This window comes from Eublepharis macularius, chromosome 17 (assembly GCF_028583425.1).
Source record: "Eublepharis macularius isolate TG4126 chromosome 17, MPM_Emac_v1.0, whole genome shotgun sequence".
NCBI lineage: Eukaryota > Metazoa > Chordata > Lepidosauria > Squamata > Eublepharidae > Eublepharis > Eublepharis macularius.
Window position 1 is genome coordinate 11,640,008 of NC_072806.1, and position 71,117 is coordinate 11,711,124.

General features: G+C 47.5%; 3 protein-coding genes across 3 annotated transcripts; all 3 read left to right on the plus strand.

Moving 5' to 3' along the window:
• Positions 1–11,493: 11,493 nt before the first annotated feature.
• Positions 11,494–17,519, plus strand: C1QA (complement C1q A chain). Its single transcript, XM_055001567.1, has 3 exons — positions 11,494–11,585; positions 14,625–14,858; positions 16,735–17,519. Exons 2-3 carry the CDS (start codon positions 14,696–14,698, stop codon positions 17,301–17,303), a joined length of 732 nt encoding a protein of 243 aa, XP_054857542.1. The 5' UTR covers positions 11,494–11,585; positions 14,625–14,695; the 3' UTR covers positions 17,304–17,519.
• Positions 17,520–24,703: 7,184 nt separating this feature from the next.
• Positions 24,704–27,463, plus strand: C1QC (complement C1q C chain). Its single transcript, XM_055001449.1, has 3 exons — positions 24,704–24,827; positions 26,253–26,440; positions 26,774–27,463. The coding sequence occupies exons 2-3, from the start codon at positions 26,260–26,262 to the stop codon at positions 27,328–27,330; spliced, it is 738 nt and encodes a 245-aa protein (XP_054857424.1). The 5' UTR covers positions 24,704–24,827; positions 26,253–26,259; the 3' UTR covers positions 27,331–27,463.
• Positions 27,464–30,946: 3,483 nt separating this feature from the next.
• On the plus strand, positions 30,947–37,053 carry C1QB (complement C1q B chain). The gene is made up of 3 exons (XM_055001481.1): positions 30,947–31,095; positions 34,763–34,935; positions 36,296–37,053. Exons 2-3 carry the CDS (start codon positions 34,764–34,766, stop codon positions 36,868–36,870), a joined length of 747 nt encoding a protein of 248 aa, XP_054857456.1. The 5' UTR covers positions 30,947–31,095; position 34,763; the 3' UTR covers positions 36,871–37,053.
• Positions 37,054–71,117: the final 34,064 nt, after the last annotated feature.

A 71,117-nucleotide genomic window follows, 5' to 3' on the forward strand; every position in this document is an offset into this window, starting at 1 on the left:
TTCCTCCTCCTGGCTGGTTACCAGATGACTTAAAAAAATAATGATTATGGAGTAGAAGAAAAGCTGATGTGTGGCCTCAGTTGGTAGGACGTGGATTTATGTATCCCCCTTGCCCCAGCCAGGTGTCTTGGGGTGACTTCTCTGGTTGCAACTTTCTACATTACATCCCTTCTCACATATCTTGCCAGTGGTCCCTAATGCCCTAGTCCCTTTTCTTTCTTCCCTGATGGGGTCAACTGATAGCTCAGTCGTACTCTGGTCTTCCCTGGCTCTCTTCTCGCCACTCCTGTTTTCAGACAGCCCCATTGTGGGTTGTATGCGGGAGCTGCAGCTGATGAGTTTGTCCCATCTTGTTGTTTGTATAGATTTTGCTTTTTGTAGTCCATCTTAAGTTCCAGTAAGAAAGGTGTACTATAAATAATGTGAATTTATCTAGCTATCTTAGGGTTGCCATTCCCCCACCTGGGGTGGGGAATCCCCTGCTCCCACCTCCTCCCACCCCCACTTACTTGGCCAGCGGGGGCGCCCCCACCAGGCGGCGTGCTCCTGCACCCACAGTGGCCCGATTCAGGCTGAATCAAACCCCACAGTGGGCCTGATTTGGATCGAATCATGCCCTGCAGCGGGCCGATTCGGCTCCCTAGTGACCGTGGAAGTGGTTCCAGGCCGCCTTTTGGTCCACGTGATGATATCACTTTCCAGAAGTGGAAAGTGGCACAAGCCCAGAGCGCACATGAACAGAAAGGTACGTGCCAGGCTCCTAATCTCCCACGGGGGAGTCGGGGGACCTGGCAATCCTAATCCACCTACCTACCTACCTACCTACCTACCAACCAACCAACCAACCAACCTTCTCTCTCTCTCTCTCTCTCATAATTGTTGAACGTGCTGCCAGAGGCAGTCCTAAGTGATTCTGGGGCCCTGGGCAAAAGTTCAGGATGGGGCCCCGGAATCAATGCCACCCCACTGCCAGGCCCTCCACTGGGTCAAGGCAAGGGGTTACCCTGGCCCTGTGCAAAGCAGACTGGCACTGCCACTGTTGCCACAAGCTGGCTGCCTGAGTCCCAGGCAGGGCACTAGCAGCTGCCAGTGCAAGCCTATTGCCCAAGTCCCAGATGGGGCAGGTGCAAGGGGCATCAGGAACCTACTCTTTTTCTTCCTCCAGACTGTAGGGCCATGGGTTGCCCCAGACCCTCCCTGACTAGTGCCCAGGGCAGCAACCCCTGTTGCCCATTGCTTAAACCCAACCTCGGTCCACTGCCTCCTTTCCAGGGCAGTCCGGGGGACAGGTTCATGACCTTTGAGGGGGCATAGAGTGAACATCATTGGGTCATGCCATGTGATTCAGCAGAAAACTCCGCCCTGCATGACTGGAAATGTAATTTGTGCAACAGGAAAAGGACTCCCAACCCACGACATTTATATGTGCAATGCATATTATTTATACTTATATATGGATAATCGATAGTGCTGATTTATTGATGCACGCTACTGAGAAATGCATACATTGTGTTGGGAAATTACATGGCACAATTCAGTTTGCAGAAGATAAATGCTAAGTGGCAGACAGATTACAGGAAACATAGGGAGTCACCTTCTCGCCATTTGCACTGAAAATATTTGGCACTGAATAGTTTGACTCGTCTCTTATTTAAACGTTGTTATTGTTGTGGTTGTTACATGAGGGACCTATCGACGGGATGTGTGTTTGCTAAGGGCATGCTAATGAATTTCATGAAAATGCTGTTTTGTTTCTGAAGTTCTAATTTTGCTCAGTGTTTTTTTTTCTGCTGTAGGTGAAATTCCAATTGTATCTTTTGCTGACTAGCCTACAGAAAGTCGATTAGATACAGTACCATGAAAATCTAGGCTTGATTTTGCGTCAGCGGCATACCAACGGTGTGAAGATGGCATCAAAATGGCAGAGCACATTTTGAACAAGGCATAAAATTGCCTAACAGTTTCCAAAAAAGTCATGAACGAATCGGGAACCCGAGCATTAAAAACGGAACAAAAACGAAAAGTTTACAAAAACGTGAAAACAAGAAAGAAAACGGTGCTCTTGTGCACCTCTTGGGAGATGTGAATGGGTGCGGGGGTGGAAGAATCTCCTTCCTTGTTTCTTATGGAAAGAGATGCTGTTGCCAGGTACCGGCCAGGAGACCCAAAGAGTTGTTTTCACCACCTTCTGCTGGCCATGTGAAGGGTTGTCCTTTATTGTCACATTCTCACTAAACACAGCAGATCCCGGAGTGGAGGGGATGGTAGAAGGTAATTTATTTTCTATATTTTCGAATATGAGGGTTCTCAAGGAAGATAAGGGGATGGATCTCATTTGGTCTGCTGGGTGCCTGCCAGCCCCTCTGGGGTGCAGCAGCTAAATGAGTTCCTCCTTTAAACCTGTCTAACTTCTGTCTTTGTGTGAATGCGGCTAATTATGAAAGGCGAACGTGTTTTCGCAAGGAGGTCAGAGGCCAGTTTTTTCCGCCTCGTAGCCCTCTTTGAGGATATTTTAATTTGCAATCTAACAATTCCCCCTTATGGAATCCCGTAGGGAATGTGCAAGGAGAAAGTCTGCCTTGAAAATTAAAAAAAGGAAAGAGAAATTGTAACTCTCGCTGGCTAGGCTGAGGACAGGGTTCCCCCTGCAGGTCACAAGAGGAATAATAATGACTGAGAACAAGGTGGGAAAGGGGCTGCCCAATAAAACCAAGTCCTTACTGGTCATCTTTAGGGAGGATTTTGTTGCTCTTTTGCCCTGAAAAATCTCAATTCCACTTTTTCCGTTTGCAAATTAAGCCTGTGACGCTCCGTTTTCTGTGATAATTCTGAGGGACTGGCCACGTTGCAGAGTCATGCAGCCCCTTAAAGGTTAGCTGTCTATTATTTCAGTGTATGCTTTCACGAGGGAGACCTCACTTCCTCAGAAATGGGAGAAAAGGCGAGGCAGCAGGTGAAGACCTGACGGGAATGTATTCCATAGGTGAACCAGTGTGGCCATGAACAAGATCAGGGGTCATTTCGTAGAAAAAGAGCTGGAAGAACTTATTAGCATAACTCATTAGCATAGCTCATTAGCATATGCCACACCTCTTGCCATCACCGGAAGTCTGTCATTAGTATAACTGATTTGCATATGCCACACCCACTGACATCACCTATTCTGGCTGTTTTGGACCCAATCCTGGCCATTCAGGGCCGAAACTGGGCCCAAAATGGCAAAAAGGGGCTTAAAATGGCTGACAAGGGGCCCAAAATGGTCAGGATCAGGCCACTGATGAGTGGGAGAGTGATCTACCAACTGTCAGAGGTTCTATCCAGGCCACTTCGGCCCCAATCGAGGCCGAAATGGGCCCCAAATGGCCAACAGTCAGGTGGGCGGGGCCACCTGTCATGTGACCTCTTTGGGGAACTGCCGGAACTGCATTCCTGTGTGTTTCCCCTCGAAATGAGCCCTGAACAAGATTATGATTTAGGGTTTCCAACTCCAGTTGAGGAAATTCCTGAATATTTGGGGTGGAGCCTGGGGAAGGCAGGGTTTAGGAAGGGGAGAGACCTTAGCTGGGCATAATGCTATGGAGTCCACTTTCTAAAGCAGCTGTTTTCTACAGGGAAAATGTCTAGAGAACAGTTATAATTCTGGGAGGTCATGAATTTGATAACTGCAGAGAAATATCAACAGTGCATATTTGAAAACATCAGATTACTCCAGAAAGAGAAGGTTGGTTGCAGCGAGCTTCACATGTGATATTGACAGGTAAACACACGACTTCTGAGTATGTGTGGGAGAGAAAAGGCTGGTCCCAAGACAAAAGTGGTCTCATTTGATTAAATTCTGGAATCTGTAGAACTCACACTAGAGATGGCACAAAAAGCAGGATTTTAGAAGTAAGTATATTGCAGTGGTTAGAACAAAGGCTGGGAGGGGTGGTGACATGGAGGGACACTGTTGGTGCAATGATGTTATGTCACTTCTGGAGAAACCTCAGAACCAGAAGTGATGTCACACTGCTCTAGGAATCATCAGATACTCTATGGTTTTATCTTGGAGCTTTCAGTGGTTCCTAGAGTTCCCAGTGATTCCTCCACAACCTAGATTCCTGTGGTTTCATCACAGAGATCCTGGCAATTTTTAGAGAAATGTGATTCCTAGAGCATGAGTTTTCCCTGGAGGTGTCATAATGCCATCTCATCAATGGTAATTTTTTACTTGATTTTTCTTCTGCCAGGTGCCGGAGCAGCAGCAGCCAATGGGATCTCCATCCCCCACCCCCACCCCAGTGTGTAACTGGCAACATTAGGTTAGTGTGTCTGACTACGATCTGGGAAATTCAGGTTTAAATCCCCATTCTGCTATGGAAGCTTTCAAGGTGACCCTGGGCCAGTCTCTTTCTCTCAGCCTATCTTAACCTCCCAGGGTTGTTGTGAGTATAGAAGGAGGAGAAAAAAGCAGGGTATAAATAAATTTATGTGGCTATCTGAACTGGCGAACTTCTCAGCAACTTTGCCATGCAAAAATAACACTATTTGTACGTGTCGGCACCAGAGACGCAACAAAAGGAGAGGGGAACGTGAGGAAAGAACCTTGGAAACAAAGGCGAGAAGCCGTCATCGTTTGTAAAGCAAGCACATGTTACTGTGCGGCAATGCAGCTACCTGGCAAACGGAGATGAAGAGGCAAGGAATCAAAGGGAGACAAACATATCGAGAACTGAGAGATGGGCCCAGAGTTGGCGCCGAACACAGGAGCTAACGCTGAGGAAGGAGAAGAGGCCTTGAAGGAGAAACGAGAGGCAAAGGAGACATTCCGGCTCTTCGAGACACCTTTTAATCTGCTCAGAAGCAAGACCCGAGAAGAAGGGAATTTCAAACAGGCCCGCATTTGCAAAGCAGAGCTGATAAATTTTTAATCGCCTCCATCTTAATGATTTGATCCACATTGTTTGCAAGTTTAGAATCGCTAAGCAGCATGCATGTGCGGCATGGTTAATGGGAAAAGAAAAGGCAAGGACGCAAGCAGAATGATGCCATTGGTCTTCCGCCCCATAAGTCAGGACTCTCCGCTGGGTTGTTAGCCCCTACAAAGCCACCATTTTTGATAGAAGCCTTGCTCTTTGCACTTAAATGAAAGGCACAGCAGACGAAGTTGCGAAGCTGCAGAGAGGTTTCCTTTTGATGACAGGCAGGATATCTCCTCTTCCTGTCACATGACTGTGACATAATGTTACTTCCTGTCACTTGTTGCAGCTCAGTAGGTTTCATGCCTCTCTCTGGGGGATAACAGGGGGTTCTGGATAGGACTGGCAAACACTGACACTGGTTGGAGTCTGATAGATTGGAGACATGGAGGTGGAGCACCATCAAATGACACCATTATGTCACTTCTGGAAAACCCCAGAGGTGGCATCACGCCACTCTAGGAATCACTAGAAACACTATGGTGACCATAGAGTTTCCAGTGATTCGTAGAGCGATGTGCAATCACTTTCAGGGTAGCCCTGAAGCAACCTAGAAAGTTTGGACCTCCCTGTCTGTGCCTTCCACTTTGCTTTTAACTAACTTCTCATTTTTGAAACTTTTTCTCTTTTGCAGTTGTCCATATGGAATCTGTAGTAAAACAAATAGCTCTCCACTCACCGCTTTCTCTGCTAGTGAAAGTGCACAGGGTGGAAGGGAGAGAGCCATTTTGCACCTCTCCATATTAAAGACATGTCACATCACGTGTTAAATACTAGCTGGGTTGGGGTGACATCAGCCCTCTCTAAGGATCTCTGGGAACTCTGTCTGGCAACATAACCCCTTATCCTTTTGTGTGTGTATCTCCCCCACATTTATCTTGTGTCTTTTTATTCCTCTCCATTAAAATATGTTGGTTTTGCCTATGTGTCATTCTTAGACTTCCTTTAGGTTATTGAAGCAAACAGCCTGCAACAGAAAGCAAGCTGTTTGTTCTTACTGTGTTGCAAACTGCTGCAAAGCTGCCAGAAAGCAACTGATGAAAAAGGAGTAAGGTACAGAAATATCAGGCATTCAGTAGTTGTAGGAAGAAGAAGGGGCTTAAACAGTAATATTGTAAATTGACTTTATGGTTGCTGGAAACTGAAGAGAAGAAACCGAGGCTAGCAGGAGGTTGTTAATTAAAATACAATTATTTCCTGCTTTTAGAAAAAGTATTTTTATATCAAAGCTCCGTAAAATAAAATACGAGGGAGGGAGACAGCGATCAGTTCCTGGGAGAAGTGCCTCTATTCAATCTTGTGCAAAACAGCTGGGATGATAGAACCAGATGTGACTGGAAAGATGATCAAATACTGGGTTAGAATCACCCATGGTGCATTTTTCTCGAGGCAGCCGAGAGGAAGAATTCAATAGCATAAAAGGGGTGATGGCTCTGATCTCTGAGGGTGAGCAAATGCCATTAGCAGCAGTGCTGCCAAGCTTTTGTGGATCTCAAAGGCCGCCCTGCCTCGCACATTCATTTGAAAGGGAATCGCTTGACACTATTTGGGAAGGAAGTGTTGCATTCATCATCTGTGTGCTTGCGCCATCTAGTGTTCAGGCTTCTCTGGCATGACACAAGCACACCTGCTGCACATAGCGAGCGAGCAACCAGGTTGTACAAGTTATGCTCCAGATGTGCACAGTCAGTACGCCATTGACACTACACCAAACTGCCTTGTAGTCACTCAGACCCTCAGTCCAGTTAGGGGTGAGACCACAATTCAAAATCTCAGTGGTTAAGAGCAGCAGGACTCTAATCTGGAGAACCGGGTTTGATTCCCTTGAAGCCAGCTGGGTGACCCTGGGCCAGTTTCAGCTCTCTCAGAGCTCTCTCAGTCCCACCCACCTCACAGGGTGATTGTTGCAAGGATAATCATTATGCAAAAAAGAACCTGTGAGTGCTTACTAAGTATCCCCTTAGATGATAACAATAAAGATAAGCCTTTTAACAATTACTGGGTATTTTATAATAACAGGGTACAACTTTAACACTTCTATTATAGCTCATACAAATGTAATTATACTTCTCTGTCCTAATAAAGGGGTCAGTGCTTCATATTGAAGTGACCATCTCATACAGGATACATATCAATGAACCGACAAAAAATAATACTCTTTGTAAACCGCTCTGAGTGGGTGTTAAGTTGTCCTGAAGGCCGGTATATAAATCAAATGTTGTATTGTCGAAGGCTTTCACAGCCAGAGAATGGTGGTTGTTGTGGGTTTTCCGGGCTGTATTGCCGTGGTCTTGGCATTGTAGTTCCTGACGTTTCGCCAGCAGCTGTGGCTGGCATCTTCAGAGGTGTAGCACCAAAAGACAGAGATCTCTCAGTGTGGAAAAGACCTGCCAACATCTTTTCCACACTGTGACACTGAGAGATCTCTGTCTTTTGGTGCTACACCTCTGAAGATGCCAGCCACAGCTGCTGGCGAAACGTCAGGAACTACAATGCCAAGACCACGGCTATACAGCCCGGAAAACCCACAACAACCAAAATCAAATGTTGTTGTTAAATATCCCCATTAAGGGGAGGGGCTGTTGTTCAGTGGAAGACCCCCGCTTTGCATGCAGAAGGTCCCTAGTCAAATCCCCAGCATCTCCAGTTAAAAGGAATTGGCAGTAGGGGATGTGCAAGACCCCTGCCTGAGACTCTAGAGAGCTGCTGCCCGTCGGAATAGACAATATGGACCTTGATGGGCTGATTCCGTATAAGGCAGCTTCATGTGTGTGTGTGTGTTCATTTGGATGTTGTGTCTCCCCTATGAGAAATAAACAATAAACAATTCAGGTGGAAGAGGAGCAGGGTACTGCTGACCCACCCCCAGAAAGTGACAGCAGCCACTTAGATGGCAGACAGGGAGCAAGCCCCCCCCCCCCCGGTTTCTATTTTTACCTTGTATATTTTTTATTCTTAAAGACCAACAAGAACTCCAGGGTAGAAGCTTTCAATAGTCAAACCTACCTTCATCAGATACAAGTAGTAATGGGGAGCGGAACACTTATATCTCAGTCAGAATGTGGGTGGAGTGTTGCAGAGAAGGAAGTTAGGGTGCAAAAGCACAATGCAAAATGCAATCAGCTTGACTGGAGCAAGGGAGATGCAGAAATATTAGGGACAGGAGATGCAGAAACATTTCTGCAAAAAGACGCTTCTGGGGTTCTTCTGAAATATCATCCTGCTCCATATTGACGCGGAGAAAAGCTCCTTGCTTTGGAGAAAAGAATCTTTAAGGTGATATGATTGATTGGTGGGTGCTGGGAATCCCATCAGCAAACACCATGTTGCCCACAGTTTCCACCACGGTCTCTGACCACATCAACATACTGTCTCACTTTCTCTTGCCATTGGCAGTGGGAAAAGGAAGGAGGAGATCAGCCCAGCAGGTGGGGCAAATCCTTGCCATGTGGCAGCAGCCACTCCTAACCTTTCTTCTTTCCTGAAATTTGTTTTAAGCTGCCCCAAAGCCATTCTAAAGATAGATCTTGGATCCTTCGGCATGCAAAACCTGCACTCCTCTCCCTGAGGAGTAAGGGCAGCACTGGATTATCTCCAACTTGCATTGTTCCTCTTTCCACATAAGGGGGGGGGGACCTGCTTTGTTTTCATGGTACAATAGGCTTGCAACACGTTGACTGCTAGGAAATACTGCCCTTTCCTAGAGCTTGGAGCATTCTGGGATTTGTATCATTTACTTGCAGCACGATGCAGCCGGTCCATCTCTGGGTCTCTCTGGCATGATTGATCCCTACATGAAGGCAAAGAATGTATAAGAAGAGAAAGAGGAAGCTGATTTCTGCCAGGAAAAAAAAAGAGAAGGCTTTGCCTCTTTGATCTGCGGATGTCAGTTTTTCAGACCCTCCAACTGTTGTCAGAGGAAATTAGGGTCATGGGTCTTCGGACATGAAATGCAAGAGCCGTTCTGAATGGGTCGGAAAGCGAAGTGCAAGAACAAGAATCTTCCATGGGGTTTCAGAGTCAGGGACGGCCCAAGGGTTTTTATTGCCCCGGGCAAATTAAAATCCCCCCATGCATCTTACATGATGCTGAGCAGCACAATAGCATCTTTAATGATCGAGAGTTGTCAGAGATACTCTTTTCTCATTTCCCCTTTTTAACCACAGCTTGCCGCTTCTTTCCTTCCTCCTCCTTCCCAACCAGGCCTGAGTCTCTTTAGCTTAATGAGCCTTTGCCAGCTGATCAGCTGCTAAGCTTGCCATGTGACCAAGTGCCAAGAGCAAATCTGTCTCCAAAATTGTTTTTATTTATACCCCACTTTTCTCCCAATGGGAGAAAATGATGTTTCCCCTTCTTCTATTTTATCCATACAACAATAACCAAGTGAGGTAGGTTAGGTTGAGAGTGTGCAGGGCTCATTTCGAGGGGGAATGCGCAGGAACGCAGTTCCGGCAGTTCTCCAAAGAGGTCACATGTCAGGTGGCCCCGCCCACCTGACTTTCAGCCATTTTGGGCCCATTTTGGCCTGGATTGGGGCCGAAACAGCCCGGATTGGATCGGTGCTGGGCGGGGGAACCCTCCCCTGCCCAGCACTGACCCAATCTGGGCCACTTTCGGTCATGTAGGGCCCCTTTGTGCCATTTTGAGCCCAATTTCGGCCCTGATTGGGTCCAAAACAGCCAGGATAGGTGATGTCAGGGGGTGTGGCATATGCAAATCAGTTATGCTAATGACACACTTCTGGTGATGTCAAGGGGCATGGTATATGCTAATGAGTTATGCCAATGAGTTCATCCAGCTCTTTTTCTACGAAATGACCCCTGAGAGTGTGTGACTGGACCAAGGTCAGCCAGTGAGCTTCCATGGCATTCGAACTCAGGTCTCCCAGATCCAAGTCTGATACTCTAACCATTACCAAGCGTTCCCAACCTTCAGTTGGTGGCTGGAGATCTTCCAGAATTGCAGCCGATCTCCAGGCCACAGAGATCAGTTCTCCTCAAGAAAATGGCTACTTTGGAAGGTGGACTCCAGCTGGGATCCCTCTCCAAGCCCTGCCCTCCCCAGGCTCCACCCCCAAATCCCCAGGCATTTCCCAACCTGGAGTTGGCAACCCTACCACTACCCCATGCTGGGTCTCCTGTCTATACAGGTGAGGCAGGTAGCTATGGAATATTTGTCCCACTTTAGAATTCCAGATTAGAGATTCTTTTTTTAAAATCGATTGCAATCTAAATTTTTTGTCCAAAATCTTAGGACATTGTTTATGTCCCCTCCTCCAAAAAGTTCAGGCAGAGGCTTTTCCTCTAAGACATCTGTTCTACAGGAATAATTGGGGTGACACAGGCGGTCTGTGGTTGGGCTAAATCGCCCCTCGAAAGCATCCTGGAAACCCTCCAATGGGTATTGCCTTCTTCCCTTGAAAACCTAAGGCTGGAAGAAGATGCCTTCTGGGTCAGACCGAAGATTCATCTAGGCCAGCTTTCTGCTTCTTCCAGTGGCCATCTGGATGCTTCCACCTGCAAGAAGCTCGCCATCAGGGCACAGAAAACCCTTTCCCATTATTCACCACTTAGAAGTATACTGCCTCAGAGAATCACAGAGTTGGAAGGGGCCATACAGACCATCTAGTCCAACCCTCTGCCCAGTGCAGGATGAGCCTAAAGCATCCCTGACAAATATTCATCCAGCCTCTTCTTGAAAACTGCCACTGAAGTGGAGCTCACCACCTCCCTAGCAGCTGATTCCACCTTTGAACTACTCTGACCGTGAAAAAGTTTTTCCTAATATCCAGCCAGTACCTTTGTGCATGTAATTTAAGCCTGTTGCTTCGGGTCCTACCCTCTGCTGCCAACTGGAACAACTCCTTGCCCTCCTCCAAATGACAGCCTTTCCGATATTTAAAGAGAGCAATCATGTCCCCCCTCAATCTCCTGTTCACCAAACTAAACATTCCCAAGGCCCTCCTTTCCTCATAGGGCTCAGTCTCCAGACCCCTGATCATTCTTATCTCTCTCTTCTGCACCCTCTCGATTTTGTCCACATCCTTTTTGTATTGAGGCCTCCAGAACTGCCTCTGTACATGGAGGTTCCATTTAACCAAGAATGCTAAACTAATAGCCATGGGCAGACTTTTCTCCTCCATGAATCTGTCTAACCCCCTTTGAAAGCCCATCTGGCTATCCAGTAGAGGGCCGTGGCTCAGTGAAAGAACCCCTGCTTGGCATGCACAAAGTCCCGGGTTCAATCTCCGGCACCTCCAGTTAAAGAATGTGGCAGTCGGTGATGCAAAAGACTTCTGCCTGAGACCCTACAGAGCTGCTGCCAGTCTGAGCAGACAATATTGACCTAGATGAACCAAAGGTTTGATTCAGTGCACGGCAGCTTTACGTGTTCAGTAGCAAATTAGCCGGGCAGAAAGAAAAGCGCTGTAACCACTGCGATTCTTCTGAGCTCATGCGGTGGAGGCTGGGGTGAGAAAGGGAAACAATCGGAAGCAGAAATAAAGGAAGGGAAACTTCAGTTTTGGTGACTCATCCAAGCCCATCCACCCATCCTTCTTCCTTACAGCGAAGGGCTGAAGTGGGGCACTTCTCCAGAGGAATCCAGCGGAGAACTCTTGACCAGGAGGTAAGTGGTTATTTCTGGTCAGCTTTTGGACTGTTCTGTTCTTTCATTCCAATCCTGTTAAGCTCAGTAATTGAGAGTCTCTCTGCATGAGACATCTCAGCACACGTTCGTCAAGTGTAGGGAGATGCAATGTTAGCCGGGAAGTGTAGTTTTAAAAGACAGTGCCGGCAGCGATTGCTCCTCAGAGGGTTTGTAAATTTCATCTTCGCCTCCCAGAAGTCTCTGTCAATTTCTCCTCTCTCATCTAAAACCGTGTGGGATCGCAACCAGAGGGCAGCGAGGAATGGAAATAGGCTGGAGCTGCCTTCCAGAGCCAAGCTTGGACCTGGAGAGGTTCTAATGGGCTGAAGTTTCCCTTCTGGCATTTCACACCCCCTTCACACAGCTCCAGTGTCTAGCAAAGCCTTTGCCCTGCCACCAGCTCTGTCTCTTTAAACTACCTTTCCTGACTAACATTGCATCTCCCAACACGTGTTCTTCGCATGGCAGATGTCTCGTGTAGAGGGACCCACCCTTCACTTCACTGATACAGCTGGCTTAGAGTAACCATTCCATATATTGCCAGGCCAATTTGGAGTGTGTGTGAGCTTTCGACACATATATGGATCAAACAGCATGTATGTTTATGCTGGAGTGCTTTGTCACAGTCCTGTTGCATTTCTCCTGTGCCTAACACCCCACCAGTCTCCCCTTCTACTCCGTTGTTCTCTTGTGCATAGTGCATAGAGCACTCCTCCATCAAGTTCAGGGAGATCTAGACTGGCAGCTGCTCTTTGGGGCCCCAGGCAAAGAAATATCTTTCCCATCATCTGCTGCCTGAGAGACTTTAACTGGGGGAATTCGAGATTGATTCCTGGGATACTGTGCTGTGCCAGAGCCCTTCCAAAGAATGAACTTGAAGTTTCTTTAGGCAATGTCAGATTATTCCATACTCTTACTGTCGACAGCATTCCAGGGTCTTGCTTCCAAGACGGTCCAACTAGATTAAGCCTGCAAGGTATAGTGGTTAGAGCATCAAAGTAGAATCTGGGAGTCCCAGGCTCAAATCCCCGCTCTGCCACGGAAGCTTGCTGGGTGACCTTGGGACAGACACACTCTCAGCCAAACCTACCTCGGAGGGTTGTTGTGAGGATAAAATGGAGGGGAGGAGAACATTGTTGTAAGCTGCTTTGGGTCCCCATCAAGGAGAAAAGTGGAATATAACTCTGCAAAGGGTCTGGGCCCTTTCTGATGGAAATATACAAACATTCTAGACCATTCATCTGCCTAACCCAATATCATTGACTCAGTAGTTCCTTTCCAGGCGTCAGAGAAAGATCTCCCCCCAACATCCTCTGCAGGAGATTTTTTTTTTCCCATGGGAAAAGTGGGTATTGAACCTATCATCTTCTGCATGCTATCCAGAAATAGAAAAGAGTCCAGTAGCACTTTTAAGACTAACCAACTTTACTGTAGCATAAGCTTTCGAGAATCACAGTTCTCTTCTTCAGATGCATGGAGGGTAAGAAGAAACTGGTCCAGAACTCCTCTGGATCTGTATGCATGCTATCCAGGTGCTCTTCCACTAAGCTGCCTCATTTGCAAGCACTGCTTGGAGAGCCTGGATTTGTTTTGTGGAAAACATGGTTCCTGCTCTTTGAAACTAGCACAGTGTACTGTCTTTGCCTGTGTTGGTCAGGTGGTCCACCCTTTCCAGCAATCCCAATCTGCACATGTCCTCAGTGCTGGAGCTTCGACCTCCAGCATCTCCAGTTAAAAGGCCCAGGTGTAGACGATGCGAAAGGTCTCCACCTGAGACCCTGGAGAGCAGCTGTCAGTCTGAGTAGACAAGACTGGCCTTGATAAATCGATGGCCTGATTCAATATAAGGCAGCTCCATGTGTCCATATTATTTATTGATTTCATTTATGTGCTTGTCTCCACAAGGCAGCTCCCAAAGCAACCTTCATCATTCTTCTCCGTTTCTCTTCACAACCATGCTGGAAGGAAGGTCGTGCAGAGACTGTGTTCTAACCCAAGGTCACTCACCAAGCTTCTTTGGCAGAGTGGGGATTTGAACTCGGGTCTCCCAGATCCTAGTTGGATACTCCAATCACTACACTTAGCTGGCTCTCATAGTCATTGTCATTGTCTATAGTCCACTTTTCTCAGTGAGACTCAAGGCAGATTACATATTGTGAGGTTATTACAATCAATAGGAGTTATTATTTTTTATTATTATTTATTATTTTTATATCCCGCCCTCCCCGGGATTTGAACTCGGGTCTTCCAGATCCTAGTTGGACACTCCAATCACTACACTTAGCTGGCTCTCATAGTCGTTGTCTATAGTCCACTTGTCTCAGTGAGACTCAAGGCAGATTACATAGTGTGAGATTATTACAATCAATAGGAGTTATTATTTTTTATTTTTACTGCGGCTTGGAGTGAGACTTCCACATTGTTATTATTATTTATGTTATTTATATCCCGCCCTCCCTGCAAGCGGCCTCAGGGTGGGTCACAACAGAAGATAAAATATACAAGATAAAATCACAATCAATTAACACAACTTTCTAATAAAACAACTGCTCACCATATAAAAACCATATAACATCTGATGGAGGTGGAGGTGCGGCTTAACCATGTGTGGTTGCTCATATATAGGGGGTCGATGGTCAATACCTCCTACAGACATAGAGGGGACCGGAAGAGAGGCTCATTTGGTGGAAACCCTGATGGCCTCAACCATACACCTGGCGGAACATCTCCATCTGTGTTAGTCTGTAGTTAGCTGTGTTAGTAAAGAGTCCTGTAGCACCTTTAAGACTAACCAACTTTATTGCAGCATAAGCTTTTGAGAGCCACAGCTCTCTTCATCAATATCAAAGAGTCCTTTCCTCAGCCACACTGCCAGTTGCCTTACAATTTATCCTTCCGAATTAGAAAAAGGGTTGAACTCACAAAGTTGCCCAAGGGCCAAAAATCTTAATCTCCCCCCTCTGTATGGATCCCAGCACCATTTTTAACACCTGAAATATTCCTACCCACCCTGTGCAGGTCTTCAGTGATTTACTGCGGCTTGGAGTGAGACTTCCACATTGCTGTGTGCAAACATCTACAGAGGCAGAATGGCAAGCCATTTCTGGCTGGCAGCATGCACATTGGTTCTGATTCTAGCCATGGCCGCACCTCAGGAAAACTCTTGCAGTGCTCCCAATGGCATAGATGGACACCCAGGGACTCCAGGCTTAAACGGGCGACCAGGACAGAAAGGTGACATTGGAGAACCAGGTAAGGCTACATTTGATGGTTCCTGATTGACTGACGTCTCCACATTTTAGGACCTCTGCCTTTCAGTGGAAGGAAAGTCTGTGCCTTTAACTGCTCTGGCAAAGCAATTCCCCTGACATCAGCATCTCTATGCTTGTGGGGGGGACTTCTCTTTTTCTTCTCTCAGTCTGTGCAAGACTCACCAGGGACAGCTTAGCTCCGTTATTTTGCCTTTCTTTCAGCCACACCAACACTAACCAGGCTCGCTTTTTAAAAACCTATTTATATTTATTTAAAGAATTTGTATGCCCCCCACTAGAACCAGCTAGAGAAAGTTCATGACTAGAACAATAAAATACCATTGAGCAAACAAAACAAAAATGAAATCCTGCCCTCAAGTCCTAGCTGACTAATGGTGACCCCTGGCAGGGCTTTTATGGCAAGAGACTAATAGACGTGGTTTGCCATTGCCTGCCTGGTCTTTGTTGGAGGTCTCCCATCCAATTACTAACCAAGGCTGACCCTGCTTAGCTTCTGAGATCTGACAAGATCTGGCTCACGTGGGCTATCTAGGTCAGGAAAACAAAACATGCCTATAATAAAACTCAGACTGGCGTGCAGAAGGTCTCAGGTTCAATTAAAAGGACCAGGCAGCAGGTGATGTGAAAGACCTCCACCTGAGATCCTGGAGAGCCGCTGCCAGTCCAAGAAAACAATACGGATTTTGATGGACCGAAGGTCTGATTGAGTACACGGCAGCCTCATATGTACATCAGTTTCTATCTCACCAGTATATACAAGGTGTTAAAAGGAGCAGGGATGAATCGTATGTGTGCAAGAAAGAGTAGATGGTGTGCACGGGGGGCCACTGCAAATCATCTTTGCTGGCATTTGGTAAGGGACAATGAAGAGAAAAATCAATGCAAAAGACTCCGAGTCTAAATGCAGCCTGCCGGTACGTCTTAAGTCATTTGTTTTTCCTGTTGAGAAAATGAAGTCTCATTTGGCCAAATTTAAAAATAGGAGCCTAGCGCTTCTCAGTTACCTCTGTGCCTTCTCATCCATAACCCTAGAAGGTTTCCAGGGGAGCAAAGGGAGACAGAAGCTGCCTACATGGGTTTCTTTTCCATCTAACTCCAAAAGCAGGTGAACTAGAGACTTACTGGCCTATTGAAAATAAAGTCACCAATCAAGGAAGGAATGGCCCAGGCCTCCGCTGATTCTCCCTGCCCACACCCCACACCCCACGCCTAAAATGTCGCTCAAGATTCATCCCAGAGGGGAGAGAAAAGCAAAGCCTAGCAATGCTCAACAGGAACCAGCCGACGTAGGGGGCATATCGGGAACACCTTATTGAGGCTCTGGTATCGAAGTCTGGCACGGCCTCGGCTGCAATTCCATTACTAGTATGGGGCTTATGACATTCACGGACAGTTTTCTTCTGTGATTTGGGGGATTGGATGGATGGCTCAGGATCATGTGTTTGCATGGGACCCAGAGAAGCAATGGAATAATAGAATCATAGGGTTGGAAGGGACCTCTAGGGTCATCTAGTCCAGCCCCTAGCACAATGCAGGAAATTCAAAGTTATTTCCCACCCACCCCCCAAACACACCCGGTGACCATTACTTCATGCCCAGAAGATAGCAAAATACCATTAGGATCCCCAGGTACACCGGCCTGGAAGAAATCGCTACCTGACGCCAAGGTTGTGATTAGCCTTACCCTGAACATGTAAGAAGGGGTCGCAAGAACTAAGCACTGATGTAACCCTTCCTGCCCTCTCCCTCATGATCTTCCCAGGTTCACAGAATCAATACTTGGCCCCGATGCCAACGCCCGAACTGTGTGAGTGGCAGAACGCTAACATGCACGCTTTTCTTTGTTTTCCTTTGAGGGCCATCTGGAAGAAGCATAGGGGCACGGGGGCCCAAAGGGGATCCAGGAGAGCCTGGTGTGCCAGGCATTCCAGGGAACCAAGGTTACAGAGGCCCCGACGGGCCTGAAGGACCCCCCGGGGAAGAAGGGGACCGAGGGCAGAAAGGCCAAGTTGGCAACGTTATGCACGAGGCCAGAGCGGCGTTCTCAGCCTCTCGGAAGACTCCAGAACCTAATGGCAATGTCGTGGTCTTTGACAATATCATCACCAACCAGGACAACTGCTACAGCGGGCAGCGGGGCGTGTTCACCTGCAAGGACCCCGGCTACTATTACTTCACCTTCCAGGTGGTTTCCAGTGGCAACCTGTGCCTCAGCCTGGTGCACCGAGACACCAAAGTGGCCACGTTCTGTGACGACAACCGCGACGGCCTCATGCAGGTCAACTCAGGAGGCAGCGTCCTGAAACTGGCCAGGGGAGACGCTGTCTTTCTGCAGGGTGACCCGGTAGCTGGGAACAAGGTTTACGACGGCACTGATGCAGACAGCGTGTTCAGTGGCTTCCTGCTTTTCCCGTTGTTGGGCTGAGGAGGAGCCAAGTGGACAAGTCCCCGCCTGACAGCCTCTGACATCCTCTGAGCAGCTCCCTCTTCTAGCCAGGCTACAGCTCAAAGGGTCCGTTTCTCACACGAAAGCGCATAAGCGCGCATGTATTCTTTCTAGGCCACCCTGTCTATGCCGTTTCTGCCCTTTTTGTAGCTTTCAGTGAGCACTAAATAAAATTCCCCCAGAATGAGAAACTTGGCCGGCATTGACTCATTGTGTCTTGAGGAAACAGGTATAAGGATTTATTTATTTTACTTATTTAATTAAATTTGTATTCCAATCTCCCCACAAGTGGGCTCAGAGCAGTGTAAAATATACAATAATAAAACTTGGCAGCATAAATATAAAATCAGTAATTAGCAATGCAATGTGTAAGACAGCTGCTCATATATTGCACTACCCATTCAGCCTAAACAAACCCGTGGGCAGGGTGGCCGGTTATAGATGGAATAACTGTTCTGTTAGCTGTCTGTTTCTCCAAGTAGAGGCATGAACATCAAGATGCCATACTGGGCACACTGTAGGGTTGCCAGCCTCCAGGTAGTGGCTGGAGATCTCCCGGAATTACAACTGGGCCGTTTCCACACACATTGAATAATGCACTTTCAATGCACTTTAGTTATCCTTTAGAAGTGGATTTTTTGTTCCACACATGGAAAATCTGTTACAAATGTGCACTAAAGCATATTGAAAGTGGATTATTTAATGTGTGTGGAAACGGCCCTGGTCTGCAGGCCACAGAGATCAGTTCACCTGGAGAAAATGGCTACTTGGGGGGTGGACTTTATGGAATTATATCATGCCAAGGTCTTTTCCCTCCCTAAACCCCACTTTCTCCAGGTTTCACCCCCCAGATCTCCAGGAATTTCCCAACATGGAGCTGGCAACCCTAGCACACTGCCTGCTGTTTCACAAGCATGGAAGGTGCATTTTGAATAGTGAATGACACATAGGGAAAGGAGGAGTAATCAGTTTTCAGTGTCATGATTGTAACCCCAAGAACAGCTCCATCAGTTGCAGAATATCCTTCTTGTCTTTTAACACAACTCAAGAGTTGCAGAATACAAAGTGCAACAGGCAGAGAAGAACCAATGTGAAAAGGAGAGGGGCTGACTTTGGTTTGGGGATGAAAACACAGGTGATCCAAATGTGTCCCTCTTTCCACTTGAACACATGATCCTGTTTTATACTGACTTTTGGTCCTTTGAGGTCAATATTGTCCACTCACCCTGACAGCAGCTCTCCGGGGTCTTGGGTCGAGGTCTTTTGCGTCACCTCCTGACAGGTCCTCTCAATGGAAGATGCTAGGGATTGAACCTGGGAACTTCTGCTTGCCAGGCAGATGTTCTTACCTCTGAACCATGCTCCATCTCCAAAGAAGGCTGCCCCTTCTCAGTTATTTACAGGGACTCTCCCCAATGACTGTGCATCTTACTGTAAAAGATAAGGACAATTCAGCACATGAAAAGAGGCATGACTTTCTATCTCAACACGAAGCCTCGTGTTGGAATGAGGTTCAGGGATAAATCTAATGTCCCCAGGGTCAAACTAGGTCCCAGCTGGGCCGGGCAGGGAAAGCAAAATGGATATGTTTCCCCTTTGAGAGGAGCTAGGAACAAAAGGACCCATTTGTTTGTGTGTTGTGTGTGTGTGTGTGTTATGGGAGTTTAGCAATGAACACACTTTGCAGGAATACACTTTGCACACCAAGAACTGGACACAAATCCAAACTTCAACCATCCTATTATTATATTAATACTGCTAATAAGTATTAATAGTAACTAATAATGCACCATGCATAGCAACAAAAAAAAATACTATTACTAAAAATAACAATGCGCCCTTAGTGAAAGTAGCCCTTTACAGAGTTACATGTACAAAAACAATAAGATGCCTGCCTACGAAAAGCTTACCAGTAAGAGAAGGACTAGAAAGGAGAATAAGACTTTGGGTTGCTTACTTTTAAGCTGCTCTCTCTGTCCTTTAAACATCCATTTCAGCTGCAAGTAATTATTGTGGTTTTAGCTCTGTGCCTTGAAAAGCCATTACCACCCATTTCCACTTATTAAGCTAGTATTAAAGGGGTAGGATATTTTTTTCTGTCCAGTTGACAGCTTTAGAGAGACTGGGGCGGATGACTGTGTGTAGCTGTACTGAAATACTACTGAGATTTAGTTAAAGTTGCTATTAAAAAATAGCTGGGCCCCCATAAACTAGCAGAGTAGCATCAATTGCAGAGAAAAAACGTGATGGATATTTTGGAACGTGCTGGCTGGTGTGAGTGTGAGAGAGAAGACAACAAACTTACACTTAGCTTAGGTTTAGAAAAGAAATAAGAATTCTTTATTATAGGAACTCCATACTCTGATAGGAAAGCGGAGAGATAGATCTCTACCTATCGGACAAGTCCTGCATCCATGGTGGAAGATGGAGAGAGAGAAGAGGTCGAAGTATGACAAGGAGAGAAAGAGAAGGATGTCATGAGGATGAAGTCCTGAGATTAACAATCTACACATCAAAGGATAGTTCAGGGCAGTCGAGGAGTAAACAGTTGCTCTGATCTCTCTACCTTTCTAACTTTCTGGTTTGTCCCCCTCTGAAACTTGAGGAAAGGTACAGCCTTAAGTTTTCCTCTTCTAACAGTTGGGAAGGGAGGATTAACGCGAAAAGCCAAAAGTCTCCTGGGGAAAGAGGGATTTGAAAGAAAGAGGAAAGGGGCATCACACAAGCCTTTCGAGGAGTTCCATACAACAAAGGGCATGTGCTGTTAGCTGCAGCTTAAAAATCTTTGCATTAGCTCTATCAGAAATACGTGCTGCATATTCACAAGATTCATAAAGAAAGATCACAGATTAAAAGACTGGGTGGTTGGGAAGGTTTGGAAAAGAGTGAGCGGGGTGAACCAGGAATCCCCCTGGACCCAACCTGGATATCTATCACATTTTTATCCTCCCCTTTCTCCCAGGAGCCCAGGAAAGCAAGCACAGTCTTTTCTCTCCTTTAGTTTATCTTCCCAACAACCCAGTGAGGGAGCTTAGGTGAAGAGATTGAGTAACTGACTGGAGGTTGCATAGTGAATGTCAAGGCTGAGCATAGATTTGAACTTGGATTTCTGAAGTTCTAGTCTGAGACTCTACGCACTGCATTGATTTGGTTCTAGGAAGTGAGTCCTTACAAACAAATGCAGGAAATTCAGAGCCAAGCTACAAGTGACGCCTGACGCAGGTTAGACACTTGTCAGCTTACCTCAAGTTTTGATGGGAAATGTAGGCGTCCTGGTCTTACAGCTTGGCTCTCCATTTAATTGAAGTTTACAGAACCACCACCACCCCACAACACACACAGCAGAGGGGAAGGGGGGCGCCTGGCGAGAGCCCGACACCTGCACTCCCCTCCTGACCACGTTCTCCCTCCTATAGACTGCTGCTCTGTAAACTTCAATTAAATGGAGAGCCAAGCTGCAAGACCAGGACACCTACATTTCCCATCAGAACTTGAGGGAAGCTGACAAGTGTCCAACCTGTGTCAGGCATCACTTGTAGCTTGGCTCTAACTACTACTTACTGCTTACTACTACTGGCAGCGGCTGAGTAGGGGCACAGCAAGGTCCCTCCCCAAACCTTCTACCTGGAGGTGTGATGGAAGGAACCTGGGACCTTCCACGCCCAATGCGTGGGTGTTGCTAGCACAGAGCAAGGCAATTCCAGAAAAACAAAGGAACGGAATGAGGGAAACAGTCCTCACTTCTTTTCCGTGCCTTGTGCTTTCGCCACACCACTCGAGCTTGACCGCAGTGGTCTATTTCTTGGCTCAAAGTTTCCTTTACCTCATTGCCAAATGAGTTCTTCATTTGGTGCTGGGGTGGGGTGGGGGCAGAAGCCGACTTCTGCCTGAAGGAAATGCTGAAATGTAGCACTCAGCATAAATTGCACTTGTCAATAAAAAATTATGCAGAACTGGAGGGGGGGGGTGAGAACGAGAGATGCTGAATTGGACAAATATTTATTTGCAAAATCGCCAAGATTTGGACCACAGGGAATGTTTCAGAATGACAGAGAAAGTTACATCAGGCACAACGGGGTACCAGCAAGTAATGTACTAGCCCCCATACCAATATTCACTTTCCCCCCTTTTCTTTTAATTTTCTTTCACGGCTGGGAAGGCCATTTTCAACCTGCCTCGTTTTCTTTGGCCAGTTCCCCATTTTGGTTTGTTTCTCTGACACCTTTTTTACACTGTTGCTTTTTACAGTGATATTTCTATCAAATTCTATGAATCCGGTCAGGAAAAAAGGGATGGCTGCAGATTTATCCCCGGTGTGGAGAAACCACAAAAGAAAGCAGAAACTTTGAATCGAACCAAAGCTGTCATGAGATTGGGAAACGTCCCTTACATATCTCCTGAGCAGCGTGAGCAATGATTCACCCTTGTAGCCAGCGCATTTGCCATCCAACCTGTAGCTCTGTTTCGTGTAAAGTCATTGGCTGAGAGAAGGCCATTTAAAGCTGGAAGCGGAGTATATTCTTATCCTCTGCTCTTTATTTATTTATCACATTTTTTAAAGTCCTGCCCTTCCTCCAAGGACCTTGAAGTCAGCAGCATACTAGTTTGCTGTTCCTTCATTTTATCTTTACAACAACCCTGCAAGGTAGATTAGGCTGAGAGACTATGACTGGCGCAAAGTGGTCAACAGGGAGTTGAACCTGTGGGCTTTCACAGATGAAAACTGGGATAATCTCAAGCAGACCTTTTTTCTCATCCCACAAAGCCTTCATCCTGCTTCCTCCACCAGATTGGATTGCTGTCTATCAAGAGATAACCCAATTTACCTCTCGCATGTTTATTCTGCCTTCCCTCCGAGCAGCGCACAGCCGTAGGTGCTTATTTATTTCAAATATCTGTCCCTCACCTCTGTGTATTATATATCCAAGGTGGCTTATAATCACCACTTAAGAGAGAGAAAACAGCCACCAGAAATAAAACTAAGAAAACACCTCCAAACATCGTCGAAATAACAGCTAAGAATTACCATACAGCAAGTAAGGGAGGCAAATCCCAATTTGTCAGAGGAAATGCTCAGAACAGAAACTTCCAGAATAAAATTCCTAGACTTCTTAGATGGAAAAAAATGAACCTAAATCTTGCCACTAAAATGGTTCTCCCGTTCCTACATTTATCTTCACAACAACCTTGTCAGGGATTCCTGGCCAGGGCTACCACTTCAGCACCATGAGATCTGTTTATGTCATTTCAGAAATAAGAGTTTTTCTTTGCATGCCATCATATGAATTGGATGGGACTAGAAGAGTCTGTATTAGGTCTAGAGAAATTATGTTCTGGTCTGGTCTGTGGGTTGCCTACAGGTAAACATATCTACCCAATGTATCTTTTAATTCACCCTTCCTTAATTCAAGTAGCTCAGGGTAGATAATAAGTTTTCCCTTCCCCTATTTTATCAACACAACAACCCTGTGAGGTAGGTTAGGTTGAGAGAGAGAGAGAGAGAGAGAGAGAGAGAGAGAGAGAGAGAGAGAGAGAGAGAGAGTCTGGCCTGAGTTTACCAGTGAGCTTGATGACCAATGTGGCACTCTACAGTGCTGGTGTTCCCTGTTTACCAGGGACACTCCTTAACAACATAACAAGAGCCCTGCTGGATCAAACCAATGGTCTATCTATTTTTGTATTAATTTTTTAATGAACAACTGATTAAAAATAATAAAGAGAATAAAGGAAAAATACATTACTAGAAGGGAGAAAGGAAACGAACAAAAGAACAAAAATAAATTGGGAATAAGTATCAATCTTCTCTGTGAAAAAGTACGTAAGTATACACTAACTCTAAATTTACCCTTACAGTTAATATGATATCTTCTTTCCTTCTCCATTCCCTTTAAACATCTTCTCCTTTCTGTACTTCTTTCCCTTTAAATATCTTCTTTTCCACCTCCCAACCTTCAAAGGCACAAACCATCAATTCATTTTTCTCTGTTTCCTGCAAAAAGTCCTTAAGGGGTTTCCAGGTAGAGCAGCGGTCAACCAGTTGCCCTAAAGGACCACAAACAGGGCATAGCCTCCCTGATGTTGCTCTGATGTTGTCCTGATATTTCTCCCTGATGTTGCTTCCTAGCTTTGGGCTTCAGCGGTTTACTGTTTCTGAATATAGAAGATCCCTTTGGTCACCATGGCTAGCAGTCATTGATGGACTTCTACTCCAATGAATCTAACCTGCTTTTAAAGCCATCTGTGCTCATGGCCACCTGTACCTCCACTGGCAGAAAATTCCACAATTTAATTACTTGTTGATAGGAGCTCCGTGGCGCAGAGTGGTAAGCTGCAGTACTGCAGCCCAAGCTCTGCTCACGACCTGAGTTCGATCCTGGCAGAAGCCGGGTTCAGGCAGCCGGCTCAAGGTTGACTCAGCCTTCCATCCTTCTGAGGTCGGTAAAATGAGTACCCAGTTTCCTGGGGGTAAAGTGTAGATGACTGGGAAAGGCAATGGCAAACCACCCCGTAAAAAGTCTGCCTAGAAAATGTCGCGATGCGACATCCCCCCATGGGTCCTTAATGACTCGGTGCTTGCACAGGGGACTACCTTGACCTACCTAATTACTTGTTGAGTAAAGAAATATTTCCGTTTGTCAGACCTCAGCCTATTGCCCATCAACTTCATTGGGTGCCACTGTGTTCTAGTGTTATGCTAGAGAGAGAAAATGCTCTCTTTATCCACCCACGTATCCACCCATCTTTGTTTTCTGACATATGTTCCTGGGAAAACTCTGTACCCGCCTGGTCCCAGTGTTTGTGCTTTAGGAAAACTTTAGAAAAACTTTCTTATCAATACTTGCTTGAGTTGTCATTCTTTGGAGTTCAGGTCCTCCTCCAGAATCCATAAAAGTTAAACCTCATAGCAGGGAGCAAATGTGCTTCCTCTCACATCTGCGCATGAATGCTAAGGCACCCCGCAGCGCACAACCGGCCATTCTACAGCACTGCAGATGCAAAGGTATGTTCTCAACCACCATCGCTAACAGATTGTAGGGCAATTATGCCTTCTCTAATATCTATCCCTCCGATGGAACGAAACCCCTCCTGGTTTTGAAATCGGTGCGAGATTGGTGATTGCAGAGCCACAAAGAGCGCATGCTGAAGCTAGAGTACAGCCTTCAAAGGTGTGCTCGATAGGGAAGAGATGCACACTGAGGCAGTGATCCTTAGAATGAGAATTGAGATGTTTTTATTTGTGAAATGAGAGAACATACGGATAGATATCTCTGACCCAGATGATAAAAAATGCATAGACAGAACTTTTGCCCATCAGCGCTTTGGAGGCAGCAGGCATGGCGATGGGGTGGGGCTAGCTTCCAACACTCTGAGGCTACCAACTTCCTCATTTAGCATCAGAATATTGCAAGCAGGAGCTTTATCTCCTTCACCAACGTGGCCTGAAGATTCCTTGCTAGTGTGAGCTGTTTTCAAGCTACCAGAGTCGGGCTGCCATCCCAAGAGGTAAGAAACACCAGCCTGCGGCAAGACCCCCGTCCATCAAAGCTTGAGATCTTGGAAAAGGCCCAGGTGCTGGAAAGACTGGGGAAATTGTGACACCCAGGACTCCGTTCCAGAAGGGCTGCTCTTGGGGCAATAGGGGAGCCAGGTGGTATAGTGGGTACAGCGATGGCCTAGAATAGGGGATAACAAGGTTCAGTACTTGCTCACCCTTAAATCTTACCAGATGGTCTTTACCAGTCGCTCTCTCTCTCATATCCACTTACCTTACAAAGCTGCTGTGAACGTGAGGGAAATAAATGGTGAGATAACTATGCAAAAGCTGAAAGAGGGGTGATGCCTCTCTGCATGGATTTTTAGAAAGCATCTTTTCTGGAGTTTGAGATGTGTAGTGGTTGGGCTCGGATCTAGGGGGCACAGGTTCAAATTGCTACCTGCTCAGAAATTCACTCGGTGACTTCAGCCTAACCTACCTCTCAAGGCCGTTGTGAGAATAAAATGGGGTGGGGGAGAGAATGATGTTGAAACTGATTTGGAGAGAATAACTGGCTATGAATATTGAAACAAATACGGTATCTTAAACGGACTTAAGTGCTAAACGAATAAAAATTCCTTGTAATAATTTTGCTCACTTACTCATTTATACCCAGCAGCGGCCTGCTGGATGGCTGGAATAAGATTGTAAATCAGCCCTCCCGACATGCCCCTCGGTTGAATCAGAAAGTCAGTGCAAGCTCATGTACAACTGTGCGTTCTTTCCCCAGTCAGGAACCAGCTTTACGCGTGCACATTCTCAACTGGGGGGAAGGTCTGTCTGCTTGCCTGCCTGCCTGTCTCTCTCTCCGATGAGTAAGCCCCATTGACCTAAGTACAATTCTGAGTTGACTCATTTAAGACCACTCTCTAAAACTCCTAGGAAGAGGTGGTACAGGGATCGTGTTCCTTCAATGGTTTCTTAGAAGAGGGAATTTTGACAAGGGCTGTTTTTTCTTACCATGGGTGTACAGGGCTGGTTTTTTTTTCTTATCTGGGTGTACAGATGGAAAGACAGATGGATGGATGGATGGATGGATGGATGGATGGATGGATGGATGGATGGATGGATGGATGGATGGATGGATGGATGGGTAGGTGGAGAGTGAGTGAGAGAGAGAGAGAGAGAGAGAGAGAGAGAGAGAGAGATCGGTGGGTGGAGAGTGAGGGAGAGAGAGAGAGATGGATGGATGGACAAATAAGAGAAAGAGAGAGAATTAAGCATCTCATATCTTGCTTTCTAACCATGGTGAGGGAGCTGCTTTAGAAAAAAGATGCATTCTCCATGCCTCTGTAGCACTGGGAAAGCTATTACTGTGTGGCCTGGCCCTGAAATATCTTGGTGATGCCCCCTCTTGTGTACATGCACTGTGCTTCTCTTCTCCTACTTTGCAGGACAAAAATGGGCTTCAACCTAAAGATGTTCCTCGGCTTGGGATTTGTCCTTTTCCTGCTTCTGGCAAGCTCATCCTCAGGAGCTGAGAGCTCACACTACTGCTATGGAATACCAGGCCTGCCTGGTGTACCAGGTGTTTCAGGGAAGGATGGCCGAGATGGCCAGAAAGGAGCCAAGGGAGAACCAGGTAACCAATCTCCTGGAAGCCTCTATGCCCCACCCCTACCATGTATGATATAGCCATATGTACCATCACAACAGGATTTGTTTTGTGTCTGCTTGGTTTTATCTATCATATGAGGGAATGCACAAGTGAACTGAAAGCGAACTCAGGTGCAGTGTCCTGTCTACAATACAGAATTTTGTTTTTAGAAAAGGAAGATTCCAAATGCATTAATTTCGATGTAAATAGTTCAGAACCCCAAAATCTGGGGAGAACTTCAGGTGGGGAGATTTTTGGAAGACTACAGATGTGTTACCTCTTTTCTGACCTGGACCAATGTTTTCTTGAACCCCACAGGCAAACCAGCTGTTCATGGAAGCCGAGGGCCCCCGGGGGAGCCGGGGGAGCCTGGGGCACCAGGCATCCCTGGGAAAAATGGGCCCAGAGGATCTGCAGGTACTCCAGGAGATCCTGGCCCAAAGGGGATGGTGGGTGAACTGGGGGAGACTGGCAGCTACAAGCGGAACCACCACTCTGCCTTCACAGTAATGCGCCAAACAAGCCAGTACCCCGACAAGAACACCCCCGTCATCTTCAACAAAGCCATCACTAACATCAACGGAGACTATGACACCAGCACCGGAAAGTTCACGTGCCGCATCCCCGGCCTCTACTACTTCACCTACCACACCTCCCAGACCGCCAACCTCTGCGTCAACATGTACCAGAACAGGGAGAAGGTGGCCAGTTTCTGTGACCACATGGCCAATACCAAGCAAGTCAGCTCTGGCGGCGTTCTCCTGCAGATGATGGCTGGGCACCAGGTGTGGCTGGCGGTCAATGACTACAATGGAATGGTGGGCATCGCTGGCTCCGACAGCATCTTCTCTGGCTTCTTGCTCTTCCCAGACTAGGTGCTCAGTGGGTAACCGGGCATCCCCTTTCTACAGCCCTCCGAGCTCTGATATCCTTGCATAGCACTCTGTCTCATTCCCAAAAAGATTTCTAGCTGTCACAAATCCTATCAATAAAATCGTTTTTGCTTTAGTAGTTATGCATTCACTTTGAAACACCTATAATTTCTCCCCTTTCCGCTGAAATGGAATAGACCTTTGCCAGTCCTGTTGCCCCAATTTGCAAGATAAGACCAACCATCATCAGGGGTCAGAAGACATCCAAATAGGGGCAGAGGCCAAAATCACCCCTTGTCTCCCCTCCCCTCGATCAGCTGCTAATCCGAGATTTGCTGGTCATAGGGATTTGAGTGGAGGAGACTGTCCTCAAGTCAAAGCTGACTTATGACAATCCCTGGTGGGGTTTTCATGGCAAGCGACTAACAGAGGTGGTTTGCCATTGCCTGCCTATGTGCCCCCCCTGCCTGTGCATCCTTCCTTTGCCCACATGCAACCTCTCCCACCACCTGCAGTCACAACTGTCCATATTGCCTGATGACCCTGGGTGGTGGGTGCAGCTAGGAGTGCCCCACCACAGCCTCAGGGAATGCTGATACTTTGTGTGCCACCCACATGCCCTTCTCCAGCAACACTAGGCAGTATATGCAGCTGGGAGAGAAGGTGACAAAGCTCTCACAAGCTGGCAGTGGAAGGGGGTGAGTGCCGGCAGCAGAGGGGATGTGTGAGTAGGGGCACTCTCCCACCGCACTCTGTGCTTTTGCCAGCCCTGGAAACTGAGACTTGCCTTCAGCGACTGAACTGTATTGTTGGGATTAGTAGCAGAACGTGATTAAGGCACAGCAGAAATAAGCAGAGCAGGCACTTGAGTGCTTTAGCTTCTGGGGGAAAAAAGAGTTTCCTACAGTTAATTGTAGGAATCAACTGGTGTTTCCTACACCAGTTCAGTGTAGTGGTTAAGAGCGATGGGATTCTAATCTGGAGAGCCAGATTTGGGCCCCTAAACCGGCCGAATTGGCCAGCACGAAGCCTGGGAGAGCCAGTTTGGTGTAGTGGTTAAGAGCAATGGGACTCTAATCTGGAGAACCGGGTTTGATTCCCCACTCCTCTGCTTGAAGCCACCTGGGTGACCTTGGGTCCGTCACAGCTCTCTCAGAGCTCTCTCAGCCCCACCCACCTCACAGGGTGATTGCTGTGGGAATAACAACATACTTTGTAAACCACTCTGAGTGGGTGTTAAGTTATCCTGAAGGACAGTATATAAATTGAATGTTGTTGTTGTTGTTATAAAGGTAAAAAGACGACATTGGGAAGAAAAGAAAGAATATCTAACTGAATTCCATCCTGTTTCTTTTGCCTCTCTGATGTCTACAGCTCCCTGGTCTAACTGCAACGCTGGACACTGGGCCCTGAATATATGCAGGAATGTTAATTGCACCCTAGTAAAACTGATCACCCAACAGGGAATCTTAGTTCTTAGAGTCAGCCCACCTGACTCTCGGCCATTTTGGGCCTGTTTCGTCCTGGAATGGGGCCGAAATGCCCCAGATTGGGCCTCTGACAGGTGGTGGAGCACTCTCCTGGTCAGCAGCAGCCTAATCCTGACCATTTAGGGCTTCTTTTTGGCCATTTTCAGCCCCTTTTTGCCATTTTGGGCCCAATTTTGGTCCTGAATGGCCAGGATTGGGTCCAAAACAGCCAGGATAGGTGATATCAGGGGGTGTGACATATGCAAATCAGTTATGCTAATGACACACTTCCGGTGATGGCAAGAGGCGTGGCATATGCTAATGAGTTGTGCTAATGAGTTCCTCCAGCTCTTTTTCTACGAAATGACCCCTGCCTATACTAAGGGTTCCCCCCACCCTCTTTTCAACATCTTTTGGCCACCTGGTTTCTTTGGGTTGAAATGCCCACCCACCCTTTCCCCTTGCAGACTGGAGATTTGATCTGGGGTCCTCTAGATCCTAAACGGACACTCTTAATTACTACACTATCCTTCCTCGTTCTTTAGTTAAGTATCAATCCATGTTGGACATTTGGAGAATCACAGTGGAGGCTCCTCTTGATTTCCAACATAGGCCCCAATTGCTCACATTTGCTACAAATACTTGGGTATAGCTTCACTTTAAACTCTCCTCCACCCAATTAGTTTATACTCTGATATACTATTTACACTGCACAATGATGAATCGATATACATGAAATCAAAACCATCAAGGGAATTTTGGTTCACACATGGAGCTGTCATATACCTAAGGTTGCCAGCCTCCAGGTGGTGACTGGAGATCTCCTGGAATTACAAGAGATCTCCAGGTGACAGAGATTAGTTCCAGTGGTGGACTCTATGGCATTATGCCATTCTGAGGCCCCTCCCCTCCCCAAACCCCACCCTCTTCAGGCTCCACCCCCAAATCTCCAGGAATTTCCCAACCTGGACCTGGCAACCCGACTTATACCAAATCTGACCATCGGTCCATCAAGATTAGTATTGTCTTCCAGTATTCCAGTCTACTCAGACTGGAAGCAGCTCTCCAGGGTCTCAAGTAGCCTCTAGGTGGTGGCTGGAGATCTCCCGGAATTTCAATGGATCTCAAGACAACTGAGATCGGTTCTCCTGGAGAAAATGCCTGCTTTGGAGAGTGGACTTTATGGCATGATATGATATCCCACTGAGGTCCCTCCCCAAACCCGACCCTCTCCAAGCTCCACTCCTCCCAAATCTCCAAGAATTTCTCACCCCAGAGTAGCAACCCTAGGTCGTTCTACCAGCTCCAGGGTGGGGAATTCCTAGAGATTTTTGGATGGAGGATGGGGTTTGGGGAGGGGCCTCAGAGGGCTATAATGCTACAAAGCCCACCCTCCAAAGCAGCCATTTTCTCCAGGGGAGAAATGTGGTCTGGAGATTAGTTATAATTCTGGGAGATCTCCAGCTGTTAGTTCCCTAGTGGAGGTGTGGGGTCCCCCACACCTAGCCTCTTCCCCCTGCTGCCTCTCATCTGGCCAGCAAGGTGGGGGGAGGCCCTGGGAGACGGGCCTGGAAGGTAAGAAACCTCTTGGGCCAGCACACAGAGGGTGCAGTCCCCATAGGTGCAATGATGTCATTGCACCTGCCAGGAGGGCACACTCACTTTGCAAACATTGGGGATCGCCAAGATAAGTGCATCCATCCTCCCACTAGGAGGTTAAGGGGACCTGGCAACCCTAGGCGATCCCCAGGCCCCATCTGGAGGTTGGCAAGCCTAGACAAAGGCACGAGGGCCTTTGACTTGGAGCCGCTGAGGTCACAGCATTATTGCCCAGAGAAGAAGGAGCAGGAACAGACCTGAGGTCTGGCAGGAAGCCACCCTTTGCAACTTCCGTCCCTGGCCTGATTCCACAAGCCAGGGGGGGCTCAGCATGGCCAGGAAAATGCTTGACCACAAGGCCAGGTTCCCCAAAATTGTTGCAGAAGCTGCAAAAAGCGTCCCCAGAAATATCCTCCAGTGGGCTCACCACTTCCCCGTGTTGCAGATGTGAAAGTGCTGCCGCAGCATGCAGGAAAGATGGGGGCAAAAAAGATGGGGACAACCAGGGCAAAAGGGAACTGCCGATTTCTCTTTTGCAACCAGCACCGAAGGTGGGGGCACTGTTTGATTCCTGGTGTGTGTGAATGTGTACGGACACATATGTGTCTCCCTTCCTGTTTGTGTTGAGGGAAGCTTCTTCAGTCAGGGCCGGAGGTTCAGCTTGACTTGCGATCTCGGCGGTGTTTCGGGAGGCTGCGAGGTAAGGCAGGATCTTTTTGTTTCCTAGACCAGGTGGGGTGGAGGCGGAATTGGCACTAGCCAATGCACCTTGGAGACAAAGGCCAGCCCTCCATTGGGTCAGAAAGCAGAATAATCAAGGATTTAGTGCCTGTTTTCTTTGAGAAAAGGCTAAAGAGTTTGGGGATTTGGGGTTTAGAAAGAGAAAAAAAGATAACTCACGGGAACATAATAGAGATTTTTAATCTTGTGAGCAATGTATGCAAATAGAGAGAGAAAACTTTTCCTCCATCTCCTCTAACACTAACAGAGCAATCCTAAGCAGAGTTACTCCATTCTAAGCCCATTGATTCCAATGGGTTTCGACTGGAGTAATTCTGTTTAGGATTGCACTGTAAATTACTTAATGTAATTCAAGAGTCTTGTTGTAACACCTTAAAGATAAACTAGATTTTATTCCAGCATCAGCTTTCATGGATCAGGGCCCACTTCATCAGATACAAAATAGTCAGGGGGGTGAATATAGGATAGATTTAAAAAAATCTTCACTCAAGGAACAGATAATGTGTGGAACTCACTGCTACAGGATGCGGAGACAGCCTCTGACTTAGGACTTTTGCAAATTTTAGGGAAGATAGGTCCATCAACAGCTATTAGCTGTGATGGACAAATGGAACCTCCATGCTCAGAGGCAGTATATCTCTAAATTCCAGTTGCTTGGCAGACAAGCACTAGGAGACAGCTGGTGCCTTTACATCCTGCTAGTGGACTTCCTGGAAACAGCATGGTGGACCTTTGACCCGACCCGGCAAATCTAATCTTTTGAGAAACCAAAAGATCTTCCCTCTAACATCGTCAAGAGTTCCAGTAATGCCACAGCAGCCAAAAAGAGTACTGAAGCCTCCAATAGAGATGGTGTTGTGCCTGTCTGGGAGTATCTAAGGCAGCCGATTAACCTTTACAAAAGGCCTTTTGGTGGGAAAAGGTATCAAGGTATAAGAGAAGGGGTTGCTGTATAGGGCTGTGCCCCCCACCCTAAAGCACTTTCCTGCCTGCACTGGTAGCCTTGTTGATACTTATGCAATATAAAAGGCACATTGCATTCCATAGTTGGGGGGGTTGCATTGGGGCCAGTATCAATGGGAGAGCTTTTGAGAGATTTCACTACTCCTGGCCATGGAAGCTCCATTTGGCCATCATTGCTCATAGCCATTGATGTCCTTCTCCTCCATCACTGAGCAAAGAACATATGAGCCAAGTGTTCCTACTGCTAGGGTTGCCAACTCCGGCTTCGGAAATTCCTGGAGATTTGGGAGGGGTGTGCCTGGAAAGGGCAAAGTTTGAGGAGGGAGCTCTGAAGTGAAGTGATCCCATGAAGCCCGCCCTCTGAAACTGCTATTTCCTCGAGGGGACCTGATCGCTGCAGTCTGGGGATTAGTTGGAGAATTCCAGGCCTTTCCTTAAGATTGGCATCCCTCCCCAGTTCTGCTCCAAATTTGTGGGTACCTCCCACTGATAGATCATCGATCCTATTGGGGGACCTCTCTTCAATCACTTTATCTAATTCCCTATTTTAAGCCATTTTAAACTAGCAGCCACCACTAGATCATGTGGCAGTGAGTTCCATAAGTTGATAATGTGTGGTATGAAAAAGTGACTCTGTTTATCTGTCCTGGACCTACTGTCCATCAACTTGGTTGGGTGTCTCTGAGTTCCCTATATTTATTCAGATATTTATTCCACACTTTTCTCTCCAAAGTGACCTATGACATTCCTTCCCCTTCCTCATAACCAGCCTGTGCAGTAGGTTTTGTTAAGCTGAGAAGGAATGGCTAGCCCCAAATCAACCGGCAAGCGTCCATGGCAAAGTGGGAATTCAAATGCCAGTTCTTCAAATCCTAGTCTAACACTCTCATCACTGTATGACATCGGATATTTGGTTTTACAACAGGAGAAAAAGTTCTCTCCACTTTTTCCACACCATGTGTCATTTTATAAACCTCTGTCATGCCTAACTTCTAGTATAGAGCAGCAATCCCTGATGTGGTGCCACTGTGGTGCCCACCACGCACTTCCTGGTGCCCACTTGCTTCTTCCCCGAAGCAAAGAGTCACTCCTGGCTTTCCTCCACCTGACTAGAGCAGCAAGTCTCCTCAGGATTCCAAGAGGCATCACCTTTGTGCAGGGCTTTTTTCTGGGGAAAGAGGTGGTGGAACTCAGTGGGTTGCCCTTGGAGAAAATGGTCACATGGCTGGTGTCCCCGCCCCCTGATCTCTAGACAGAGGGGAGTTTAGATTGCCCTCCGTGCCACTGAGCAGCACAGAGGGCAATCTCAACTCCCCTCTGTCTGGAGATCAGGGGGCGGGGCCACCAGCCATGTGACCATTTTCAAGAGGTTCCGGAACTCTGTTCCACCGCGTTCCAGCTGAAAAAAAGCCCTGCCTTTGTGCCTGTGAAACAGCCTCTATTCAAAAATACCTGCCTCTATCATAGGAGGATGCCGGAGCTGACCAATGTTTTGTTTATTTTATTTATTAGTTTTATTTACATCATTTATATCCCACCTTTCTCACTGAGACTCAAGTGAGATTATACAGTATGAGGTTAATACAATCAGTATCAAGTACATTTCAATACAATACCATAAGGTAAACAGATACAAGTTTAAAAGACATAGCACTAGCAAGGATCCAAGACAGAGTAGAAAAAATACTGGAGCAAAACATAATCAGTTCTAGGACTAAAATTAGACAACATGGAGTGCTGGTGGTACATAGGAGTACATATTTAAAGCAGCAGATAATATGGAAGGCAAAAATAGTGATGAAGTCTATGATCCCCAACTTGTTAGTGAAGCATCTGAGACCCCCATCCCTACAATTTGTGATTGATCTGTCCTCATGGTAGCCATTTTATAATTTTATATCTGGTTCCACCTAAAGATGCCAGGCCACTGCCTGGCAACCCTGAGAGGATTTGGGGGTATGGATGGGCATACTGGCAACGCACTGGCACGCAGCATCACTTCCGGTGGAAAAAAGCAGATGTGACATCATGACACTTGGAGTGACGTTCTAGGATTTGCCAAAACTCTATGGTTAAACCATCTATTTGGTCCAATTCTACAGTGCTGCCCCTGACATCATGACATCACTTCTGGTTTTCTGCTGGAAGTGACGTTACACTCACACCATTTCTTCCTACTTCTCTTCTACAAGTATTTGAGGGGGTGGGGATTGCCAGAGAGCAAGACTCGTCATTCATAGTCCCACTTCCTGTGGCAACCATTTTGTGGTGACACCCACAATCCTTTCTCAAAATTCCACAAGCTCAGCGAACTTAGGGACCCCTGATTGGGGGTCCTCTTTGCTGACGGTGAAAGAAAAAGTTTATGGTTCCATCTACTGACGATGCTAACTAAGCACACCAGGAAGGGGAGTTCTGCGGCTGATGCAGATGGATTGAGGCACAGCTGAAGGAGGAGGGAGATTTTCTGGGTATTGGTTAACAAGCTGCAAAGCCCTCTGATAGGAGAGGAGGAACAGAGCACAGAGGACTGAAGAAGGTTCTTTGGGTTGGGTCTACAACACATTGCAGTTTTTGTGGGAGGCAAAGAGTCCTTTTCTTCTTCTGCAAGTATTTCCTGCTTCCCAGTGACCTTCTCTTCTCCTCTCTCTTTTCCCTTCCAGGATGCTGAGCACCAAAGAGGTTGTCTGTCTGGTGCTGGTGTGCCTTCCCGCCCCCTGGCTGGCTAGTGCCAGCAGTTGCCAGGGGCCTGCTCTCATTCCAGGGATCCCTGGCAGGCCAGGAGCCCCAGGTTCCAACGGCCAAGATGGAGTAGATGGACCCAAGGGTGCACGAGGTGAGGAGGGAATAGGGGCACCAACCAACGTTATTTGGAGGCTGTCTACATTTAGCCACCGTAACTAATGCCCATTGATGGACCTCTACTCTGTAAATGTGTCTAATCCCCCTTTTCACACCCTTTAAATTCATGTTCATGGCTAGATCAAGTGGCAGTAAATCCCCCACGCTAATTATACTTGGCAGAAAGCTTGAGCCTCATAGGTTGTCTAAGGCAGCCATGATGGACGCAAAATTTGAACCAGAGCCTTCCAATAACACAAAACAACAACTGTGCTTATATACCGCTCTTCTAAACAGACTAGTGCTCCACCCAAAGTGGTGAACAAGTTAGTGTTATTATTATCACCACAATCCAGCGGGGGAGCTGGGGCTGAGAGGAGCGCCTCACCCAAGGCCACCTGCTGAGATTGTGGCAGAAGTGGGATTTGAACCAGCAGAGGGATGAATCACAGCCCAACCACTTAACCACAATGCTACAGCAGCTCTTATAGTGTATTATTACTCCCACAATATGGCTGGGGAGCTGGGGCTGAGAGGAGTGGCTTACTCAAGGCCACTTGAAGAGGTCAGGGCAGTAGTGGGATTTGAACTAGCAGAGTGCCGATTCGCAGCCCAACCACCTGTCCACTATGCTGACACTAATATATTTCCTTGGAATGGTTCTGTTTTGACATGGGCAAGGACCATGTTCTGAGTGCTGGACAAGATGGACCATTGGTCTGATTGGCCTGGGCTCTTCTTATTTCTTACTTAAGCTGCCATTTCTAGTTCTGTGTCCAAACAATTGTCTCGGTGATAATTCCAGACAAGGAAGCCCAGCTGAGACCAGACCTGACCAACAGAGCAGGCTGCAGTTTTGAGGTATCCTGGGCATGTAGTCCCTTTAAGCATGGACGTACACATACATTCGTGGAGGGGCCATGGCTCAGTTGGTAGAACTTCTGCTTTACATGCAGAAACTCCCCAAGGTCGATCTGTAGGATCTTGTTATAAAGATCAGATAGGAAGTGATATGAAAGATCTGAGACCCTGGGGAGCTGCTGCCACTCGGAGTAGACAATATTGACTTCAGTAGACCAAAGGACTGACTCAGTTTCAAGCAGCCTCGTGCATTCACGAAATGGGAGATTGCCCCAGAAGATCCTGCGACCTCACATGGGCTTCTGGGGAGATCTCCCATTCTCGCTGGGAGCAGATGATCTGAGAGTCTGTGGTTGGGTGTGGATCTTCTGGTGGGGCTGTGAACCTCAGCAGATGCTCCTCCATGCCAACCCTTCATGCCACCCATGCCGATCATGCCGTCCCTTCCTTCGCCTCTTTCCATTCTTCGCTATCTTCCTTCTTGCCTCTCTTAGGTCCTCCTGGACAGTCGGATGATGCCAGAGATGTTGGGGAGAAAGGAGACCCCGGGGAGGACGGCTACCCAGGGAAAGTTGGTCCCAAAGGCCCAGCAGGGTCCAAAGGCCCTCCTGGCCCCCCCGGCCCCCGTGGTCCCAAAGGAGAATCTGGAGACTACAAGACCACTCTCAAATCGGCCTTCTCAGCAGCCAGGGGGGTTTCCATGTTGCCCCGGCGTGGGCAGCCCGTCCGATTTGACCGCGTCCTCATCAACATCAACCGTCACTACGAGAACCGCTATGGCCGCTTCACCTGTGAGATGCCAGGGCTTTATTACTTCACCTACCACGTCACTTCCAGGGGTAACCTCTGCATCCATATCAAAAAAGGACAGGGCAGCCGAGGGGAGAAGGTGGTCGGGTTCTGTGACTACGTTCACAACACTTTCCAAGTCACCACAGGGGGCGTGGTACTCCGCATGGCAGTGGGCGAGTCTGTCTGGCTGGAGCCGACAGAGAAGAACTCGCTGATCGGGGGGACGGAGGGAGCCGACAGTATCTTCTCAGGGTTCCTGCTCTTCCCCGATGTCTGAGAGAATCCCAGACCACGCATGCCGCTGGCTTTTAGCCAGACTCTGCAGCTGACCTGCTTTTGTCTCCTGGAAGATGCCACTCAGCTCTAGAACTCAGGGTCCAACTCCTGTTCATCCCCACATGCTTTCAACCATCGCTCTCGCCCTGTTCAAAATAAATACATGTATGCTTTGAAGAACAAATTGGTCTTTTCTCACCCATTTGTATCCAGTTCTGGGTGATCACATTGATCAGGGCTCATTTCGAGGGGGAACGTGTAGGAACGCAGTTCCGGCAGTTCCCCAAAGAGGTCACATGTCAGGTGGCCCTGACCACCTGACTCTCGACCATGTTGGGCCAGTTTCGTCCTGGATTGGGCCTCTGACGGGTGGTGGAGCACTCTCCTGTTTAGCAGCGGCCTGATCCTGACCATTTCGGGCCCCTTTTTGGCCATTTTCAGCCCCTTTTTGCCATTTTGGGCCCAATTTAGGCCCTGAATGGCCAGGATTGGGTCCAAAGCAGCCAGGATAGGTGATGTCAGGGGGTGTGGCACATGCAAATCAGTTATGCGAATGCCACACTTCTGGTGATGTCAAGGGGTGTGGCATATGCTAATGAGTTATGCTAATGAGTTGTGCTAATGAGTTCCTTCAGCTCTTTTTCTATGAAATGACCCCTGACATTGATTAACAGCCACTCTGATTCAGCCTCACAACAATCCTGTGAGGTGGGTTCAGTCCAAACAATAGGCCTGGTCCATGTTTATTTATTGAACTGGGGACAGGGGATTTGAACTCAGGCCTCTCTAACCGCTGTGCTGCCCTGTCTCCCAGCAGAAGAAGTAGGCAGGAAATGGTAATTGTGCATCATCTTTGCCAGGGCTAACTCCAGGTTTGGGGAAACCCTAGACTTGATTTCCTCTGATTTTCCCCCATTGCCATGTGTGGCCGCCCCACCAGAGTCTTCTAGAGAAAGCACCAAAGTATAACTCTTGCATGCATTTTTTAAGCTCATGAGCAGCAGTAAAAGCAGTGGAAAAAAGTTGCATTTTTGCTTCCTTCAGGTAACTCTCCAGGTATGAAAAAGCTCTGGAGAGTCACCCTCCATTCCAGGTGGTAGCAGATTGGCCAAGTATCCCTGCTCAGCAATACACCTTTACCAAGCCATGGGCTATAACTGATGCCTCACCATGCTTACCCTGCGAACTGTGATATCTGAGGTTTTCAAACCTATGCCTTGGCTATGCCTATGAAATCTTTGGACAGAGGATGCAATTTATGAACCAATGAAAGAATGAATGAAAGAATGACAAATGAACGAATGAACAAATGAACAAACGAATGAACAAATGAAAGAATGAATGAACAAATGAACCAACGAACAAATGAACGAATGAAGGAACAAATGAATGAACGAATGAATGAATGAGCAATGGCAGGTTTAGAGGCATTTCAGCTCTGCGGAATTCTTTGGGCAGAATGGGATGCAAAAATAAATTACAGTACCAGAGAGAGAAAGGCAAGGGCTAGGGAGTGTCAGTCTGGTGTCTGAAATCCAGGCGAGCTGTCGTGTATTTTTAAACTTGCAACATGTTGCACGTTAAGGAATTTGCTATTTCTTTAAAGTTATAGTTTGCTTCATTGGGTCACAAAAGCCACACACACAAACTCGCATGACAAAATAAAAATTTCTCAGAGTCATTACATCCCGCTCCTACACGCACACCTTTCGATAACTGTGTTATTCTGAACAGATAAGCAGGGATAGATTGGGAACTTATAGCCCGGGAATAAGCCAAGCAGAGTGGTCCCCTGAAGGTCTACAAGTCCAAAACTCCAGGAATTTCCCAGTCAGGAGTTGGCAACACTACATTGAGTGATCCTCAATGAGAATTATGAGACATTATCATAAAGACGGTGTCTGAGCTTTGCACAGATTTTATTTCAGGGCTTATACTAAGAGACTCCTAATGGAACTGCCTCTTAACTGACTTCTTTCCCTTTCTCAAGTAAGTAATACTGCCATTGACCACAAGGAGACAGCAGACACCCAGAAATTGTTGAGTTTACCTACAAAAGAGACTGGGGGAAACGCAGCTTCTTTTCATAAGCCTTTTCCATACAGCCATGGTAGAAGAAGCTTCATTCTTGCATCTTGGGGAGGAGAACAGCTACAGTCACAGGACAGCCTACACCTTGCGAGGATATTCTAGGCTTGTTCCTTGAGTTTTCAAATTATATATATATATATGAGTTTTCAAACAATCATGCCGCTGGTCATTTATTTATGTAAAAGGTTTGGATTCCACATTCTAAATTAAAAAAAAACCTTTTCAAAGCAGCTCACAACAGCTGTGAAAACTAATCAAACACGGGGGCTGAAAATAAAAGCCTGTTAAAAAAAGGTTCTCAAATAAATAACGCAACCAGGAATCAAAGCAGCAATAAGAAAGAGGAGAAAATAGGCAGTGCATGAACAATGGCAGATAAACAAGCTTAGGAGGAGCGAATGTTCCCAATTTCCTTTCTCTGTCTGTTCATTTCTATTTTTGTCGATGGCTCTCTGTTTATAGAGTGGACATTAATTATATGTAGGGCGCTGATTTATTGATAGCAAATAGAATTGAAAATGGTGTGAATTTCGCATGGGGGGTGGGATGGTGCGAGGAAACAGGACATAATGTGAAAATAAGGGATCACAGGTTCGAGTCACGCAAGGGAGAAGCAAAATCGAACTGGGGGGTTGCAGGCTGAAACAGCAGGGATGAGAACTTCAAAGTCATCCATCAAACCAGTGGAGATCAAACAGGGAAATGTTACGGCTGCTCAGCACGGAGAAGAACACGGCGGAGCAGGTAGCAGATCTGGATATGCTGCAGTTTCTAACTGCCAGTCTCTCTGGAGCAAGGTAAGCCATTTGTGTGCCATTAAACTGAAGAGTTCCTTCATACTGGTTTTCTCATGCAAACGTCTTCCCCCAGTCTACAAGTTTCTGTGATTATAGAAAGTGGAGAAGAGAGCAGTAGTAGAAGAGCAAGATCCAGGTCCACTAGTACCTTAAAGACTAACTAGATTTCCAGGGTATGAGCTTTCGAGAGTCAAGGGTTCTCTTCATCAAAAGGAAAGATATGTTGATAGTGTGCATAATGACACTTCTTGGTGATTCTCTAGCCTGCCTCTCTATGGTTTTTACCATAGAGACTGGAGGAAATTCCTAGAGACTCGCTATATTAAGATAGGAAAAGGGGGTAGGGGCTCCAAGAAGGTAAACAGGAGACCCGTGCATGGCACTAATAGGAGAAGCAGAATACTGAAAATAAGCCTCTTTGTGTTGGAGAGGATTCCTTTTTGAGCAGAGGCAGGGCTCTTCTTGCCATGTGACTGTGATGTCGTGTTACTTCCTGTCACATCTTTGCAATTCAGTGGGTCCCAAGCTACTGATGGGTGGGGTGGCTAAAGGTGGTTCCCTACTCTGGAACCTTTGAACAACACCATACCTACTGATTCTTTTTTAAACTGTGTTGAGCCATAGATTTAAGATGAAGAGGTTCTATAGCACAAAATCTGCCTCAGAGAAGGGAGCTGAGCCCTCCAGTTTTCCTCCTACGTTAGAAGAAACATTATGAAGACAACAGAAGATGAGAAGTTAAGGCAGAACAGGCACCTCAGCTTCCTCCACCAGGGTCCCCTGCATTGTAAAAAGCAGACCTCCACTCTTTTTAATGAACAGACCCATGAACAACTCACCAGACATCATTATTTTATTTTATTTAACAAAATATCCTGCCTATCTTCTCTCACAAAGGCCACCAAGGAGGCTAACAAATGAAAACATGCATAATAAAATCACATTTTAAAAGCATTAAAACCTACCCAAACCAACAGCATCATTAAAACAATTAAAAGCAGAGCTTAAGAACATACCACTCCTGTGGAGAACTTTCCTTTCCCTGCTGTGCTTAACACTTGGTGTTAAGCACGGCGCCATTTGCTGTCACCTCCGTTTTCACAGGGCTACGATTCTTCGACAGAAGTGAGTTTACTGCAGAACTGTCAAATTCAGATGGGTCTCGGAATCGGATTCCCCACGCAACAGATGCACAGAAGATCAGTTCTGCTTGACTTCAGCCCCAATTAGGCTAACATTAGGCGAAAAAAAACAGAGGAAAGCCAGCGTTCTTCCCACGGCTCCGCAAAGTTATCTGTTTTTCAAAAACAGGCGGTGTAAAATATGATGGCAAAATAATAATAATAATAACATTCGATTTATATACCGCCCTTCAGGACAACTTAATGCCCACTCAGAGCGGTTTACAAAGTGTTATTATTACCCCACAACAATCACCCTGTGAGGTGGGTGGGGCTAAGAGAGCTCAAGAGAACTGTGACTCGCCCAAGGTCACCCAGCTGGCTTTGTGGAGGAGTGGGGAATCAAACCCAGCTCTCCAGATTAGAGTCCCGTGCTCTTAACTCTTTGTGTTAGAGTCCCGTGCTCTTAACCACTACACCAAACTGGACTTCCAAATTACCCAGTCTTGTTTCTGAAGAAGAAACACTGCATTAGGGATCCTCCAATATGCCGTTTTTTAAAACACCAGGGATGCTTAATCTCTTTTATTGTACCTCCCTTTTCTCCCCAATGAGCAATCCAAGCAGCTTACACTGTCATTCTCCCTTTCGCCATTTATCCTCACAACAACCCTGCAGGGTAGGCTAGGCAGAGAGTCTGTGACTAGTCCAAGGTCACCCAAAGAGCTTCCATGGCAGAGAGGAGATTTGAACCCGAGTCTGCCCAAATCCTAGTCCAGCACTCTATCCGCATCACCATGCTGGCTGTCAATTGGCCCTCTTTTCAGATGGTAAATGGTGGTAACCCCACAAAAGACCTGAACAAACGTTTGCTTCCTGCAACCGAGGTTAACTCTTGATAGCTTCTCACTGCTGCTCTGGGATATCCAGGGCTGAGCCAACAGCACCCCCAATGGTGAAGATGAGTTACTACAAGGCAGGGGCCCAGACATCCTACCAGGATGCTCTTCCAATCACGGAAGGTGCTAAAACAGCCACTTAGCCCAAAAAGTCTTTGGTAGCCACCTCCATTGGGTGGATACCATTTCAGGCCACTGTATATATTTTTATGACCCTGGTTGATATGGTTCATGAAAAGTGGACAGGATTCATTTCCAAGCCGCACAGAAGGAGCGGAACGGTAACAGTTCAAATGGTTCCCCCAAGCTTGTTCCCATAATAGCAACTATGGTTTGTTTTTACACGTCAGCCAGGCCTAAGATTGAAGCTGGCTACTGAGGGGTTAATTCCTGGGCTAACACTCTCTCACACACAAATACGCCAGTCCTCTTCCTTACAAAAAGCAGGCTTTGTGAGGGTTTCCCCCCCCCTCTTTCTCTCTTTCTTTCTGGGAACCAGCAAGACGGTGTTCCAGATATTAAATTACTCATAAAATATTTGCCCTGTCCCCCCAGCCGTTCAGCATCCCTTGCCAGCCACTGCCAGCCCGCATCTGTGTGTCACCTCCTGCCCTAAGGTCAACCTTGCCAACTGAAAGCAACGTCTTAGAAAGAAAACCGGATTTCAGCCAAAACCAGCTTCACGTGGGGGCATTCTGGGGAAAGAGAAAAGCCAGGCTGGGAAATTCTCCAGCAGAGCCATCCTCAACGCCTGCTCCCTCACTCTTTCACCCTTCCACATTGGCCACGTCAAGCCCCCTTGGTTTATTGTGAGTGTGTGTGCGTGTTGTGGAGTGTGGTAACAAGGAATGCTTCACCTGCTGAAGCGTCTCTGCTCTGACTAGTGCTTTGCACATTGTCGTCTTGTTTGCTGGCCAAAGCGTTCGCCCCCCAGAGTTGACGTAGAGCCCGTCAGTCCAGTTGCCATCTGTGACCTAGAATCCACCAAGGGTGGGCCGGGGTTGGCTGCTGTCCCTGGGTTGAGGTTACCATGGGGACGGCTGGGGAGCAGCACGCCTAGCCTGTGTTCAGCTCCAGGCATCCTTACCCAGAATGCCTTGCTGTCAGCACCAGCTCCTTCTGCTCCGTTTCTCTCCGGGCCTCCCGTAAAGCCTTCCGTCCAAACTGACAGTCGCTTTTTGTCCCTGCAGGAAGGGCTGGCCCTCATGTCTTCTCCCCTTGGTCCCACTGCCTTTCTGAATCCACAAAGGGGGGAAAGGGGGACTGTAATATTGGTGGAGGGGGTCCTTTCCATCTTATTTGGCAATCATCTGCCACCGTTGATATCACGATATACAAAACAGCACTCAGTTTATAAAATGAGACGTGCCGGGCCTTCGGAAATCATCCAGATCTTATTCAGTGGCCTGAAATTTCTGAACGGGGCTGTTGCATGCAGAAGGTCCCAGGTTCAAATCTTGGCAAGTAAAAAGGGTCGGGCAGGAGGTGGTGTGAAAGCCCTGAGACTAGAGTTGCCAAACCCAGGTGGCGGCTGGAGATCTCCTGGAATTACAACTGATCTTCAGGCGACAGAGCTCAGTTCTCCTGGAGAAAATGGCTGCTTTGGAGGGTGGACTCTATGCCATTAAACACAGTTGTAGCCCTACCTCTCCACAAACCCCACTCTCCCTTGGCGTACTGGGTTCAACATATCTGCAAGACCACCTCTCGCCAAATATTCCCCGGAGGTGCTCCATTTGGTTGATAAATATCTACTGGTGATCCCTGGCCCCAAGGATATTCTCTTGGCCTCAACCAGGGCCAGGGCCTTTTCAGCTCTGGCACCGGCCTGGTGGAACTCTCTCTCTCTCTGTTGAGACATGGGCTCTGTGGGACTTGCTACAGTTCAGCCGGGCTTGTAAGAAAGAGATGTTCCGCCAGGCCTATGGTTGTGGTTGAGGAGTAGGTGAACTATCTGGCCAGGCTTCCTGGGGTAGCCTCTTTTGGCCCACCCTGCTTTGCCGACTGATCGGGGCAACCTGCTGTGTTGCACCCCACGGTATTTGCGTGATTGGATATATTGTCTGAGGAATTATGAATGCTGCATCTTTGGTGATTTGGTTTTAAACTACGTTGTATTGAAATTGTTTACATTATATTCATATTCATCGTATGTTTTAAGCCTTATTTGATTCTTGTGTTACAGATCCGTGTTGTTGTGAGCTGCCCTAAGCCTGCTTGCAGGGCGGGCGGGCTGTAAGACCAAGAGGCTAAACTAAACAAGGCAGGATTGCACCTTCCTTTGACATAACTTGTGAAAAAGGCTAATATATGGTAGCTTCGTGCCACTCCCCAGTGTGTTATGCGAAGCTTTAATCTTGTGTTGTTAAGTTGCAAATGAAAATGGGTGTTTCCAGTTCTCTGTGTCTTGTCCTCAGCAGTGTACCACCTGTTCCTAAGTGGTGACAGATCACAGCCATTTGAGCTGCCACCAGAAGATGTCTCTTTGTTCTCCTAAAACCCTCTTCTTAGCAGTAAGAGAGCTATTTTAATGAACTAAGGTGTCAAATAAGGAGGCGTCTGAAATTCTCCTCCCCGTTTCTCCACAGATCTCCAGTTGTCTGATCTTGCTTCCAAAGCAAAACCTACACATTAGGAATCTTCCATTCTTCCTTTCTTATTTTTCCTTTCCATTTTCCCCCTCGCAGAGCAACATCCATGTGCAGTTTGCCCCAACTTCCATTTCCTAAAGTTCGCAAGTGTCTTTCCCCCCCTCTATGTGATCAGCACACACATGTTCATCGAGAAAGCACTGCAACACACCCAACAACAACAACACAATATTGATACGATGGTATGTGCAGCTGTGTCTGAATTTGTTTTTTGTGGCATTTTGCCAGTGTGGAAGGGCCAATGAATACCAATAAAACACGGCATAGAAAAACTCTCAATGTGTTCACACGTATGAATGTATTAAGATTTGCTTTTTGCTTACAAAGTCCAATTAGATGGGAATTTGCAATCAAAGCGGAGTTTGGACTGCTCAGTAAATTGGATTTCATTCCAAGGGACTTCCCATGTGGACTCCTCCAAATTCGAGACGGGATCTTGGTGCTTAAGGCTTGTTTGATAAGCACCAGGAATGCTTCTGAAAGATGGGAAAGCAAGGAAGGAAAGGATACCCCACCCACGCATTCCCCCACTCATATTTGAAAATTCCCATGCTAGAGGCAAAGGCGTAAATTCAGGCACAAAAAATTCAAAACATTTTTCCCCCAAGTAGAAAACACAGTAATAAGAGCAAGATAGTACACACGATAAACAATGGAATAAACCGAAATCCTGTTCCCTTTGTTGAAGTGCCTTCCTGAGAGCCCGTTTTTTCCCCAAGATTTGAAGCGGCATACATATGCTCCACTCTCATTGTTTACCAAGAATAATCCCAATTTCCCTGTCCTAATTCCTAGATTGTTCTCTTTTTTTGGATTGGGGGGAAGCCTTGAAAATTTTCTCCCTGATCTCGTCAGATCTCAGAAGCTAAGCAGGGTCGGCCTTGGTTAGTAATCGGATGGGAGATCTCCAATGAAGACCAAGGTTGCAGAAGCAGGCAATAGCAAACCACTTCTGTTAGTCTCTTGCCTTGAAATCTCCACCAGGGGTCGCCATGAGTCAGCTATGACTTGAGGACAGGATTTCCTTTTCACTAGCCTAGCCATGCTGTTTAACCAAGCCTCTCGCTAGGATCTCTAGAAGTTAAATCAACAGAATGGATGCCTCCCCTTCCCAGTGTGCCTACGTGTCAAGGTGCATGTGCAAATGTGAAAGTGTCATGACTCATGAACCACAGTGCCTGCGTTCTGGTGAACATCATGTCGGCTCTCAGTGGGGTATAATGCCATAGAATTCTCAAGGGGAACTGGTCTCTGTTTTTGGAGATCTGTTGTGATTCTGGGAGATTTCAAGGTCTCACCTGGAGGTTGGTACTTCTATGTGAGACCTAGGGCTGCCGTCCCCTGGTAGGGACAGTGTATCCACCACTCCCAGGCTTTACCCACTGCCACCACTCACCTGGCCAGTGGCGGGGAGGCCTCGGGAAACAGGCCAAGGAGGCAAAAATAAACACTCATAACTGTATGTATTCTGCTGCTGTTTTAAGTTTGTAGGCATATGAATTCATTTGGTGCCTCCTGGTTCCATTCTACTTCTTTACCGTATCTTAAAGGGGTATAGGACTCAACCAGAAATTAATCACAGGTGTATCTCATGCTTCTTTGATATGCATGGTCAAAAATCTGTGTATGTGTCTGGGGCCATCCTGAGTTAGGTACCTGCCCACAGTTTTGGGAGGGCATAGTGACTTATATTGTAACATATAATGGCCTTTATGCTCAGATAGGAGGGCTGTACTGTAGGGATTTGGTCTCAAAGAGATACTTCACTAACGATTTAGAGACCACAGACTTCACCACTGTGTTGCCTTATGTCCCATCTGTTGCTTTCAGTATGTGCTCCTATGTACTACCTGTTGCTTTAAGTGTGATCCTACTGGGCAGTTCTGTGTTGTCTAATGTCAGTCCTGGAATTGCTTAGGCTCCGTTTCAGCATTTCTTCAACTCTGTATTGGATCTTTTGCTAATGTGATTATGTCTATGTAAACTTGCATTTATTTACCCTATGGCCTTGTTTATTGAAATGTTCTTGATATTTCACTAAGCTCACACTATGTAATCCGTCTTGAGTCTCAGTGAGAAAGGCGGACTATAAATAAATAAGTATGTAAATAAATAAATAAATAAAATCCTCCTGAGCTAGAATACAGCAGGCGTGCCCCCCCTGGGCACAACCATGTCACATCCTCAAGTGACGTCATTGCGCCTGGCATAGGGTTGCCAGCTCCAAGCTCCAAGTTGGGAAATCCCTGGAGATCTGGGGGTGAAACCTGGAGAAACCTAGAGAAAGTGAGGTTTGGGGAGGGAAGGGACCTTGGCATGGCGAAATTCCATAGAGTCCATCCCCCAAAGTAGCCATTTTCTCCAGGTGAACTGATCTCTGTGGCCTGGAGACCAGCTGTAATTCCAGGAGATCTCCAGCCACTACCTGGAGGCTGGCAACCCTAGCCTGGCAGCAGGCATGGCCTTCACAGTGGCCAAAATCGGCCCTTGCGAAGAGCCAGAGTATGCAAGAAGAGTATGCAGGAGCGCATGCAAGAAGAAACCGTAAGTGCCAGCCCTCCCACTCCTGCCTGGAGAGTAAGGGGACCTGGTAACCCTAGCTTTCCTGGAATTATAACTATCTGCAAGTTACAGAGATCAGTTTTCCTGGAGAAAATGACAGCTTTGGAGGATAAACTCTACCGAATACCAGAGGCACTAGGAGAAATTCCTCTCTGAATTCCTCCTTCCCGGTAGGGTTACCAACCTCCATCTGGTGGACGGAAATCTCCCAGAATCACAACTGATCTCCAGGCTGCAGAGATCAGTTCTCCTGGAGAAAATGGATGCTTTGGAGGGAGTTGTAGCATAGTGGTTAAGCGGTTGGGCTGCGAATCAGCACTTTGCTGGTTCAAATCCCACGACTGCCATGAATTCAGCAGGTGGCCTTGGGTGAGCCACTCCTCTAGGCCCCAGAGCCCCAGCTGTATTATGGGGATAATAATATCACTGACTTTGTTCACTGCTCTGTGCTGGGCACTGTCTAAAAGGGCAGTATATATGGGCAGGTATCATCACTGTCCCTGGAGAGGAGCCAGTTTGGTGTAGTGGTTAAGAGCACAGGACTCTAATCTGGAGAGCCGGGTTTGATTCCCCACTCCTCTGCTGGAAGCCAGCGGGTGACCTTGGGCTAGTCACAGCTCTCTGGAGCTCTCTCAGCCCCACCCACCTCACAGGGTGTTTTGTTGCGGGGATAATAATGACATACTTTGTAAACCGCTCTGCATGGGCATTCAGTTGTCCTGAAGGGCGGTATATAAATCGAATGTTGTTCTTATCATCATCATCATCATCATCATCATGTTGTTGTTGTTGTTATAACCCACTGAGTTCCCTCCCCTCCACCAACCCCCCCCGTCTCCAGGCCCCACCCCCCCAAATCTCCAGGAATTTCTCAGGCTGGAGCTAGCAACCTTACTTCGCGCCCTACCCCAAAGTGATAAAGACCTCTTCTTCATGCCCCCTCCCAACCTCTTCCTGTGGCCCTTGCAAGGGTGGGATGCCCAGCCATCAGCCAAGGAGGGACTCAGGGTTCAGTGAGCATTGAAATGCAACTGAAACCTTTTCATTTCCCATCAGCAGCCTCACTCGGCCTCTCTGCCGCTCTCCCAGGCGCGCCTAGTTGCCTCTGCTTTCTCAAAGGGGTGAGAGAGAGAGTCCGTCATGGCCGGTCCCTCGCCTCGCCTGGCCATCTCAGCTCCCTTAAACAAGCTGAACAAACACGGCCTTTATTGAAGCATTCTTTTCTTCTCGAGTGGCAGACGGGAGAGTGAAAACGCGAGCCTTCGGCAGCGTCCCACGGCAGCCGAGAGCCGCACAAAGGCCCAGCGCAATGAAAGGCCTGGAGCAAATCCTCTTAGGGCCTGACTGTACGTGTATTCTTATCACAGCCCATCTGCTGGGAGAGACTCACAAGCGAGGAGGGGAGAGCAGCGACGCTTCCCCCCTCCCCGCCTCACCCACTAAAACAAGCACAGGGCATTCAAGGAATTAAAAAATGGCCTGAGCAAGAGAAAAGGGCCGTGCCACGTCACCCTGCTGATCGTGGGGGTAAATGCAGTTCTCACAGAGGGAGAGGTGGGGTGTTGGGACCAACGTATCCATATTCTGGTGGGAAAACCAGCTATGGCGTAGGTCACATGGAGGGGAGGGAAGGGGGAGGGGAAGGGCTGGGACAGGTCCGGGAGGGGGGTGTAAATTGCTTTTCCCTGCTTTCTGAGTGTAAAAAGTGAAGGCCTCTTCACACCTCAAGGCCCTGCTGCTTGTGCCGAGCCAGAATGCTCCAAGCGCTCTCAATGAGCAGCCGCGCATTTTCCGCAGGCAGTGCCATGGCATGCCGCTTCACAACTGCAGTTAACATTTGGCCACCGATCCGTTGCATGTGCGTGAAACTCTCCCGCAATATTCAGCCTTTGCTAATGTCGGTCTTACCTTCAAGGAAAGAGATAAGGCTAGGAAACAATGCTAGGAAAAGTGGACGGTAGAAGGAAAAGTGGAAGACTTAAAATGAGATGGCTTGACTCAATAAAAGAAGCCATGTCCTCCAGTTTGCAAGATCTGAGCAAGGTTATTAACAATAGGACATTTTGGAGGTCTCTCATTCATAAGGTCGCCATAGGTTGGAGGCGACTGGATGGCACATAACACATGCAATGTAGGTAGTGCCAACTCCCTACTTCTTTGGTTCACCATCCTGGGCAGGGCCAATGGTTGGGGTAATCAGCCACCTCTCATGCCGTTCCACCAGTCAGTGGGCTCTCTCTAGGGTTGCCAGCCTCCAGGTAGTGGCTGGAGATCTCCTGGAATTACAACTGATCTCCAGGCGACAGAAATCAGTTCCTCTGGAGAAAATGGCTGCCTTAGAAGGTGGACTCTATGGCCTTATACCCAATGGAGGTCCCTCCCCTTCCGAAACCATGCGTTCTCCAGGCTCCACCACCTAAATCTCCAGGGATTTCCCAACCAGGAGCTGGTAACCCTAGCTCACTCCCAATGGCAGATGCTAAGCCAGTCTCCCATTTCCTAGTGGGAAAAGTGCCTGGAGGCAGAAGAGAAGAGGAGAATTATGAAGGCAAACTCCCATGAGCCTACCTTATACTCAGTATAAGGTATACTCAGTATAAGGTATAGACCCTTTGTTTATCAGACTCTGGGTTTGTCTTCTTGGACTGGAAGTGGCTCTCCACAGACTCAGGAAAAGGTTTTTCACATGACCAACCATCGGACACTTTAAACTGGATATGCCAGAAACTGAAACTGGAACATTTGGTATGCAAAGCAGATGCTCTGCCACTCAGCGATGGCCTCTTCCCTACATTAATGAGCATGCAAACAAATGAACAACCCTGCTTTATGCATAGGATTGCCAGATTAGACATGGTAACCAGTAGGAAGGTTGCAGAGGCTCATTGGCGGGGGGGGGGGGAGAGAAACCATAGAATTTACTGTAAATCCTAGAGCTACCCTACATCACTTCCAGGTTTTTCCTGGAAGCGATGTGATGATGCAGCCGTCATTGCCTTTATTTTCTTTATTTGTGGGGGCAAACAACTAGGGCTGGTGGCAGGAGGTCTCCCACTGTGAAAACCAATGGTCTAACTCTGTGTAAGTGAGGCCACATAGGGTTGCTAGGTCCCCTTACCCTCTCAGTGGGAGGGGGGACCAACTTTTACTTTGTTGATGTCTTAGCATGTGCTTAAAGTGCACGCACACTCGAGGCACAACAACATCACTTCCAGGAGTCATGTCATCGCACAGGGTCCTAGGTGTGTTCCTATGTGTTGTGCTGAGCCAATTTGGCCCCCCCAAATGGGCTGAATTGGCCAGCACGAAGCCTGGGAGAGCCAATTTGGTGTAGTGGTTAAGAGCAATGGGACTCTACTCTGGAGAACTGGGTTTGATTCCCCACTCTTCCACCTGAAGCCAGCTGGGTGACCTTGGGTCAGTCATGGCTCTCTCAGAGCTCTCTCAGCCCCACCCACCTCACAGGGTGATTGTCATGAGAATAACAACAACATACTTTGTAAAGCACTCTGAATGGGTGTTAAGTTGTCCTGAAGGGCAGTATATAAACTGAATGTTGTTGTTGTTATTGTTGTCATCATCATCATCATCACTATTATTATTGGGATAATAATAATAATAATAATAATAACATTCGATTTATATACCGCCCTTCAGGACAACTTAATGCCCACTCAGAGCGGTTTACAAAGTGTCGAGGACATTTGCGTTGACGTCACTTGTGGGAGCGCACCCTGGGAGATCCATTCTTGCACCTTTTTCTCCATTGGCCAGGTGAGGGGGGGGGAGGCTGGAAGCAGGGGATCCCCCAACCCCACCAGGAGAACAGCAACCTTCAGCCACCAGGCCTCCTGTTATGGCAGGAGGCCTCCAGCTGGCAGCAAATCTCTGTTTTAATCCTATCAGCGTTAATTGGGCCAAAAGCATTCTAGGGAAAAATCATATTCTGTTCCCTCCAGCATAAATGCACGGTAGCGGCCATGAATAGAACCACAACTGTGGGGAGCAATAAGCCAGAACCGGAGGAGAGAAAGGAGCCTGAGTGGAAGGGTGTGGACACCGTGCATCCCAAAGCTTAGAAAAACCTGCAACTGGCCCCAATCCTCCTGCTCTCAGCAGGTTTGGGCTGCGCTTGCCGAAGACGCTCTTTGTCGCTCCCTTGCTGGGCAGGATGCTTGGAGCGGCTTGTCAGGAAGCAATCAAGTAATTTCAAGGCGGCCCAGCAAGTGTGTGAGTTCCTGCCTCTCTGTTAAATCGGGGCATTAGATAAGCAAACATTGCAGTAATGAAAGCCAGGCTGGGAGCGGCCGAGCCAAGTGGGAACTGGCTGCTTAACAGACAGAAATCTGGGAATTGGAGAAGCAGCGCTCAGTTCTGCTGGAATCCAGCAGGGATGCCAAAGGAAGGCGGCGAGGAGGGAATAGCAGCTTTGACCTCTCGCCGCTATGGAGCACCCTTGCATAGTGCGGCTGGCTGACTCTTTCTTCGTGTAGACGTGCCAGGGCAGTCATCCGTTGGGCTTTCGTGGTTTGGAGAAAGCCTCCTGATATCTGGGGATCTCTTGGAGTTCTGGAATGCATTTCGAATGGGGTGGGTGCCCAAGTTTATTAACCATCAAATAACGGCTATTGATAGAACCACTCCCCATAGGAGTATTAGAGTCCTGCAGAATCCAACCAAAGATCCATCTAGTCTAGCATTCTGCTCTCCACAGTGGCCAACCAGACACCTCTGGGAGACCCACAGGCAAAGTAAGGAAGCAACACTCTTTCCCCACTGCTACGCTTCTGCAACTAGTTATCGGAGGTAGACTGCCTCTGAACCTGGAGGCTCCATTTAGCTCTCATAGTTAAAAGACACTGGCATGCATCTCCTCCGTGAGCTGTACCTGTTAAATGGGGGAGAATTGGAGTATCTGGTCTCTGGGTTCTGCTTTTCAAACTATGGTCATATTGAACACTGTTATCACCCGCCACAGTCATTGCCCAGACCTTTGTGAATCAGGTAATCTTTATTTATTCATTTTATGACAAAACAGAGACTACCGGACTATGGCTATCATGAGAAGACAAGACTCTGGAAAAGTCAAGAATGCCAGGAAAAGTGGAAAGCAGTAGGAAAAGAGGAAGACTCAAAATGAGATGGCTTGATTCAATAAAGGAAGCCACGTCCTCCAGTTTTGCAAGATCTGAGCAAGGCTGTTAACGGTAAGACAGTTTGGGGTTGCCATAAATTGGAAATTTCTTGATGGCACATAACAAGCATACACACATTCTATGCATTTCCTAAAAAGGTCAAAGGTGGTTCTAACCATAAAGAAACAGTATATACAATAAATTATTCAAACATTCCATACTAAAAACAATATAAAACTAATGTTCAGCCAAAGTTCTAGCCAGTGTGGTGTTGTGGTTAGAGCATCAGGCAATGAATGGCTGGGGAGACCTGGATTCAAATCATGATGTTGCTGTGAAGCTGACCAAGTGAACTCGAGGCAGTGGCTTTTTCTGCCTAGCCTACCTCGAAGCGTTGTTGTGAGAAAGGAGAAATCTGTGTGGCTCTGAGCTTCATAGAGGACAGACACGATAACAAGGTGTTGTGCAGAATTACTCTCAGTGTACTTTTCCTGTTTAAAGGTGTAGGCCATTGCAAAACAGAGCATTCTACTTTACAAGTCTCGCAATCCTTAACTGTAATAAACACCACACAAACTGTTAAATATGTGATCTCCACAAGATATCGCCTCCGACTGCATTTGTTTGAAAGCTGTTGTGCTGACACTGCATTAAAAAAACTGTTTTATATATTCTCTATTTATCTTGATCCACTAAAAAAGATAACAGATTTTATCAAAATTGTTCCTGTCAGCAATTTCAGCCAGAAACCTAATCCTAAGGGGGTACATACAATGGACAGTACAATACATTGCAAGTTTCTTATTACCGCAGATACACAGATGCAAATTTACGGGAGAGTGACTTCCTTCCATATAAGCGGGAGATGTTGTCAGGAACTGAAGGAGAGGTTAAAAGAAAAATTCCCTCGGGGAACAAAATTATTCCAGACTGCCACGGCCATAGTAAAAGTCATTCATATTTATGCTGAATCACTAATATTCTTAGAAACGGGGCTGTAGGGAGCCCGACAGCTTCTGTGGCTCAGAATACGCTACTGGAATCTGACTAAATCTTTCCTTGTATGTACATAGCTGCCGTCAAGTTGCAACTGGCTTATTGAGACCCCAGCAGGGGGCTTTCAGGGCAAGCGAGTAGCAGAGGTGGTTTGCCAGGGCCTTCCTCTGCAGAGTCCTCCTTGGTGGTCAGATTTGTTCCTGTACCACACTACAAAAAAATATTCCTTATATGACTAAAATTCTAGATTAGGGAATCTCAAAACAGAAGATTCATGATTCATGGAGAGCCAGTTTGGTGTAGTGGTTAAGAGCGGCAGGACTCTAATCTGGAGAACTGGGTTCCCCGCCCCCCACTCCACCACATGTAGCCAGCTGGGTGACCTTAGGTCAGTCACAGCTTCTAGAAGCTCTCTCAGCCCTACCCACCTCACAGGGTGATTGTTGTTGTGGGGATAATGATAACATACTTTGTAAACCACTCTGAGTGGGTGTTAAGTCATCCTGAAGGGTGGTATATAAATCGAATGTTGTTGTTGTTGTTATTATTATGGCTAAGAATATGAGGGCATGGCCTAACACCAGGGCTTTCTTATCCAAAGGAAACCAGATGAATTGACCACCCCTTGAGATTCTTATTGCTCATATATTGCAGTATGTATAGTATATCTGAGTGGTTAGAGAATTGGATTAGAACTAGAAACTGTGCACCCAGGTTCAAGTCCCCAGTGACTGGGTGACTGTGGACCTTATGTCTACCTTGCAGGGTTATTGTGAGGATAAACAGAGGAAGGATGTTACACTAACTCTGCACTCTGTGAAGGAAGGGCAGGATTTTTTTAAAAAAAAGTGTAATAAAGAAATACAGTTTCACAAGGGTCTTCAAGAGATGAGGCTGGGACATTCTGCCTATGAAAACAAACGGTCTACCTCTGAGCCCCAAACCAAACACTGGAAAGGTTTGTCCCTTTGTGGTTTTGCACCAATGAAAACTGACCTCCTCTTAAGCATCTGCTTGGCATGAAGAAAGTACCAAGTTTGATCTCTGGCATCTCCAGTTAAAAGGACCAAGTAGTAGAAAAGAGCAAGAGTCCAGTAGCACCTATAAGACTAACAAAATTAGTGGTAGGGTATGAGCTTTCCTGAGTCACAGCTCACTTCGTCAGATCTGCGACTCACGAAAGCTCATGCCCTTCCACAAATAATAGTCTTATAGGTGCTACTGGACTCTTGCTCTTTTCTACTGCTACAGACAGACTAACACAGCTACCCATCTTGAACTAAGGACCAGGCAGGGAAAGATAAAGACTTTGGAAACACTGAGGATCTTCGCCTTGGAGATCATGGAGAGCCACTGCCAGTCTAAGCAGATGATTCTGTCCTCGATAGACCAAAGATCCGATTCAGTATAAGGCAGGCAGTTTCATCGTGTATTTGTGTATTCATTTCTTAGAACCTGTTGCCATGGGAAGGGTGCGCATTGGGTGGCTTTCACTGCTTCCAGCCGCACTCTCAAATGGAGCCCTTGCATGGGAAAGTTCTCCATTCCTCTGGATGAAATATTGACGGTGCCCAGAATGCAGGATCCAAGCAAGGGTGCATTGCTCATGAGAGAGAGCAGTGCAATGCACAAGGGGGGAATGCGGATGCCTGAAGACATCCGGGCAGTAATTATTGATGGCCTTGGCTTGTAGGGACAATTCTGTTAACTCCTCCAGACTGCTAAAGTGCCTGCAGGGAGGGATCAGAGAAGCAGCCCATGAAATGCTCTAGGACCGTGACCTCGGAGCAGAACTGAGTTGCAAATGAATGAAAGTGCAGCTCTTTCCCGGCGTCCTGCAAAGGATAGGGCCCTGGAAGGAATTTCTGTAGCTATCACTTCTTCAGTGCTCTGATGACACTCGGCTCACACAGATTTCGAGTTCTGTGTGCAATATGGTTAATAGCTTCTATCACTCTCATACTTCTGTTAAGAACAGTCTACTGGAAATATATTGAGAGATGAGCACATTTCGCTCTCATTCCATACCCACATTATTCTCTGTGCTGCGTCCCACTTAATTCTGGCTTAACTAGATTTTTTCTAAAATTAATTCTGGAATTGGGGCACACGCGCCTTTATGCAATTTTGGTACCTTCAGTTTATGCGCAACTTCTTCCCCTCCACATCTCTGATAGGCACATGCATGTCGACAAAAATCCTGACTGGTCTTGATGGGTTCGTACGAAAGAGTGCAGGAAAGTTCTTTTTTTGAGTTTTGCAGATGCGCACATGCATTCCTGTGTATGAGCAAACCGCCGTACAAAATCCCATCTTGATATGGCCCTAAGTGCAATCACAACAAGGTTGTTTTCTTGTGGGGTTTGATCAGTGCGCATCAGTTACACAGAAGAAGGGGAAAGACAGAGGAGCTGAAAACTGTGGCAAACTGTGGCAACCATGAACTACAGGAAAGGCGAGGTAAAAATGTTTAGACAGATAGCTAGGCAGACAGACTTAGGTGGACGGACGGACAGACAGACAGATAGGTAAATAGGCAGACAGACAGGTGGATGAGTGGCTGGACAGACAGACAGACAATGCTTTGTACAGATTTTGGAATTTTTTTTTTAAAAAACCTTGGAAACCATATAGGATTGTTGATGCATCAACTCCACTTCAGAAACAAGGGCTGATTCCAGACGACTAACCTGAAGGCGCTGCATGCTGCCATGTTCCGGATCGCGACGGGGGAAACACGAAATATCGCATTTTCTCGCGCGAGTTTGGCACGACATCGCGCCAAACTCGCGTGAGAAAATGCAATATTTCACGTTTTCCCCGTCACGATCCGGAACATGGCGGCATGCAGCGCCTTCAGGTTAGTTGTCTGGAATCGGCCAAGATCTGGTAATTCAGAAATCCAAAATCCAGGGAGAAACTGAGATGCAGAGAATTTGACTGAAGAAATGTGTTGAAGGAACAAAGGAGCTTTGGGAGATCGGAAGGGGCTTCTTGCTCCTCCTGGAATCCCACTCACTACATAGTAAGTCCCGACGAACTTGAACAGAGCTTTTTCCTAGCCCCTGATAACTACAAGCGTTTCACTGAGGATAACGGGAATTGAACCAAGGACCTAACACTGCTCTTCTACTGAACCAAAGCCCTGCCCCCCACTAAGATACGTGGTAGAGTCCAACCTGCCATTTCACACGCGCTGCAGCCGCTGAAGTTCATTTTGAACTCTTGATAATACATTGTAGAACAATTCCCTGCCTTGTGTATCTTTAACCCAACAAACCAGCACTTTCTTAGCTTCTAAAGTATCATAAAGTATCAGAGGACTAGCTATTATGGTGCAAATGGATACAGTAGACAGCTGATGGAGTCCAGCCTTTGGCACTTAGATAAAGGGGAACCAGAGGCAGTGATCGGAAGGCGGGAGGTGGGGAGTTACAAGGGGCTCCCTCTTTTTATCTGTGAAATGGTGGCGTGTCTGCGGTGATGAGAGAGACGAAACCATCCCCGTGGACAGAGGTCCACTGTTGTGGTTATTGTCTGAACTGACTATCCTGGACAGCGTTGTAGTTATTGCAGGATAGACGTCTGGCTTGCTGCAGTCTGCTCACATATTTATTTGAGTTATTAATTTATTTAGGAGCTGTAATTAATTAGAGATTGGTGCAAGATCTTAGCAGGGTAAAAAAACAGAATCAAGGGATGGGCACGTGTCTCGCATCCGCTCCATCTTGTGATATTGATTAAAATATTTCTACCCTGTCTTTCCCTTTTGGCTCGAGATGGCTTAAGAAAAAAGTACCAAGTACAATCAATCTCCAATTCATTCCCCTTCCTAAGGAAATGCCTGCATTTTGCACCATGTGAAGAGCCCAAGTGAATAAAATAGCCTTGTGTGGCACCTTCTAAAAACTTCTAAAGACAGTGCCCCTTCTCCTCCATTCCATTTTTTTATTTACCGCACTTCTTCTATCCCACTTTTCTTCCAAATGGGGACTTAAAACGGCTTGCATCAACAGTGCCTCAAGAAAGATCGAGTGTACACTGTACATGGATTCAGGGGTCATTTCGTAGAAAAAGAGTTGCAGGAACTCATTAGCACAACTCATTAGCATATGCCACACCCCTTGACATCACTGGAAGTGTGTCATTAGCATAGCTGTTTTGCATATGCCACACCCCCTGACATCACCTATCTTGGCTGTTTTGGACCCAATCCTGGCCATTCAGGGCCAAAATTGGGCCCCAAATGGCAAAAATGGGCTGAAAATGGCCAAAAAGGGGCCCCAAATGGTCAGGATCGGGCTGCTGCTGAGTGGAAGAGTGATCCACCACCCATCAGAGGCCTAATCTGGGCCGTTTTGGGACCAATCCTAACTGTTTTAGGCCCAATCCTGGCCGTTTCAGCCCCAATCCAGGCCGAAATGGGCCCAAAATGGCCAAAAATCTGGTGGGTGGGGCCACCTGACATGTGACCTCTTTGGAGAACTACTGGAACTGCGTTTCTGCATGTTCCCTCTCAAAATGAGCCCTGCATGGATTGTATGCATGGATTGTATGCATGTTCGGTGCAACTTGTTAACAGGGTTAGTAAAAGCCAGATTCATGTGATCATGTGAACAAGGCCAAATACAGGGACAACGAATTATTACAGAGACCAGAAATCAAGGACTGCCCCAATAAGCAGTAGAAGAGCAGCGTTTTGCACGCAGAAGGTTCTTGGTTCGATTCCCCGTTATCCCCAGTTGGAACATCTGCTGTGTTAGCAATGTGCAAGTGCACAGGAGAAACCACAAAAATCAAATATGTCATATATGTCTGACTGCACTCAATCACTTTGGGTGTAGTGTTTTACCAATGCACATGTGCGCTTTCAGGAAATGGTAAAACACCACACAAAACAGTCTCGGCACAACCCTATGAGCCACTGAGATTGTTTCCTTGCAGTGTTGGGTGCCCCGTTCTGACAGCATGTAACGTGGCAGCACTCCTGAGACTGATAATGTTATAGTGCATATTTTACAGTCTTTACCTGATTGATGGCTCTTTGTGACCTATATTATGATTGGCAGTTGTTGTACTATGTACAACCACCGCAGACCATAATACTGCCATCAATCAGATAGGAACCATAAAACATGTGAAATAGATGACATGTATAAAAGACATACAGAACAATTGCTAGCATGTCACCCTAATTTAATACAGTGATATGCTACTGTAAGGTGATAAGAGAGGGGCTGAGATGAACCCACAGGCTGTTTCCTAAAGCGCCATTATATTTACAGCCTCACAAATACCGCCATTATAAGCCCACCATTCAGTTGTTACCCCTGGCATTGTTGATACAACAGAGAGATACAGCGCTGAAATGCTTTTGCTCGGCTCAGGTGAATTATCTTGCCAGAATTCAGGTACGTTCTCTTGCTTCTTGTTCTATCTTTTTGTAATGTGCAGTGACGAGAAGAAACAAGGTAGCGAAAGGTCTCAACCCTCTATAATTCCCAAAGAATTTGGAGGGGTGAAAATAATTCCTCTCAAATGCCACGGGAGAAAGTTGAGTATGCACATTTTCCTACTGTTGCTTCATTCTTGCTGGTAAAAGGGGAAATTGTATTTGTGTGAGTTGCTAGAGTATTGAGTCCTCCCTCCTGGTTTCTTGCACCGCAGTCTCTGAGGAAGTGGGTGGTTCGTGCATCTTGTCTTTATCGCTAATGCACATGACGCGCATTAATGCCCCATGTTCTCATTGCAGCAACCTAGGGAGAAGGTGAGTGGTCCTTGCAGGGTTTGACACACACTTCTTCTCCACCCAATACAAAATCCCCAGTGACAAGTGTATGGTGGCCAAATACTTCAATCAAGCTAAAGATTCTCATCTGACTTTGGCCCCAAATCAATCAATCATCCGTGGTTGGCCACAGAAGAAGTGTCCTGGGAGGCATGATATTCCAGAACCCAGTTCCTTCCCCTAGACATTCAGAGGAGCAAGATGGAATAGATCTGATCCTACATACTAATTTATTTAAATATTTGCCCCCACTTTTCTCCTCAAAAGGGACCTAAACCCTGTTTGGGATACCATGGACAGCCAAAAAGACAAACAAGTGGGTCCTAGATCAAATCAAGCCTGAATTCTCCCTAGAAGCTAAAATGACAAAACTGAAGCCATTGTACTTTGGTCCCATCATGAGAAGACAAGATTCTCTGGAAAAGTCAATGATGTTAGGAAAAGTGGAAGGCAGTAGGGAAAGAGGAAGACCTAAAACGAGATCGCTTGACTTAATAAAAGAAGCCACGTCCTCCAGTTTGCAGGATCTGAGCAAGATTGTTAATGATAGGACATTTTGGAGGTTTTTCTTTCATAGGGGCACCATGGGTCGGAGACAACTTGATGGCACATAACACACACACATTCCTTCATCACCTGGCCCAACCCTGATACAACAAGAAGGTAATTCAACTCTCGCATTTCAGAAAACACTTCGTACGAGAACCACCACCCTGCAGTTTTCCAAAACAACAACAGAGGTAACCCCTGTGGCTTTTGGAGGTCTTTCATTCATAAGGTTGCCATAGGCCAGAGGTGAATTGATGGCATATAACATGCACACAAGGACCCAAACCAACTTACAACGGTGTTCTCCCCTCCTCCAGTTTATCTCCATGACAACAACCCTGTGAAGGAGGTTAGGCTGAGAATCTGGTTGCGTTCACATGCTTCCTTCATGCTGTCTCATTTCGTGCTGATGAATGGGAAACAAACGGTGCGTGCGTGCATGCACACGCCGTGACCAGTTCAGCGGCCTGTTGGAATGAAGATGCTGCCTTATATGAAGTCAGTCCGCTGGTTAATCTAACCTACTAGTATCCAGGGAAGTGTGCAGGAGAGCGGTATGATGGTTAGCATGTTGGTCTGGGACTTGAGAACTGAGGTTCCTCACTTAGCCATTTATTTAGCAATTTTATAACCCGCCTCTTCAGAGATACGCTTGAGGTGGCCAGAAAGCATTCCAGGGGACCATGGGCCAGCCAGAAACCCTCTTCACAAGTTACAGTGAACTCATGTACAATCAGTGCGCAGTGTACACTTTATTTTTGTTCGTACATGCAGGGGTCGGCCTTGGTTAGTAAGTGGACGAGAGACCGCTAAGGACAACCAGAGTTGCAGAAGCAGAAAATGGCAAGCCACCTCTGTTAGTCTCTTGCCATGAAAACTCCGCCAGGTGGTGCCATGTCAGCTATGACTTGAGGACACTCTTCACCACCGCCACCACCTACCCTCCAAAGCCACCATTCCCTCCAGCGAATCTCATCTCTCTAGTCTGGAGAGCAGTCGTAATTCCCAGAGAACTCCAGGGGCTACACTGAGGCTCGCAATCCTCGGTACGATGGTGTAGACACCACCCTCCCAAGCAGCCATTCCCTCTGCAATTCCAGAATTCCGGGCTCTACCTTGAGGTTGGCAACCCTAGCTATGATGCCATTGAGTCCACCCTCCAAAGCTGACATTCCCTCCAGGGGAATGGACCTCTGTCCCCTGGAGATCAGCCACAATTCCGGGAGAACGCCAGGCTCTACCTTGAGGTTGGCAACCCTAGGTATGATGCCATTGAGTCCACCCTCCAAAGCTGACATTCCTTCCAGGGGAATGGGCCTCTGTCCCCCGGAGACCAGCCGCAATTCCGGGAGCACTCCAGGCCCCGCCTGGAGGCTGGCAACCCGGCCGGGCGGGCCTGGCGCGGCCCTCGCCGCCGAGCGGCATCCCCTGGCCGACGCCCCCTCCCCAGTCTCCTCCCCGCGCCGCCTCGCCGATGCAGCATCCCTCGCCAGGCAGGCGGGCGGGCAGGCAGGGGCGGCGAGCGCGCCTCCCTCCCTCCGTCCAGCCGCCGCGGCTTCCCTGCGCGCCAGACGGACGGGCCGAGCGGGAGGGAGGGAGGCAGGCAGCGTCCCCGCTCCGCTCCGCTCCGCTCCTGCTCCGGCTCGGCGAGCGCCGGCCGCGCCGCTCGGCTGCGAGGAGCTCCATGGCCGCCTAGAGCCGCCGAGAGCGCCGCGCCATGGGGCCGCCGTCGCCGGGCCCGGGCGCGCTCCTGCTCCTGCTCCGCCTCTCGCTGCTGCTGCCGCCGCCGGGCGCCGCCGTGGAAGGTGAGCCGGCGCCGGCCGGGGAGGGAAGGCAAGGCAAGGCAAGGAGCCGGGGAGGGAGCGGGCAGATGCTGCTCCAGCCGCCGCCGCCGCCGAGCCCGGCCAGGACGCCCCGCGACGCCGCGAGGGAGGCGGCGGGCAGCCCCGGCTCCGCTCTGCGGCCGCGGAGGAGCCGGCCGGGGGGCGCCGCTCGTTCTCCTCGCCGGCGGAGCCCCAAGGCCGCTTTCGACCCGCGGACCAGGCGACGACGGGCCGGCGGTGGCGGGGCGAGGGCGGCCGAGGCCGGCGGGGTCCCCCGGGGGGTGGGGTGGCGGCTGCGGAACGCGGCGCTCGCCAGAGCCCTCGGGCGACCGGCGTGGCTGGAGCGCGGCCTCGCACGCCTTCGCCTCTCGCGGAGAAGAACGCGCCCGGGCAGGAGGCGGCCGTGGGGGGCTCGGCCCGCAGCTGCGGCTGGGGTGGCTTGGGGGAGAAGGGGCTGCCCTTACTGGCCACGAGGGACTGTGGCTCCCTTATGTGGTCATGATGTGCTCGCTGGCCACAGGAGAAGATGGCTGTCGAAGTGGTCAGACTGCCGTCCCTGGCCACAAGAGAAGAGAAGGTGGCCATTGAATTGGCTAGGCTGCCCTCACTGGCCGCAGGAGAAGATGGCTGTCCAAAGTGGTCCAGTTGCCCTCACTGGACACAAGAAGATGGCCGACTCAAGCGGTTGGACTGCCTTCAGTGGCCACAAGGGAATGTGGCTGCCCTAAGTGGTCATGAAGCCCTTGGTGGCCACAAGAGATGGTGGCCATTGAAGTGGTCAGGCTGTCCTTACTGGCCACAAGGGAAAGTGGGTATGGAAGTGGGCAGGATGCTATCACTGGCCACAATGGAATGTGACTGCCCAAAGTGGTCAGGTTGCCGTCATTGGCCAGAAGAGAAGATGGCTGGCCAGAGTGGTCAGGCTGCCCTCACTGGCCACAAGAGAAAGTAGTCATTTAAGTGGTCAGGCTATCCTCACTGGCCACAAGGGAAGGTGGCTGCCTGAAGTGGTCAGGCTGCCATCACTGGCCACATGAGAAGGTAGTCATTTAAGTGGTCAGGCTGCCCTCGCCGATGCCTTTGGAGGTAGGCCTTTGGAGGGTAGGCTGCCATCACTGGCCACATGAGAAGGTAGTCATTTAAGTGGTCAGGCTGCCCTCGCTAGCCACAAAGGAAGGTGGCGTCTGAAGTGGTTGCGCTGCTCTTACTGCCCACAAGAGAAGGTGGCCATCTTTAGTGGCTGGAATGCTCTCACATGCTGAAAAAGAAGGTGGTCCTCCTAGGTGATGGACATTGATGGTGTTACTACTGCAGTTTTGGCTGCCCTTACTGACTGGGGGAAGCGATAATGTGAATGGTGGCATCTCAGGGCTATGGCTGCAACTCAGACTGAGGTGAGAATGGGCCACTTGGACAGATTGGCATTTATGGCGTCACTGCAACTGGCTTTAGTTTGAGCATGAACTGCCTTCACTGGCCACAAGAGAAGGTGGCCATCCTAAGTAATGGACATTGATGGTGTTACCAGTTGCATTTTTGGCTATAACTTAGTGTGTGGTGTGTGTGTGTGTGTGTGTGTGTGTGTGTGTGTGCTGCCCTCACTGACCAGAAGAAGTGATGGCATGGATGGTGGCATCTCAGGGCTATGGCTGCAACTCAGATCGAGGTGTGAATGGGCCACCTGAGCAGATCAGCATTGACGGCATCACTGCAACTGACTCTGGGTTCAGTGTGGGCTGCCCTCACTGACCAGCAAGAGGAAGGCATGTGTAGTGTCATCTTGAGCTGTGATCTGAAGTGAGAATGGACTGACCTCGTTGCGCGCTTGAGAAATGGTTAAAAAAAAATCTCCCTGTGACTGCAACGACAGCTGGGAGGCGTGTGGCTTGCCCTCACTGACCACTAGCAGTGAATGTGGCATGCGGGACCTTGAGGAAGCATTGCAAGATACAGGTGGCAATTAATACCATCAAGCGCTGTGTGTACCTCTCCCACCTTCCTGGACACTCCTTGTGTATTGTGGGTTATCAACAGGGATGGAGGTGTTTGAGAAAGTGCTGGGGAAATATCCACCCCAGACCTTGGTTCATGAGCTCCAAGCAGACTTTGGACTTTGGGAACCTTCTTGTGAAATTGATCGAGTTTCCTTTGGCTTTCCAAAGGGTTTCTGCGGCCTGGGGGTACGTGTGTCAAGATCATGGTCGGAGACGGATGGCCTTTAAAGACACCACTCACCAAAGGCTGAAGGAGGCCTTTTTTCTTTTATGACAGGGAACATCTACGCCCACTCTTTCCCGTTCTGCGCCTTCACCTGCCCTGTGGTGCACTCATATCAGCACCCAGACATTGTATCTCTTCTTTGAAATGCCAGTGGCAAACCTCTTCCCTGGGGAAAGGGATCAGTGAGCTGAATTTTGATCTGGTTTTTTTGCAGATTTAAAAAAAAATATTTGTAGAGAGGCCTTGGGTGATAGGCAGCAGTGAAAAAGAGAGAAAAGCTGCAGCTTTGAGTCAGTGCAGAGTGACTACAGCCTGGCTGTAGATTCCCCTACCTGGCTCCCACGGGATTGAAAGACTTTAAAAGACACAGCCTGTCTGCTTGCATACTTAGCTAGCCCTTTGATAGAATGAAAGCGCAGGTCCCGTGAAAGCGGACTGTCTTGTCAGGGATCAAGCCTGCCCCCCCCTATATGTGTACATAAATACCCAGAACATTGTTAAAAGTGAAAGTCGCCAGGGTCTGTAGAAGACGGAGAAAGAGTAGATTTTCTTGCCAGGGGTGGGGAATAGCTCCAGCAACCATGGCTTAACCAGAGACTAACAGAGATTTCTTGATTTTTTAAAAAATTCCAACCTTTAAATCAACAGTAGGGGGTACCTCTGGCCGTTTTCACATGCCTTAACCGGCGCGCAAAATCGCGCAAAACTCACGGAACGACGGTATCTTCATGGTGCGATTTCCCATCATGATGCCATTTCGTGGCGCTATTTCTGACGTCATCGCGCCCCGAAACGGAGTCATGACGGGAAATTGCGGCGTGAAGATGCTGTCGTTCCATGAGTTTTGTGTGAGTTTGCGCGATGGTTAAGACATGTGGAAACGGCCTCTGATTTTGACCAGCGCATTGGGGCTGTGGTGGGGGGGAGGGCTTCCCTTTCAGACCCCACCCCTACAACTTCCAAATGAAAATACTGCTGTCTAGATTTCCTCAAACACTAAAAATAAGTTTTATTGAGCAGATGCTCTTGTAAACTGGAACCCACAATGCCAGATGAATGTACCACATTACGGCTCTCGGGATGCTTATGCCACAATAATAGGTTTGTCTTTAAGGTGCTACCAGATTCTTTGTTGTGTGGGCTGCAGAGGACTCCTATGGCTAGCGCTCTGTATTGTGCCTTGAATTCCCCTCTTCCCTCCTGCTGGGCTAATAACAGCTTCAGGATGGGAGATTTCGCTGGGAAAATGGCATGGGGGGGGGGGAATAAATATCCCTTCATTAGGGCTGCTGTGCTGAACATAATTGGAATTCTTCCCTGTGATTGCTTTCAAGTTAGGGTGAACGAAATCAGGATATCCCATCCGGGATCTTGAGCCCTGAAAGTAGAGTACTGGCTTAATACGGTGGAAACCCTGTCTGAATGTAAATGGTTTTAATTACAGTTGAACTCCTGTATTCACTTGCAAAGAGGGGAGCTGAAGACCCAGGATGGGAAAAATGCAGGGGTGGAAGGGGAGAGCAAAAGGAATGTTTGGTGCGGAGTATGTGTTGCATGCTCCTGTGCTGCGGAAAGTTTCCAGAACTGCGGAGAGCTAGGGGGTGTAGGGAGCCGGGGCTCCTGAAAAGGATGGCGGGACAAAATTCTGGGGCCCACTGGTCATCGTGGGTGCTGGAATACTTGCGGTACCTGAGCCGTCATGTGATTTGTTATCTGAGGATATTTGGATTGGCTGTGAGTGGTGTGAAGAGGAAAAAGCGGAGGGCATCTCTTGGTTTAGGGACCGCTGGTGGCTCTTAGCAGCTTTGCAGGGAGGGGACGTGGCTGTCATTTTCTAGGATTTGGGTTGCAGTCCATGATGCAGAAGGAAAGCTGGTGGGTGTGGGTGCTCCGATGCCGGGTTAGGGACTCATTCCTTGGCCCCCCCTCCATAGAAACTAACACCAAACTAACAAAACACTGGGAGACTAGTGTCTAGACATGCCTCCGAGCAGTTTTTAGCGATTGGGGTGGGGGAGCGATTTGGATCTGGATTTTCAGAGAATCATAGGGTTGGAAGGGACCTTTGGGGTCATCTAGTCCAACCCCTGCACAGTGCAGTAAATTCTCAACTACCTCTACCCCCAGACACCGTCAATGATCCCTGCCCCATGCCCCAAAGATGGCAATACACCGTCAGGATCCCTGACCAAACTGGCCTGGGGAAATTTGCTACCTGACCCCAAGGTGGTGACTGGCATTTTCCTGGAAATGTAAGAAGCGGCCACGAGAACTAAGCCCTGATGTAACCCTTCCTGCCCTCTCTCTCATGATCTGCCTAGGTTCACAAAATCAGCATTGCTGTCAGATGGCCATCTAGCCTCTGCTTAAAAACCTCCAAAGAAGGAAAGACCACACGTATTAAGCCCTTTCATCCTGTGGTCACTTTCTGAAGCTCACCAGTTACCTATGTATTCCCCATTACAGCAGTGAAGCAAGAAGCAATTGTTCAAGGCAGTTTGCGGCCCAGAAAAAAACACAGAAGGGAAATGGTTAGCCCCCAAGCTTCTATCCAGATGGGGAGAGGGGCGCAGCTACTGTATTGACTGATTCAAAATGTTCTGGAGGATTCATTCGCGTGGCTCCTTTGGTTTGGCCTTCCCTCCGTTCTCAAAATTCATTTCTGCAAATGTTGGTCTTCCATCATATCCAAACAGTCGGGCGATTTGCCAAATATTTGATATTGACCGTTTGATATACAATGATATTTTGATTTCAGTAATTGGTATTTGAAAACATTTGACAGCTGACATTCAAGCACTGTTTAGTGTTTGCCTTTGATAGTTGGCATTCGAGTGATTTAATAACGGATAGCATTGTGTTGTTGGCATGACAATATTTTTGCCGTTGTCACTGTATATGTTAGCTGATATCCAAGAGGCGTTGATAGATACGGACATCAAGGTTGCCTTGGTAGATCAGACCAAGAGTAATTTAAGCCAGCTTTCTGTTTCCAAAAGTGGCTAGCCTGATTCTTTGGGGAAGCTCACCAATTGACCAGGAAAGTCAACGGCATTTTGCTGTTGATAGTTTTGGCATACAATTTACTGAGATCCACTTCCTCTGTATGTGGAGGGTGCCGGCGGTCATGGCTCATAGATGATATGCAAGTGATACTTAACAATATCTGACAATTTTCAGGGTATAAGACTGAATAGTTGAGTTATTTGCCAAAATCTGAACAAAAAATGCCAGCAAGGCTAAATATTCAGGGGGGGAATCCCCGTTCGGAATTCAATTGGAACTGAGCTGATGCTGGTTTGGGGATGTCCCTGAAGTTGGGTTCCTCTTCTTCCTGATATGCTGGAGTGGTTCTAATTGACCCAATGCTTCCTTATTTCTTTCCTGTTTAGCAGGTGGTGAAAATAGGCCATGGATTGGTACCCATAGTGTATTTATTGGGATTCTTTGTACTCCATCCTTCCAGAATCTCCTCAAGGTGGCTTGCTGGCCATATGTTTTGCATTTAGGATGTCCTTGACATCTTCAGTTACAAGATTTCAAGGAGCTTGGCGGTCAGTAGCTGTTTCACCTGGCTAGCACACAGGCCAACAAGCCAATATTGGGAAAGAGTTCCTTGGTCTTGACGCCTTCAGAGCTATTACAGGGGAAGGCTAGGTTTGATGGACTATTAATGGTACAAGACAAGTTCATCCATTGGAGGAGAGCGGCGGGAGATGTGGGTGGAGTGTGATTAATGCAATCACTTCTGACACCCTCCAACCAATCGTGGCTTTAAAAGTAGGCTTGTTTATGCAGAGGCTTATAAACCATTGTAGTCTTACAGCTAAGGTGCTGGTTTAGGATGTGGTAGAGTTCCAACCCTTACTTAGCCTAGTTGACTTTGGGACACTTGGCAACTTACCCTATCTCACAGTGTTGTCTCAAAGTAGTTATCTCAAAGAGATGTACATCAGCAATGAGATAAAGACCCTAGACTTTGCTACTGTGCGCTACTATGGTGCTTTAAGTATGATCCTACTGAGTAGTTCTGTATTTAATATTTCAGTCTTCAAACTGCTAATTCTCTGTTCAGCGTCTCTTCAACTCCGTGGATTGCATTTCTGCTGGTTTAAATCTTTGCGGATTTGCATTTATAGACCCGTTACACCGTCCATTGAAATCTCCTCGAAACCAACCTGGTAATCCATCTTGAGTCTTAGTGAGAAAGGTGGACAATAAATGACATAAATAATAATAAATAATAAAAAATACATGAAGGTTTGAAAAGCACAGCAGAAAACCATTAAAAAATCCCACATTATCCTTGAGGAAGGTTGGGATAGAATTATGATAAACAGGATAGCGGCAAGAATCTTGAGTGCTGTTTCTCTTTGTCCTCGGCTTGCCTGCCTGCAGAAGAGGTTGATAACAAGAACAGCATTCAGTTTATATACCGTCCTTCAGGACAACTTTATGCCGCACTCAGAGCAGTTTACAAAGTATGTTATTATTATCCTCATGACAATCACCCTGTGAGGCAGGTGGGGCTGAGAGAGCTCTGAAAGAGCTGCGACAGTTCCAAGGTCACCCAGCTGGCTTCAACCAGAGGTGTCAGGAATCAAACCCGGTTCTCCAGATTAGAGTCCTGCTGCTTTTAACCGCTACACCAAACTGGCTTATGTAGACACCTCTCTCTCCCTGCAGAAAGGAAGGGCCCATAGCTCAATGGTAGAGCATCTGCTTTGCTCACAGAAGGTGCCATGTTCAATCCCCGATGTGTCCACTTAAAAGGAATGGGTCTTCAGTGGTGTGAAAGACCCTTGGAGAGCTTCTGCCAGTCAGGATAGGTAATTCTGACCTCAATAAGACCAGTGGTCTAACTCAGTGGAAGGCAGTTTCATGAGCGTGTGGTTCATTTAGGGCTGTGATTCCATGGCAAAGCATCTGATTTGCAGGTAGGAGGTCCTAGGTTCAATCCCCGGCATCACCAGCTAAAAAGCTAGGTAGGAGGTGCTGTGATAGAAGTCAGTGTGAGACCCTGGAGCTGCCAGTCAGAGTCGACAAAATCGACCTTCATAGATGTATAGGCTGACACAGTATAAAGCAGCTTGTGTGTGTTGGAAGATTAATGGTTGATACTTGTGAATAATGACTGGATTCCCTTATATGTAATCTAGTTTTAAAAAAAGTCACAAGGGGTTGGGTTGCCAGGTCCAGGCTGGGAAATTCCTGGAGATTTGCTGGGTGGAGCCTGGAGAGGGCAGAGTTTGGGGAGGGGCCTCAGTGGGGTATGATACCATAGAGTTCACACTTCAGAGCAGCCATTTTCTTCAGGAGAACTGGCCTCTGTTGCCTGGAGAGATCAGTTGTAATTTCAGGAGATCTCCAGCTACCACCTGGCGACTGGCAACTGTACAAGGGGGGCAGATCTGGATTGGGCCCTTGGTGCTGGCAAACAGGGGAGTTGATTCTTTCCCCATATGCTATTTCCCTAATTGAAAATCCCCTCCCCAGCTTCTTTTAACCCTAATAGAGAAAAAAACCCAGGTTGCACATGTTTATCTGTCTTTCTTATCCTGGGGCTTAACACAACGTGGTCAGGGGGCATTTCCAGTCGGGAAATGGCATGGGGAACAGAACACCCCTCCCATCAATACTGTGGCTTTAATCTATATGTGCCAGCTTTTTGCAGCTAACTCACTCATTATGGGAAGTGAACATGTGTCCCCAACCTCTAATGGACTTGGGCCGACAGAAGCAGCCCCCAGACAAATGCTGGCACGCTTTGAGGTGTTCCACTGAAAACCCAGTTGAATCCAATACGGCCCATTGCATGCATAGCCAGGAGAGAATAATGTTGTGGGTTTTTCCTTTTCCTTTTTTTTTTTGCCGAGCGACGCATAATCACAAACGGAACAGCTGGGGTGGGGAATAAAGTGAATGGGGATGTGTGGCGTTGCTGATGCAGTGTGGGAGTTTCCCCATTGCTAGATAACAAACTTTGATGCTTTCACAGCCAAGAAAAGCAAAACCCGTCCAGTTCACAAGGTTGCGCTTCTGCACGGAAACAGCGTGGACTGCAAACGGGTCTCCCTTATGCCGTGTCATCCATGTGTGGTTCTCCCTATTTTATTCTCACAATGACCCTTCTAGGTAGGCCTTTGACGGTATCCTCTCCAGCTTCCTTCCCAGCGGCCGTATAGAATCCTAAAGACGAAGTGAATAAAGGAAAGCAGAAAGTTCTGGGACTGTAAATGTTAGGGGGGAAATACAAAGCGCTCTGAGTTTTTTCCCCCTTCAAATATTTAAAAGCATGTCAGAACAAAGAGGGAGAATTGCTGTGGGTTTTTCTGTAATATCCATCGAAGACAGGATGCAGAAGACAGATCTAGGCTAAGCCCTGGCAAAATGTTGTAAGCTGTAAGATCATACAAGCTGCCAGGGAAAGTGATGGAGTATCATTTTTTGGAGAGCTTCAAAGGAAAGCGGAACAGACATCTGTGAGGAGTATCTTTTTGGCGCGTCAGGTATTCTCTTTCTGTAATACATTTTTTTTAAAAATCCAGTTGATTCATTTAATTGAGATAAATATGATCAATGTGTGTGTGTGTGTGTGTGTACACACACATTTGTATACATACACACAATTCTTATCAACCCTGAAGAGCATTTGCAAGTGAGGGCACTAATGACGGAACTATGGAACTGTATGCTACATGATTATTTTTGCAGATTAAAAAAATGTATACACAAAGCAGTCACTGGAACCTCAATTAAAATGGAAAAAATTGATACAGGAGAGCAGAAACTCTTTAGCTTTCTTCCCCTGTCATGCTCGCTCGCTCGCTCGCTCGCTCTTCCTTCCTTCCTTCCTTCCTTCTCCTAACCTACTTTGCAGGGTTGTTGTGAGAATAAACTGGAGAAGGGGAGAAACATGTAACCCTGGACGCCTTGGAGTTTGCCTTGAGTCCACACTTTGGAGAAAGATGAGGTATCAGTTCCATAAACAAACAAAAGTCAGGGAAAGGCTAAAAATCCAAGTCTTACAGCACGGTCCTAAGCAAAGTTACATCTTTATTCCACTGACTCCAGTGGTCTAACTCAGAATTGCACAAATAATCACTTAACACTGCTGCTAAAGGGAAGGCTAATTCTTGCATGTAAAGAAAGAACAGTAGGAAATCTGCGTTATGAATATGCGACGAGAGGTCATGTATTATGCATGACTGCATGCTTGATATGGGGCGTCCAGGCCCGGAGAGTTGCACGGGTGCTGGGATCCAGGAGCTGCCCTCCTGCACATCATGTCGTCATTCTTCCGGGGGCGGGGAGGGGGTCTTGGCTGCAGAAATGTGTATTACAAGAGGTGTGTGCTTTTTTGAGCTCTTTTTTGCATACATGAGGATGCAGCGTATGAGCGTATTGAATGTTGGTATATTGTACTGCCAGTGGCTGGCTGTCTTCACAACTTTTCCCGTAGTACTCCTTCTCTTCCTTTCGTTGGAAGCACCCCACAACTGGTTCTCTGAAATGCTGCTGAGCAAATGTTCCCCACTGTGTCCCGTTTTATGGGGGGGATTTTGTGTGGGCTCAGAAATTGCGCTCCTGACTTCAAAGGCTGGATGAATAAATGG

Coding starts and splice junctions, on each gene's coding strand:
- C1QA (XM_055001567.1), top strand. CDS start 14,696: ATGGCAAGCCATTTCTGGCTGGCAGCATGCACATTGGTTCTGATTCTA. Junction 14,859..16,734: donor AGGTGACATTGGAGAACCAG/GTAAGGCTACAT, acceptor TTTTCCTTTGAG/GGCCATCTGGAAGAAGCATA.
- C1QC (XM_055001449.1), top strand. CDS start 26,260: ATGGGCTTCAACCTAAAGATGTTCCTCGGCTTGGGATTTGTCCTTTTC. Junction 26,441..26,773: donor AGGAGCCAAGGGAGAACCAG/GTAACCAATCTC, acceptor TGAACCCCACAG/GCAAACCAGCTGTTCATGGA.
- C1QB (XM_055001481.1), top strand. CDS start 34,764: ATGCTGAGCACCAAAGAGGTTGTCTGTCTGGTGCTGGTGTGCCTTCCC. Junction 34,936..36,295: donor TGGACCCAAGGGTGCACGAG/GTGAGGAGGGAA, acceptor TGCCTCTCTTAG/GTCCTCCTGGACAGTCGGAT.